Source organism: Oncorhynchus nerka, linkage group LG4 (genome assembly GCF_034236695.1).
Source record: "Oncorhynchus nerka isolate Pitt River linkage group LG4, Oner_Uvic_2.0, whole genome shotgun sequence".
NCBI classification, from domain to species: domain Eukaryota; kingdom Metazoa; phylum Chordata; class Actinopteri; order Salmoniformes; family Salmonidae; genus Oncorhynchus; species Oncorhynchus nerka.
In genome coordinates, this window is record NC_088399.1 from 33,207,438 (window position 1) to 33,279,526 (window position 72,089).

Below are 72,089 nucleotides of genomic sequence, written 5' to 3' on the forward strand. Positions count from 1 at the left end.
TCACAATGCGGCTCCACACTGCCCTCTGCTTGCTCTGCATGTCAGATGTGAGGCGCACCTGCTCTGTGGTTACCATGGCGCCCATCAATTCCTAATGGGAGGAGCTGGAGGAACCCACACATGAACACACAAACTAGAGGTCGACTGATTAATCGGAATGGCCAATTAATTAGGGCCAATTTCAAGTTTTCATAACAATCGGCAATCGGTATTTTTGGGCGCCGATTTTGACGATTTAAAAAAAAAAGATTTTTTTTAGACCTTTATTTAACTAGGCAAAGTCAGTTAAGAACACATTCTTATTTTCAATGATGGCCTAGGAACAGTGGGTTAACTGCCTTGTTCAGGGGCAGAACGACAGATTTTCACCTTCTCAGCTCGGGGGATCCAATCTTGCAACCTTACAGTTAACTAGTCCAATGATCTAACCACCTGCCTCTCATTGCACTCCACGAGGAGCCTGCCTGTTACACGAATACAGTAGAAGCCAAGGTAAGTTGCTAGCTAGCATTAAACTTATCTTATAAAAAACAATCAATCAATCATAATCACTAGTTATAACTACACATGGTTGATGATATTACTAGTTTATCTAGCGTGTCCTGCGTTGCATATAATCGATGCAACGCTGGGGGATGATTTAACAAGAGAGCGTTTGCGAAAAAAGCACAATCGTTGGACCACTGTACCTAACTATAAACATCAATGCCTTTCTTAAAATCAATACACAGAAGTATATATTTTTAAACCTATTTAGCTAAAATAAATCCAGGTTAGCAGGCTAATTTAACCAGGTGAAATTGTGTCACTTCTCTTATGTTCATTGCACGCAGAGTCAGGGTATATGCAACAGTTTGGGCAGCCTGGCTCATTGCAAACTAATTTGCCAGAATTTTACGTAATTATGACATAACATTGAAGGTTGTGCAATGTAACAAGAATATTTAGACTTAGGGATGCGACCCGTTAGATAAAATACCGAACGATTCCGTATTTCACTGAAATAATAAACGTTTTGTTTTCGAAATGATAGTTTCCGGATTCGACCATATTAATGACCAAAGGCTTGTATTTTGTTGTGTTATGTTATAATTAAGTCTATGATTTGATAGAGCAGTCTGACTGAGCGATGGTAGGCAGCAGCAGGCTCATTCAAACAACACTTTCATGCTTTTTGCCTGCAGCTCTTCACAAGCACAGCACTGTTTATGACTTCAAGCCTATCAGCCTAATGGCTGGTGTAACCGATGTTAAATGGCTAGCTAGTTAGCGGGGTGCGCACTAATAGTGTTTCAAATGTCACTCGCTCTGAGACTTGGAGTAGTTATTCCCCTTGGATTTGTGGAGCGATGGGTAATGCTGCTTCGAGTGTGGCTGTTGTCGATGTATTCCTGGTTCGAGCCCAGGTAGGTGCGAGGAGAGGGACGGAAGCTATACTGTTACACTGGCAATACTATAGTGCCTATAAGAACATCCAATAGTCAAAGGTATATGAAATACAAATGGTATAGAGAGAAATAGTCCTAAAAAATACTATATTAACTACAACCTAAAACCTCTTACCTTGGAATATTGAAGTCTCATGTTAAAAGGAACCACCAACTTTCATATGATCTCATGTTCTGAGCAAGGAACTCAAACGTTAGCTTTTTCACATGGCACATATTGCACTTTTACTTCTCCAACACTTTGTTTTTGCATTATTTAAACCAAATTGAACATGTTTCATTATTTATTTGAGGCTAAATGGATTTTTATTGATGTATTAAGTTAAAATAAGTGTTCATTCAGTATTGTTGTAATTGTCATTATTACAAAAAAACAAAAAACAAAGTCTGATTAATTGGCATCAGCTTTTTTTGGTCCTCCAATAATCGGTATTGGCGTTGAAAAATCATAATCGGTCGACCTCTGACATAAACTCAGCAAAAATAGAAACATCCCTTTTTCAGGACCCTGTCTTTCAAAGATAATTCGTAAAAATCTTCATTGTGAAGGATTTAAACATGGCTTCCCATACTTGTTCAATGACCCATATACAATTAATGAACACGCACCCATGGAACGGTCATTAAGACACTAACAGCTTACAGACGGTAGGCGATTAAGGTCACAGTTATGAAAACTTAGGACACTAAAGAGGCCTTTCTACTGACTCTGAAAAACACCAAAAGAAAGATGCCCAGGGTCTCTGCTCATCTGCGAGAACGTGCCTTAAGCATGCTGCAAGGAGGCATGAGGACTGCAGATGTGGCCAGGGCAATAGATTGCAATGTCCATACTGTTAGACGCCTAAGACAGCGCTACAGAGACAGGACGGACAGCTGATCGTCCTCGCAGTGGCAGACCACGTGTAACAACACCTGCCCAGGATCGGTACATCCGAACATCACACCTACGGGACAGGTATAGGATGGCAACAACAACTGCCCGAGTTACACCAGAGACACACAATCCCTCCATCAGTGCTCAGACTGTCCGCAATAGGCTGAGAGAGGCTGGGCTGAGGACTTGTAGGCCTGTTGTAAGGCAGGTCCTCACCAGACAACACCGGCAACAACATCACCTATGGGCACATGGACCAGACAGGACTGGCAAAAAGTGCTCTTCACTGACAAGTCGGGGTTTTGTCTCACCAGGGGTGATGGTCGGATTCGCGTTTATTGTCGAAGGAATGAGCATTACACCGAGGCCTGTACTCTGGAGCGGGATCGATTTGGAGGTGGAGGGTTCGTCATGGTCTGGGGCGGTGTGTCATAGCATCATTGGACTGAACTTGTTGTCAATGCAGGCAATCTCAACTCGTTACAGCGAAGACATCCTCCTTCCTCATGTGGTACCCTTCCTGCAAGCTCATCCTGACATGACAATGCCACCAGCCATACTTCTCGTTCTGTGCGTGATTTCCTGTAAGACAGGAATGTGAGTGTTCTGCCATGGCCAGCGAAGAGCCCGGATCTCAATCTCATTGAGCACGTCTGGGACCTGTTGGATAGGAGGGTGAGGGCTAGGGCCATTCCCCACAGAAATGTCCAGGAACTTGCAGGTGCCTTAGTGGAAGATTGGGGTAACATCTCACAGAACGAACAGTCCATGAGGAGGAGATGCACTGCAGTACTTAATGCAGCTGGTGGCCACACCAGATACTGACGGTTACTTTTGATTTTGACCCCCCCCCTTTGTTCAGGGAGATCTTATTCCATTTCTGTTAGTCACCTGTCTGTGGAACTTGTTCAGTTTATGTCTCAGGTGTTGAATCTTGTTATGTTCATACAAATATTTAAATATGTTAAGTTAGCTGAAAATAAACACAGTTGACATTGAGAGGACGTTTCTTTTTTTGCTGAGTTTATATAAAACAAGCCTATTCACTATAGATAGAAATATACTTTTGATGGAGTGGGAGGAAAGTATTAATCTTATGACCAACACTTGACAGTCAGTACAACATTGTTGTAATGTCACACAATTATATTTTGATTATTGCTTGCATATTTGGTTGTGACCTTTGCAAATTCACTATTTTGGAAACAGCAGGTGTTTACTACAATGCTAACGCTCATTGTGATATAAGCTGTAGCAAAAGCTTGTCAAAGAGCAATTTTACTGGTTGAAGTGTTTAAGTATAACGTTAATTCGGTTGATTTGCGAAGATGACATGAACATTATATTTTGCAGGAAATTCATACAAGGTTTACAAACCAACTATAATCCCAAAGTAGTGTGAAATTCACGTATAATCAATATGTAAATAGAGGCGTTTTTTTGCTGGCGCGCAATAAGAACTCCCCCTTGGTCTGCCACCAACTTGCCCACGTCGCCCTCGAGTCGTGTGGTAATTTTTGCAAACACAGAAAGGGGTCTATAATAACCGGTGATCCTGCACAATTTAGCTACCTTGATAGAGCTTTGACAATGAATGCTCCCTTTTCAGAAACTCCTCCATTTCATAATGCCCATCTTCAACAAAAGATCGACCTGCTAAAATAAGAAGAAACACAAAAGTCCAATATAATTTTAGAGCCATAGTCTGACGAATCAAAATATCTGGCAGTTCTTGTTTATCATGGCGGCCATCATCTTTTGCGACTCCACTCATTCAACCAAAGATGTTCTACTTCAACCACGTTATTCTTCTTCTTTGATGAGGTTTAATGGCAGTTGGCATCCAATAAATGTTTCATTACCGCCACCTACTAGACTGGAGTACAACTCCCTCATACTTTTATTTAAAATGTATAAATAAACAAATACTCTACCATCTAACACTACAATCACACAAAGAAAATAGCACCACTTTAAACCACTATTTAAATCTATTTAGTCCTCCTCAAGTCAACAACCTGAAAGGATGTGACACCACCACTTAACACACCCTGTACCTCTTCTGATGTCAAATCTCGCACACCCAAATACCTCTCGGCAGCTGCCACCACAACCTCAATTTTCTGCGACTTACATTCCATCCCAGCAGTACAGTTGATAACCATTGCTATAAATGCAATAAATCCAATCTTACTGAAACATATATCACTTCTTGGTCTATCCCTCTATACTGTACAAATCTACTACTGACACCACTCTTATCAGGATCCCCCTTGACCCATCTTCCTCTACTTTCTTCACTGCCTCAGCATATGACTACTTCTGCACTACTCTAACCCTGGAAACCTCAACCTGCCTCTCTCGCACGGGACATTTCTGATTCCCAGCTCCATGGGCACCCCTACAATTAACACATACCACAACTTTCCTTAATGCTACACATTCTTTTGTCTCATGCCCTTTTACACACTTCTCACACCTAGGAACGTCCCTCCGAAACACTGCTGCCACATGCCCATAAGCTTGACACCTGTAACAACGTAACGTATTCGGTACAAAAGCTCGTACAGGATAACTTATACATCCTAACATTTTTGCATTTGTATTTATTATAGATCCCCAGCGAAATTAAGGCACTTTATACAATTTAAAAAACATCACAATACATTCACAGACTGTGTGCCCTCAGGTCCCGACTCCACCACTACCACATACAGTTGAAGTCGGAAGTTTACACACACCTTAGTCAAATACATTTAAACACAGTTTTTCATCATTCCTGTCTTAGGTCAGTTAGGATCACCACTTTATTTTAAGAATGTGAAATCTCAGAATAATAGTAGAGAAAATGATTTATTACAGCTTTTACTTCTTTCATCAAATTCCCAGTGGGTTGGAAGTTTACATACACTCAATCAATTAATCACTCAATTAGTTTATGGTAGCATTGACTTTAAATTGTTTAACTTGTGTCAAATGTTTCGGGTAGCCTTCCACAAGCTTCCAACAATAGGTTTGGTGAATTTTGGCCCATTCCTCCTGACAGAGCTGGTGTAACTGAATCAGGTTTGTAGGCCTCCTTGCTCGCACAGGCTTTTTCAGTTCTGCCCACACATTTTCTATAGGCTTGAGGTCAGGGCTTTGTGATGGCCACTCCAATACCTTGACTTTGTTGTCCTTAAGCCATTTTGCAAGTATGCTTGGGGTCATTGTCTATTTGGAAGACATATTTGAGACCAAGCTTTAACTTCCTGACTGATGTCTTGAGATGTTGCTTCAATATATTCACAATTTTCCACCCTCATGATGCCATCTATTTTGTGAAGTGCACCAGTCCCTCCTGTAGCAAAGCACCCCCACAACATGATGCTGCCATCCCGTGCTTCATGGTTGGTATGGTGTTCTTCGGCTTGCAAGCCTCCCCCTTTTTCCTCCAAACACAACGATGGACATTATGGCCAAACAGTTCTATTTTTGTTTCATCAGACCAGAGGACATTTCTCTTTGTCCCCATGTGCAGTTGCAAACCGTAGTCTGGCTTTTTTATGGCGGTTTTGGAGCAGTGGCTTCCTCCTTGCTTAGCGGACTTTCAGGTTATGTCGATATAGGACTCGTTTTTACTGTGGATATAGATACTTTTGTACCTGTTTCCGCCAGCATCTTCACAAGGTCCTTTGCTGTTGTTCTGGGATTGATTTGCACTTTTCACACCAAAGTACGTTCATCTCTAGGAGACAGAACACGTCACCTTCCTGAGCGGTATGACAGCTGCATGGTCCCATGGTGTTTATACTTGCGTACTATTGTTTGTACAGATGAACGTGGTACCTTCAGGCATTTGGAAATTGCTCTCAAGAATGAACCAGACTTGTGGAGGTCTACAATTATTTTTCTGAGGTCTTGGCTGATTTTCCCAAGATGTCAAGCAAAGAGGCACTGAGTTTGAAGGTATGCCTTGAAATATATCCACAGGTACATCTCCAATTGACTCAAATTATGTCAATTAGCCTATCAGAAGCTTCTAAAGCCATGACATAATTTTCTGGAATTTTCCAAGCTGTTTGAAGGCACAGTCAACTTAGTGTACGTAAACTTCTGACCCACTGGAATTATGATACAGTGAATTATAAGTGTCTGTAAACAATTGTTAGAAAAATAACTTGTAGATGTCCTAACCAACTTGCCAAAACCATAGTTTGTTAACAAGAAATTTGTGGTGGTTGAAAAACAAGTTTTAATGACTCCAACCTAAGTGTATGTGAACATCCGACTTCAACTTTATATACAGCACAACATCCATGTGTACGTGTGTGTATAGTGTGTATGCCATCGTGTGTGTGTGTATGCATGTGTCTCTGCCTATGTTTCTGTTGCTTCCTAGTCCCCTGTGTTTTTTTATTTGTTTTTTAAATCAAACTTTACTGCTTGCATGAGTTACTTGATGTGGAATAGAGTTCCATGGCATGGCTCTATGTAGTACTGTGCGCCTTCCATAGTCTGTTCTGGATTTGGGGACTGTGAAGAGACCTCTTGTGGCATGTCTTGTGGGGTATGCATGGGTGTCCGAGCTGTGCACCAGTGGTTAAAACAGACAACTCGGTGCATTCAACATCTGAATACCTCTCAGAAATACAAGCAGTGATGAAGTCAATCTCTCCTCCACTTTGAGCCAGGAAAGATTGACATGCATATGATTAATTAGGTCTCTTTGTACATCCAAGGGCCAGCCATGCTGGCCTGTTCTGAACCAATTGCAATTTTCCGAAGTCCTTTTTGTGGCACCTGACCACACGACTGAACAGTAGTCAAGGTGCGAGAAAACTAGGGCCTGTAGGACCTGCCTTGTTGATAGTGCTGTGAAGAAGGTAGAACAGAGCTTTAGCATGGACAGACTTCTCCCCATTTTAGCTACTGTTGTATCAATATGTTTTGACCATGAACGTTTACAATCCAGGGTAACTCCAAGCAGTTTAGTCACCTCAATTTGCTCAATTTTCACGTTATTTATTACAAGATTTAGTTGAGGTTTAGGGTTTAGTGAATGGTTTATCCAAAATACAATGCTTTTAGTTTAATAAATATTTAGGACTAACTTATTCCTTGCCACCCACTCTGAAACTAAATGCAACTCTTTGTTAAGTGTTGCAGTCATTTCAGTCGCTGTAGTAGCTAATATATATAGTGTTGAGTCATTCACATACTTAGACACTGGCTTTCCTCAAAGCAAGTGGCAATTCATTAGTAAAGATTGAAAAAAGTAATGGGCCTCAACAGCTGCCAAAGGGAATTCCTGATTCTACCTGGATGATGTTGGAGAGGCTTCCATTAAAGAACAACCTCTGTGTTCTGTTAGACAGATAACTCATTATCCAATATAGCAGGGGGTGTAAAGCCATAACACATACGTTTTGCCAGCAGCAGACTATGATCGATAATGTCAAAATCCAAACTGGAGTCTAACAAAACAGCCCCCACAATCTTTTTATCTTCAATTTCTCTCAGCCAATCATCAGTCATTTGTGTAAGTGCTGTGCTTGTTGAAAGTACTTCTCTATAAGCATGCTGAATGTTTGTTGTTAGTTGGTTTACTGTAAAATAACATTGTATCTGGTCATACATAATTTTTTACAAAAGTTTACTCAGGGTTGGTAATAGGCTGATTGGTCAGCTATTTGAGCCAGTAAAGAGGGCTTTACTATATTTAGGTAGCGGAATGACTTTTGCTTCCCTCCAAGCCTGAGGGCACACACTTTCTAGTATGCTTAAATTGAAGATGTGGCAAATGGGAGTTGCAACATCATCCGCTATTATCCTCAGTAATTTTCCATCCAAGTTGTCATGGATAGACAACAATCATTTGTTCACCACATCCATACTACATTTAAGGAATTTAAAATTACAATGCTTGTCTTTCATAATTTGGTCAGATATACTTTGATGTGTAGTGTCAGCATTTGTTGCGGTGTTCAGTTAATTGAAAATCAGGAACGGCTACCACGCGGCACCTTGGTCTCCTTCTTCAACCCACGAGAGCCTTTACAATCAGCAAGAACCCCTCAGGATGTAGCGCACAACAGTGCATCCCACTTATAAAGCAACTGCTTTGTCTTGATGTTCTTCTTTATCAAAAGCTACCGCAACGATTTTCCATTTCAAACAAGCATGCTCTTTCCATCCACCATCCTCCGTCTCGCTTCATGCGCTTCCCCACTACCAGACCCATCTATGAGGAGACTGATGGCAACCATATTATTCTTCTTCTTTGGCATTATGGTGCCCCCCTCACACACTTATTTTTTTACTGAAGCACATGCCATTCCCATCACTCTTTAGTGGCCTCAGCCTACTCTCAAGGATCCTTTTAGGATCCCTCACCCGTTCCATAAGAACTCCCCCATTGTTCTGCCACCAACGTGCGCACATTGCCCTCGTGCGGCAATGTTGGCAAACACAGAAAGGGGTCTATAGGGGGTCATCTTCATCTACTACTCTCTTCACTGCCTCATTATACAACACCTTCTGCACTACTCTGATCCAGACAATCTCAACCTGCCTTTCTCTCACCGGACACCTCTGAACTCCAGCACCATGGGTGAAAAACTATTTCCACCGATACTCCATATTCCTTTGTCAAGTCCTCCTGCACACTTCTCACATCTAGTAATTTCCCACTTACACACTGCTGCCACATTACAATAAGCTTGACACCTAAATCACTGCAATGGATTCGGGACAAAAGCTCTCACAGGATAACTGACATCCTAACGTGACTTCCTCTGGCATCAAAACTCAGTAGTACAGACAGTGTCTTCTCTTTATCACCACACTTTTCATCAGGTCTGTGTCGCACCAAACGGTGGGCGTCACATTCACAGGGAATCTTCACAACTTCAGTTGATCCTCAACACTTATCAACGCTGTCACGACTCCTACCGAAGGTGGCTCCCCTTCCTGTTCGGGTGGCGCTCGGCGGTCGTCGTCACCGGCCTACTAGCTGCCACTGATCCCTTTTTTCCCCTTTTCTGTTTATTGGTTTCACCTGTGTTTAGTTTAGGCTGATTGGTTGGGCTTTATTTTACCAGCCGGCCCGCCTGCTGGTTGTGCGGGATTATGTCGATGTACATGTTGTACACGGCTGTATGTCACGGTTGTCAGTGTGTTTGGGTTTTTGCTGGACTGTTTAAGTCCCCCGTGTTTGGGGCATTTGTTTTGGTTGGCGTCTGTTCACCGTTGTGGTGCATGAAAAGTTATGATCCACCACTCCATATTCACTCAAAACATGTTCCATTTTTCTCAATTTGTTTCTTGTTCGCCATCTTCTCCTTTGTCAGATATTTCAAAAGGATTGTGCAATCCCCCATTCCACATTTACTTATGTTCCACTTTTCCACTCTTAATCCTACCTTATGGCCAAACTGGCTGCCAATCTCCCATTCAATCATACAACATCCTGTGGATTGTGATTTGTTTGTAGGGTTGCATGGCATCTGGTTATTTGTTCACAAGTCTAATTAGTCAAATTATAGACTTTACATTTCATATGATCTGACATTTGAGAAGTGGATTTCCCTTATGCATGAGAAAAAGTATGTAATTTGTGTATTTCTTCCCATAAATAACAATGTAACAGACAGAAGGACAGACTAGCCATGATATCAAAATGATAGTTTTAACCACGTTGAGGCTATACAGTGTTTATTTCCCTTTACTTTGTTTAAAAACATTGAAGTAAAATAAGCTTATATTTTGGGTTCTGATGTGGTACGACAGTTTAACTAAGCTCCCGAGGCATTTATACATTATATTAATCAAGAATCAATGGGTACATATTATTCATTTATAAGTAAAAAAAATTATCAAAATAAGATTATCAGAATTCATCTTCATTTACGGTCAGTGATCTATTATAATTCTGTCTTTGAAGAGGTGACATTGTGATGTTGATCATAATCAGTAGAAACATGCAGAGGTTGTTAAATCAGGTCAATATCTAGGCCTATGTATGATGCTACAGTCAGAGAAGAAGAGGTGATCCATTATCTCTGCCAGAGACGTAAGAGGAAGCGAGACATCCCACTCCCTCATTTTTTATGGTGTATATACAGTCAGTGAATTAAGCAGACTGTCACGACTTCCGCCGAAGTTGGTCCCTCTCCTTGTTCGGGCAGTGTTCGGCGGTTGACGTCACCAACCTTCTAGCCATCACTGATCCATTTTTCATTGGTTTAGTCTTGTCTTCCTTCACACCTGTTTCCTATCCCATCAATTACATGTTGTGTATTTAACCCCCTGTTTCCCCTCATGTCCTTGTCGGAGATTGTTTGATTGTATGTTTTGTGCAAGGCATGTGTCGGTGTGCGACGGGTTTTGTACCCAAGTTTTATGAGCACTTATTAAGTGCTTTATACCAATTTCGTTCTCCTGCGCCTAATTTCCCTGCCGCCAACACACACTTTATTACACAGACAAGAACTAGCTGCTATGGCATTGGTGTTTTTTTGGAGAGACACTCTTTAATGTGGCACTCCAGCCTCCTTTTCACCGTACCTATTTACTCAATAAATGGCACATCTCAATAGGTTCAGCTATGTAATGATATCTGTTCTCTATTGCTCCTCTATTGTTCCTCATGCAAGGGGGAGGCAGATGACATCATGGATTCCCATCAGACCAATTCCTTGAATGACCTACTTCTTGAAGTTTGCAGTTGTTTCTAAAAAAACACTATTTTGCTTAAAACATATATTTTTCAGTCAGTGTACTTTACTGTATTTATAATTGGGATATCACTTTTCAACAGTAAAAGTTCAAATATTGCTGTTGGATGTCTAAGTAGTATTGAAACTGTTTGAGCGGATCACTTTTGTTAAGTCGATGGTCACCGCCTTTCAAATTGTGTTGCATTATGGGGATAAAAATGATTCGACTTGCATGTCAACATGTCGACTGCATGAACTTTACAAAAATAATGTGATCAAAGGTCATGAAGTTTTGACTGCAAGTTTCGGCAGTTGCTTTTTACCAACTTCATCCTACATTGTGGAAGGATCTATTACCAACCAATCGTTATGCTGTTTTTATTTGACCATATGAAAGTGACCAAAGGCATGACTGAAACAGGAACCAACTTTGTCGCTAATACATTGGTATACAAGTGCAAATAACTGCATTATTTGAGTCTCTATTTCGCTGATTGATTGTACAATGTAGGCCTACACACATATGATTTCAGTGTGTAAGTGTGTTCATTCTGGGTTGTAAACAAAATCAACACATAAAACCAAACACTTCATCCTTTCTAACCCTTCATTCTGGGTTGTACAATCCAACTTGTATAACCATTGCAGTCAAATGTTTTAACTTAAGTTCCCCCTGCGTGACGGTTGAGCTAATGTGACTGGCATGAGGTTGTAAGTAACAAGAACATTTCCCAGGACATAGACATGTCTGATTTGGGCAGAAAGCTTTTATTTTTGTTAATCTAATGGCACTGTCCAATTTACAGTAGAAATTACAGTGACAAAATACCATGCCATTGTTTGGGAGTGCACAGTTATGAACTTGAACATTTATTAATAAACCAATTAGGCACATTTGGGCAGTCTTGATACAACATTTTGAACAGAAATGCAATGGTTCGTTGAATCAGTCTACAACTTTGCACATACACTGCTGCCATCTAATGGCCAAAATCTAAATTGAACCTAATCTGTGATATTACATTTAGGCCTTTCTCTTGCATTTCAAAGATGTTGGGGGAAAAAACGGGGGAAAAACGCATGTATTATCTTTTACCAGATCTAATGTGTTATATTATCCTACATTAATTTCACATTTCCACAAATGTCAAAGTGTTTCCTTTCAAATGGTATCAAGAATATCCATATCCTTGCTTCAGGTCCTGAGCTAAAGGTAGTTAGATTTGGGTATGTCATTTTAGGTGACAATTTAAAAAAAGGGTCCGATCCTTAAAAGGTTTGACCTTCGCTTCATACAGTTCCACATATGCTTCATTACACAATTTAATTGATGGATTCTGGCAATTACATTTCAGCTGGAACTTTTGTCACGAATGGCATGTTAATGGCAGATCAGTATCTCAATGCATTTCTAGTCTAAATAACTATAACCTTTGCAGTGTGCAGACCTCCACAATCAATCTGATCCCCAAATAAACACTTTTGGACAAGCCTAAATCAATTACGGGCACGGTTGACCCCCTCCTTCATGGCACCCATTCTTCTGGTGTTTCTTCATCAGATGTTTTTCAGTTCATCCTCTCAATGGCACACATGTTCAAAGTGGATGGCCCTTAATAATGTCCCGATTATAATATCTAGGGAATAATCAGATTTTCCCAAGCAGACAAATCTCTCATCTGAGCCACCACTGTCCTTTATGGTCCATTATGTCTTGTCCATTTTACTACTAGTCCACCAGCAGTATGTAAGAAGTTTGGACGGGATCTCTCTCCATGCTCACTCCACGTGGACTCATGTCGCACTCCTGAGAGAAATGGCAGTTGATACCTTCGGCTGGATGCAGTGTACACGTTTCTGGCTCGAACACAGGTCTCACGGTAGAAGTGTTGAAGGACCATAGTGAACGCAATTGTCGCCATTACTTCAGCCAGTTAGAGGGGGTGGGGGCTCACACTGTTCTTGGATGAATTATTCCTTCCATGCATCTAGATACCATCTGTGGTCACTGTGGTGGTTCATTTATTTACTAACAAATGAGGAAAGACAAACTTATCACACATGTCAGAGTTATACTTAAACTAAATCTTTATTCGCTAAGTTAATAAGGGAGCAGGTCAATACAACACACACTTATAAAGTGAATCGATTGAGTGCTCTACGTTAATGATGGGTGGTCGATGAATCACCCTCAGATGATTCGTTGAGAACCCCGAGACAAAGGTACAAAGGTATTTTATAGCCAAGATACACCCCCTTCAGTCTACATGACGAACAACAGATGTATGGAATTGGTCACATCAAAATCAGTCCTAAAAATTCTTAATCTTACTGCATCTTGGGCAGGAAGTCTTGATAAAACCATGCGTATCCAGAATTATACTTCAGACACATCAGATGATGCAGTGTCCCGTTAAGCGGAATAGGCACCTTCTAATGTAAACAATCTCAGAGCCCATGTTTTGTAACCTTATAATTTTGACCTGTTTAATTGACATATGTCCGTGTGACATCAACTAGTCAAAATATGAAACCTGTTGTTTCACAAATCTGCTAGAACCTTCACAAATGTTGGTGCTGACTTATCAGCTCAATATTCAGTACTAAAAACATTTACTTTGATCTACTTCAATTCTGGACACAGTTCCACGTAATGGAAACAGATGATTGTTTTAGGTGACATTACCTTCTTACTTAAATCACTGGTATTATCCAAACTATAGAATTGAGCAATAATAATTGGAAATGGTCATAAATGTCTCTTATTCAATTATTCTTACATCTGTCCCAAATATTCCCACTGTGTCCCTTACAGACTGTTTGAGTTCAGTGAGTACTGGCAGCTATCTATTTATCCACAGGAAGCTTATTTCTAACCCAAACCACAGATGGCGGCCTCTAATTTAATATCAGTCCCAATGCTCTATCACTCTGTTCATCATGTGATCTTGTATTGAAACATTTACTTCTTCAAAATGCTAAAGCATTGCAGTATTAGAGTGCTATCTGAAAGCCACTAATATTACCATTCACTTTGTTACGTTCAATAGTCTCCATATGTTTCCTTCAACATGGACTCCCTTCTTCCCAATAGGAAGACCATGGACAGGGTAGCCTAGTGATTAGAGCGTTGGACTAGTAACCGGAAGGTTGCAAGTTCAAACCCCCGAGCTGACAAGGTACAAATCTGCCGCTCTGCCCCTGAACAGGCAGTTAACCCACTGTTCCTAGGCCGTCATTGAAAATAAGAATTTGTTCTTAACTGACTTGCCTAGTTAAATAAAGGTTTAAAAAAATCTCAATCACTACTGCTAATACACACGTCTCATTCTCAAGCAATGTTCTGCCTTCACACCTATTTAAAACATAACAAATACAAAACAAATATGACAACTTTCTCTGTATTGGAAGGTGTTGTTTTCATTTTAGTCTATCCTAACAATGTTACTCTATATATTTATTACCCATTTCTGTTGGATATTTACTCTATGCTTTAGACTTATTACATGTCTATTATTTTGAGATTCATATGTAAATGTGCCAAAATTATAAAATACATTGGCCAATTCAGAAGGGAAGAGATAAACATTCTGCGATCAACATGTTTTAAAACTGGGCTGGCAATGTCTATCAGTCCCCTGTAGATGGCATGCTCTATCCATAATAAGCCTCTACCTGGCAAGTCAAACTCTAGTAACCCATTATACATTCATACATTGTTCATACAGTCTGGTATGGTAATCTGAGTGTGAGGAGCAAAAGTAAACTGACCAGAATAGTAAACACAGCCAGCAAAGTAATTGGTTGACCACAGGCACATATGAGCATTCTGTTCCATAAGGCAACCAAAAAGAAGGACTGTTGTTGGCGACCCCTCCCACCCTCTACACCCTCAGTTGGAGAGTCTTCCCTCTGGCTGGCACTTCAGAATGCCTATGGCCAAGAAGAACTTGTTCAAACATTCATTCATTCCCTGTGCTGTTGGAATACTAAACGCAAGGTAAATTGTATCGGTATATGTACTTATCTATCTAGTGCAGTTGGGACAGTGGTCATTGTATTCATGTCCTCTTTGTTGTTAGAGTATACACTATACATTAGTGTATACAATATGATGGACTGACTGGTTTAAATGTGTATGATGTGAGAATGTATGTGCATGTGAGTCCAATGCTCTAACCACTAGGCTACTAGGCTCCCAACTCATAGGAATCCCCACCCAGTTGACGACTTTAAAATGGTGGAAACCCTCAATGGCAATGTTCATGCTAAACCGGGTAATATCCATGATGAGTCTTCTATCACTACATCAACAGACACAAGGCTGAAATAAAGTTGTTTTTTCCACAAAGTTGCCGAAATGCCACGGGCTTCCACTTAAATCAGTGCACTTATAACATCCTAACCATTACGAAATGTCTATTCAATCAAATAAGGCTCACATAGCACATTAGAAATGGAATGTTTTGTTGACCAAATTCGACACTTTCTCATTGACCTTACTTTGTTGTCTTTGTTTCGTGGACAGATTTTGGGCGGATTAAATCTCTCGCTTCACCTCTTTTTCACTGGTTGAGCCCAACCTGTGCACATGCCTGCTGCCTACTTTATCTGCTTTAATTTAAAAAATAGATAATAGTAGCTAGCAATATGGAGATCACTGTGGTTATTTGTAATGAGTGCATTTCCGAAGTGGCTAGTTTGCATCAACTACATTAACTAAAACCACTGGAAAGGTTTTGCATCGCAATGTAATGTCATGTCTTTAGAGTGATTTCAGTGCCAACAGAATTGTATTTGAATTCCATCATTTAGAATTTGAATTTTGAATTTGAATGTCATATTATTTTTATGCACAAATTGAATCATTGCATTCAAAAATTGAACTGGTATTTCATGATTTCAAATTGAATTGAGTGAATATTGCATTCTGTTTTAAAATTCTATTTCAATTTAGTTTAATATTAAAATGTAATTATATATTTCACCCCTTTCCTAATTGGAGAAATATATTTTCCATTTTATTATTTTACCTTAACCCTACCACCCCTCCCCTAATTGGAGTAAACTTATGGACAACAATTCTTAGGCTTCCACTTACAGTTTATACATACAAAATACATTTCACAGACAGTATATTTCACAAATGGTTCTTCCAAATGGACAATGACCCCAAGCATATACTTCCAAAGTTGCGGCAAAATGGATTAACGACAACAAAGTCGAGGTACTGGAGTGGCCATCACATGGCCATGACCTCAATCCCATAGGAAATTTGTGGGTAGAACTGAAAATGCGTGTGCGAGCAAGGAGGCCTACAAACCTGACTCAGTTACACCAGCTTTGTCAGGAAGAATTGGCCAAAATTCACCCAACTTATTGTGGTGTCATGACGCTGGCCTGGGGGTAGGTTTATGACAGTTGTAAAATATATAAATACCTCTTCCCCCCTTTTTCCCTCTCTCTACCCTACTGATGTGACTATTGAAATCCCTTGGTTAACATAGAGATTCTAGGAACATCAGAAGGTGAGGGGAAATTAACCATATTTTGGTAATCCAACTAGTTGAACATATGCGTTGGTACTTAATTAATGAATATGATGTCAGTTCGGTTGTCATCTGAGACATTCTTATCAATGATAGGATGACATAAACGGTACAGTGGAAAGTCTACACATTATAGTTACCAGATGCACATGGAATTGTTGTGCAATTTAAATGTTTGAATATGAAATGATTTGTGAGGGGATGAAATGTGATTTTAGCTTCTAAAATGTGAGAATTGGGTTTTCATGAGTGAATTAGGCCCGACTCAGTGGCCCGCCCACATGAAGAGACATGGGTTATAAACTATGAAACACTCCCTCCTCTCCCTTCCTATATAAAGCCTTGATGACAATATAACTTCCTGTTCTGGGTACATTAGGATGACGATCCGATGTCAGAAGGGTTCAGATAATAGCTACAGAACGAAGCCAACCTCAGCGTGAGCTTTGGTTGCGAATGGTATAAACTTTGAACTCTTATTCACTACAGAAGTGATACCTCCTAGCCGTTGAGTTAGCAACAGCAGCTGCAAACGTGGGCTAGAAAAGAACAGACAGAGAATCCCGTCTACCACACAACGACGTTACTACAACGTATCCAATTTACCACCAGAGACATTCTTCAGAGGACAGGAAGATCTGTTGGCCAACATGACCAGAATCTATGACCAACCTACCGAAGTGCAGCTCAGAGTAAACATTTATTGCATTTTCCTTTTCTAAATGGGCGGTAATTTAGAATGCATAAAATTCTGTATTACGATAGAGTAGCTGCCTACGGTCCGATAGAGACATCGCTTTTCCCTTTGTTCTTCAGTCTTCCTGCTCTTTCACTCAAACCCAGTCTCCTTTTCTTTGTGTAACCAGCTGTCATATCTGTTTTGTCCGCTAGGGACTTTTTCCTTTATGACATAATTTGTAATCAATGTATGGTTCATTCTGTGTATATGTAATTCTGTGTGATTAGTTAGGTATTTAGTAAATCAATTAAACCCAATTTTGTATTGCTGATTCAACTTGTTAGCCAGGGTTCGTGAAGATAACCAAGAATTTACAACTTTCAGATGAGACTGAAATAATATGAGAATATATACAGTGGGGCAAAAAAGTATTTAGTCAGCCACCAATTGTGCACGTTCTCCCACTTAAAAATATGAGAGAGGCTTGTAATTTTCATCATAGGTACACTTCAACTATGACAGACAAAATGAGAAAAAAAAATCCAGAAAATCACATTGTAGGATTTTTAATGAATTTATTTGCAAATTATGGTGGAAAATAAGTATTTGGTCACCTACAAACAAGCAAGATTTCTGGATCTCACAGACCTGTAACTTCTTCTTTAAGAGGCTCCTCTGTCCTCCACTTGTTACCTGTATTAATGGCACCTGTTTGAACTTGTTATCAATATAAAAGACACCTGTCCACAACCTCAAACAGTCACACTCCAAACTCCACTATGGCCAAGACCAAAGAGCTGTCAAAAGACACCAGAAACAAAATTGTAGACCTGCACCAGGCTGGGAAGACTGAATCTGCAATAGGTAAGCAGCTTGGTTTGAAGAAATCAACTGTGGGAGCAATTATTAGGAAATGGAAGACATACAAGACCACTGATAATCTCCCTCGATCTGGGGCTCCACGCAAGATCTCACCCCGTGGAGTCAAAATGATCACAAGAGTGGTGAGTAAAAATCCCAGAACCACACAGGGGGACCTAGTGAATGACCTGCAGAGAGCTGGGACCAAAGTAACAAAGCCTACCATCAGTAACACACTACGCCGCCAGGGACTCAAATCCTGCAGTGCCAGACGTGTCCCCCTGATTAAGACAGTACATGTCCAGGCCCGTCTGAAGTTTGCTAGAGAGCATTTGGATGATCAAGAAGAAGATTGGGAGAATTTCATATGGTGAGATGAAACCAAAATAGAACTTTTTGGTAAAAACTCAACTTGTCGTGTTTGGAGGACAAAGAATGCTTAGTTGCAACCAAAGAACACCATACATACTGTGAAGCATGGGGTTGGAAACATCATGTTTTGGGGCTGTTTTTCTGCAAAGGGACCAGGACGACTGATCCATGTAAAGGAAAGAATGAATGGGGCCATGTATCGTAAGGTTTTGAGTGAAAACCTCCTTCCATCAGCAAGGGCATTGAAGATGAAACATGACTGGGTCTTTCAGCATGACAATGATCCCAAACACACCGCCCGGACAACGAAGGAGTGGCTTCATAAGAAGCATTTCAAGGTCCTGGAGTGGCCTAGCCAGTCTCCAGATCGCAACCCCATAGAAAATCTTTGGAGGGAGTTGAAAGTCTGTGTTGCCCAGCAACAGCCCCAAAACATCACTGCTCTAGAGGAGATCTGCATGGAGGAATGGGCCAAAATACCAGCAACAGTGTGTGAAAACCTTGTGAAGACTTACAGAAAATGTTTGACCTCTGTCATTGCCAACAAAGGGTATATAACAAAGTATTGAGAAACTTTTGTTATTGACCAAATACTTATTTTCCACCATAATTTGCAAATAAATTCATAAAAAATCCTACAATGTGATTTTCTGGATTATTTTTCTAATTTTGACTGTCATAGTTGAAATGTACATAGGCCTGAAATTTTCATCCTTTCTCATCTTTTTAAGTGGGAGAACTTGCACAATTGGTGGCTGACTAAATACTTTGTTGCCCCACTGTATGTATATATGAATATATATATATGAGAATATATAATATTACTAGGTCTTTAAGAGTTTATTCGGAAGATAACTGCTCTATAAATATTATTTTGTGGTGCCCCGACTTTCTGGTTAATTACATTTACACGATTAGCTCAATCAGGAAATATTAATTACAGAGAAAGGATTTTATAGAATAGCATGTCATATCACTTAATACGGCATAGCCAAAGACACGACAGTGGGAAGCTTGTGGAAGGCTATCCGTTTGACCCAAGTTAAACAATTTAAAGGCTACGCTAACAAATACTAATTGAGTGTATGTAAACTTCTGACCCACTGGGAATGTGATGAAAGAAATAAAAGCTGAAATAAATCATTCTCTCTACTATTATTCTGACATTTCACATTCTTAAAATAAAGTGGTGATCCTAACTGACCTAAGACATGTCATTTTTATTAGGATTAAATGTCAGGAATTGTGAAAACTGGCCAACAGACCAGTGCCTTCCCTTCTCCTCTTTCCACTTGCCTCCTCCATTTTTGCAGTAATGCTGCAATCTGTTGGTTGTCATTTTGGCTAGAGCAAACATTTCCAATGGTTATACCGTTTATTTATTTTTTATTTTTACAAAAATATATATTTTTAATCAATTAGTATATTTCAGTTTAACCATACTATTTGTTCTGAGGTTTCTGGTGGATTAAACTGAAATTGCAACCTGCTTTCTATTGATTGTTTTAAAAATAGTGATATTTTGAAGATTATTTCATTTTCAAATAACAAAAAGTGAGAGGCTGTAATCAGCATGACTAATCTGAACCTTCGTCCCAGTCTGAGGATCTGAAGTAGGTTTTTATCAAGGATATTTCTGTACTTTGCTTCCTTCATCTTTCCCTTGATCTTGACTAGTCTACCAGTCCCTGATGCTGAAAAACATCAACACAGCATGAGGCTATCACAACCATTTTTCACTATAGGGATTATGCCAGATTTCCTCCAGAATTGACGCTTACCATTCAGGCCAAAGATAATCTTGTTTCTCATGGTCTGAGAGTCCGTTAGGTGCCTTTTGGCAAACTCCAAGTGGGCCGCTTTTTACTGAGGAGTGTCTTCAGTCTAGCCACTCTACCATAAAGGCCTGATTGGTAGAGTGCTGCAGAAATGGTTGTCCTTCTGGAAGGTTCTCCCATCTTCACAGAGGAACTCTGGAGCTCTGTCAGAGTGACCATGTGGTTCTTGGTCACCTCCTTGACAAAGGCCCTTCTCCCACGATTGCTCAATTTGGCTGGGCGACCAGCTCTAGGAAGAGTCTTGGTGGTTCCAAACTTTTTCCATTTAAGAATGATGGAGGCCACTGTGTTCTTGGGGACCTTCAATGCTGCAGACATATTTTGGTACCCTTCCGCAATCTGAGCCTCAACACAATCCTGTCTCGGAGCTCTACAGACAATTCCTTCAACCTCATGGCTTAGTTTTTGCTTTGACATGCACTGTCAACAGTGGGATCTTATACAGGCAGTGTGTGCATTTCCAAATCATGTCCACAGGTGGACTCCAATCAAGTTGGAAACAGGAGGCACCTGAGCTCAATTTCGAGTCTCATAGCAAACGGTCTGAATATTTATGTAAATAAGGTATTTCATTTTTTAAAATGTATCTAAAAACCTGTTTTGGCTTTGTCATTGACGAGGAGAATGTTTCATTTAATACATTTTCGAATAATGATGTAACGTAACAAAATGTGGAAAAAGCCAAGGGGTCTGAATAGTTTACGAATGCAAAATCCCGTAGGACTGAGCTCAGGGAAGTCATGTTTGCTGTGTCCCTCCATCCCCGTCCAGGGAAGTAGGCAACACCCAACACGGCCGTCCCAACCTGGTTGTCGGCAACTACATTGACTCGATAGTATCTAGCAAAAGTGCTAGATGACGCCCAACTGGCCGAGGTGTTAATTTCATCAAGGGGAATTCCTTGGAGCAGGGCCCACGATGTAGCTACTCCTCTAGTAGAATGTGCCACCATAGCAGACGGCAAAGGCCAGCCGGCCAGCTGAAATGCTGTAATAATAGTGTCCACAATCCAATGTGAGTGTCTCTGTTTAGATAGGCTCTTCCCCAGAACTCTCTGACCATAACCCACAAACTGCTGTTATGACTGTAATATTGTCTTAGTCCATGTAACGTAAGTGTGTAGCGTCCTCACCGGGCACAGCACACTTGGTGAAAAACCCAGCCCCCTCGCAGCCATGGGAGGTGCGTATGAGGACAAATGTAAGGGCCGTTTCACGTCTGTCAGACAGGACCTTCGGCAGGAAAGAGGGGTTAGGCTAGAGGATAACACTCCCCTTGCCTGCATGCATTCGGAAACATTCAGCGCTCACTGAAAGAGTATGACGTTCACGGACCCTCTTAGTGGAGGTAAGAAGCAACAGGAATTCCACCTTCATGGATAGGTGCTTCAAAGGACGCTAACCCCAGGGGCTCGAAGGGTGGCCTAGCAAGTGCTGTCAGCACCAATTCAAGGTTCCAGTTTAGCACAGAACGGGCATTCATTTGACGCAGATGTCTAACTCCTTTCATAACTTAGGAGAGCAATGAGTGGCCACCCATAGATCCCTCCGGGCCATTGTCATGGCATGCCAAAATTAGTAGACGGCGCTCGGCCAGCATCAAGCAGTGTTTGTAAAAAGTGGAAAACTGTTTGTACATCACACAGCTCGGGGGCAACATTATGACGCTCACACCAAGCACAGAATATGCCCCACCGCATTTGATATGATTTGTTGGTGGAGGAATCCCTGGCGATCGGCAACATGTTCACCATATTGTTCTAATGCCTAGACTGGCCCGTTTACGCCACTCAGGGGCCAAGCCCAAAGCTAGAGACGACGTAGGTCCGGATGCCAGAGCGCCTACCCGAGACGGAGAGAGCAGGTCAAGTCTCAGTGGCAGCTTCCATGGGGTCCCAGAAAGGAGGGACAACAGGAGGCTGAACCATGATCTCCTCAGGAGCAGGCGGTGGCTGGGTCTTCAAACTGACCCTGTTAGCGTAGCTGTGATCAGGGGAAATGGTGGGAACACATAAAGTGTTGTTGCCGGCCAATCGTGAGCAAGGGTGTCCAAACCCAGAGGGCCTGGAGGGTCCGACATCGAGAACCAGCTGGGACAATGAGTGTTCTCCTGAGATGCAAACAAGACTACCTGCGCTCTCCTCCGAACCTTTGCCACAGCTGTAACACCACCTGAGGGTGTAGACTCCAGTCCCCCTCTGGCGGGCCATTTCTCAAAAATAGGTCCACTGCCCAGTTCAAGACCCTGGGGATGTTACATTCCGCATTGATGATAAGCGGCTCTGAGCCTACAGTAAGAGCTTCCGAGCCATTTCATGGAGGTGCCGTGATCTCAGTCCTCCATGGTGATTGATATACGCCACTACCGTGGTGTTGTCTGATCTGACCAGGACATACTTTCCCTCCAAGTATGGCAGGAACTGTTGGGAGTGCCAGGCAAACTGCCCTGAGCTCCAGCACATTGATGTGCTTGCCACTCCCAACCCGCTAGCGAGCATCGGTGCACACTAGCTCCCTGCAGTGGACTCTGTTCAGTATAACTCCCTCCAACAGGAAGGAGTGATAGTGCCATTTCAACAGAGTCCTCACATGCATTTTTCACCGATAGCTGACGATGTCTGTGTTGTCTCTGGTGTTGGTGGTGAGAGTTGAACCATCGCTGGAGTGGCCTGAGGTGAAGAAGGCCAAGCGGAATTAACAGAGAGGCTGACGTGAGTAGGCTGAGTAACTTCTGGCACACTAATACGGACATGGCTCGTCTAAGCCGGAAATGGTCAAGGTAGGCCTGTATTGTCTCCGATCTCACCTGAGGGAGACGTGCCCTCATAAGAGTTGAGTTGATCAACATCCTAAGGTAGACCACCGGCTGTGAGGGAGTCAGGTTGCTCTTCTCCCTGTTTAGGGTGAATGTGCTTCAACATTATGTCTGCTGTGTGTCTGCTGAAGCTTGCTCTCTTGAGTACACACCAGCCAGTCAGGCAGGTAGTTCAGCACTAGAATTCCCTGGGACATGGTAGGTGCTCGGACTGTGTCCATGCACTTTGTGAATATATGCGGTGCCAGTGAGAGATCAAACGGGAGGCCTTTGAATTCGCAAGCCACTCCTTTGAAGGCAAACCGGGGGTACTTCCAGTGATCTCGATGAACAGGAATGTGGAAATACGCATCCTTCAGGTCGAGGGTGGTGAACAATTGGCTGCTTGAGACTGCCTGCAACACCCACGCTGGTGAGAGCATCTTGAACTTGAGCTCCTTCAAACATTTGTTTGAACCAGACGTGCTACCTGTCCCAGACCTGCTGTTTTCAACTCTCTGGAGACAGCAGGAGTAGTAGAGATACTCTTAATGATCGGCTATGAAAAGCCAACTGACATTTACTCCTGAGGTGCTGACTTGCTGCACCCTCGACAACTACTGTGATTATTATTATTTGATCATGTTGGTAATTTATGAACATTTGAACATCTTGGACATGTTCTGTTATAATCTCCACCCGGCACAACCAGAAGAGGACTGGCCACCCCTCATAGCCTGGTTCCTCTCTAGGTTTCTTCCTAGGTTTTGGCCTTTCTAGGGAGTTTTTTCTAGCCACCGTGCTTCTACACCTGCATTGCTTGCTGTTTGGGGTTTTAGGCTGGGTTTCTGTACAGAGATATCAGCTGATGTACGAAGGGCCTTATAAATACATTTGATTTGGATGTGTTGAGGCCGCGCAGGTCCAGGGTCAGCCGAAAGCTGCCGTCCTTTTTCGTGGAGTAGAACCCACTTAGTTGTTTGAGCGGCTCTACCTTCCTGATTGCGTCCTTGTGCTGTTGGCACATGCCATGTCCGTCTGGAGCATAGTGAGCAGCCTTGACACCCCTGTGGCCTCCTTAAGAAACTCGTCACCACCTCCTGGGAGGCAAGGGATCAGCAGGGTGAAGTAGGATTTCAGCATCGTATTTCGCATTTACGAGGCACGACATGATGGAGAGGGTCCTGAAAATGCTTTGCATCCGTTCATCGCTTACTCTTCAAGGTCCTGGTGTGAGGCGAGGCACCTTGCCAAGATCTCCTTGTCAGGGAGGATCATGGCAGCCACCATGTCATCCATCACCGGATAGTGGTCTCGCCCCCAAGGACTCTGCATCCATTAGGAGAGTACACAGCCTGGTCTGGCTTCCGCAATGGAAACGCCCTCCCATGTTGCTCCAGTATTCACGGAGAGCCAAAGCGAACTTGGGGCAGATGGAGATAAGGAGCTGCTGAGATGGTGCTTCTTACAGCTTGATATCAAGGGCGGTAGCCACTCTTGCTAAAAGCGCCTGTGTTGCTTCCGTCACCATCAAAGTGTCCAAAGGGGTGCTGCCGCGACAACCCCAGGGGTGCTAAGTGCTTGCGTTCTCCAAAGGTGGCACAGGCCAAACAACTATTGGGTTGTCTAACTGCTCTCCATGCGTGATCTAACCCAAGACAGGTCATGAAGGCATCCCCCGTAGACAGGGGTACCCCGCATCTCTCACAATGAAACACCCTAATAGTTATGCAATTTTTCTGTGAAAGTAAAGCCAATAGTGTGATATTACTGTGTCTATAGTATACACTTGCAATACTGTAATAGTCAGATACTACAGACCTACAGTACCAGCCTTAGTCTCATACACTATCTGAAGGAGAGAAGACGTGAACTGGGTGTGAACTGCCTAATTGTGTTGGGGGCCAGAGCACACAAACTCACACACAGGTTGGCTCAATCTTTGCTTATACGTGTGGGTCGGCTGTAACTTACTCCAGGTTTTAGTTTATTCTACTATACGTGGGTGTGCTGGCAGGATGTAAGGAATGTGCCTAGTCCTGCGATGGTCTGCTCTTGTTAAGCTAGCTACTGCATAGCTTGTTCACTGTGGAACACAGAAGAGTCTAGGCAAAATGGCTGTGTTTGTGAGAGATAAGCGTGGTGCACCTAGCAACACGTGACTCACTCTTCAATGAGAACTTCAAGCCCGCAGAGTGAAACAACAGACTTCCGATATTGCGGGGTTAGGCTGTCACAAGTTTTTTTTTTTTCACCTTTAACCAGGTAGGTAGGCAAGTTGAGAACAAGTTCTCATTTACAATTGCGACCTGGCCAAGATAAAGCAAAGCAGTTCGACACATACAACGACACAGAGTTACACATGGAGTAAAACAAACATACAGTTAATAATATAGTATAAACAAGTCTATATACAATGTGAGCAAATGAGGTGAGATAAGGGAGGTAAAGGCAAAAAAAGGCCATGGTGGCAAAGTAAATACAATATAGCAAGTAAAACACTGGAATGGTAGATTTGCAGTGGACGAATGTGCAAAGTAGAAATAAAAATTATGGGGTGCAAAGGAGCAAAATAAATAAATAAAATAAATACAGTAGGGAAAGAGATAGTTGTTTGGGCTAAATTATAGGTAGGTTATGTACAGGTGCAGTAATCTGTGAGCTGCTCTGACAGTTGGTGCTTAAAGCTAGTGAGGGAGATAAGTGTTTCCAGTTTCAGAGATTTTTGTAGTTCGTTCCAGTCATTGGCAGCAGAGAACTGGAAGGAGATAATTGGTTTTGGGGGTGACCAGAGATATATACCTGCTGGAGCGCGTGCTACAGGTGGGTGATGCTATGGTGACCAGCGAGCTGAGATAAGGGGGGACTTTACCTAGCAAGAAATTAAATACAGGACAAAACCCAAATGAGATGGCACAAACCAAACCGAGTGGGGGGACAGCGGAGCACCCAGGCAGAGAGGCTAGCTATCTAGATGCTCCAAGCTATTGAATAGCTGTGGGTATATTTCTGCACTTATACACTCGAACATAGAGCTCTTATCAAGCGAATCTTCTCTGGAATCAACTGAGAAAAGGAAGAGAAGGGAGTAGTGTGGCAGCAGCTATTTAAGGGGGTCAGCCAAAGCACTAACGAGTATCCTACAGAGTGGAAGGATACCATATTGGAGTTATCCAATATAGTGCTACATAACACTTTTCACGCCTAAACAAAGATTAGGGATAAACTGACAAGATACTACATGTCTCTCCGCCCTAACAATGCGAGTCGTTGTCCACAAAGAGGCATGGCGGGCTGCAAGGCTCCAGAGGGTTGTTGACGTCAACTGCCGAAGCTATGCTACAAGCCTCATGCAATGATAATGCATAGCCATCTCGAGACAACTCCAATATAAAATGTTTTTTCTCAAAGTTGGTGGGTGAAAAAACGCCACCTGTTGGAGGGAGACAGATTTTCCACCGAGTTGAGTCTCTCTCTTCCTATATCCGCTAACTTCCGGCATATGAATTATGTAAATTGTCATCAGGGACTATCTAGAAATTCTTAACTTTTGTCACGGGACTCGAACTTTATCCCTCTGTGGAAGATTCAATTTGTAAATGTATACTGGTTGATTCTTAAGACAATAGGCCTAATAATTTACCAATAACACACGTGAAGTCAGACAAATACAGTTGGCTTTTTTCCCTTTCTGAATAGCACCATACAGTCTTAGACACTCCCTCGGCGTGGCGCATTGCAAGACTTGACTCGCAGCTTCTAGTTGGGACTCTATCTACACTTGAGACATCTCTGTACATGGGGTTAAAGACGAAGCATGGATCAAATTCAAGAAAAAACAAGCAAGGAGGTCGATATTTATCGTGACACATGGGTCCGCTTCTTAGGTATGCAATAAAAGTGGTGTTTTTGGATGTCTTGAACCAGGGGGGTGTCCCCATCACGCTAAGAGCAAGCGTAAACCAGTAGAACAAGCTCGAGCTGGGTTGCTAGCTCGTGAGCTATCCAGTTTTACGTCTGAATTTGAACGACTTATAAATAGATGCTCTATACTTTACGTGATATTGTTTTGTAATGGCTGCATTCGACCAATTCAAAGCCCAGCAACCCGATCAAATACCAATGTATTCAAATAACGTTAGCTAGCAATCTAATACCTGCATTCAAACAGCTAGTTAGGTTAGTGGGTTGGATAAATTGCATGGCACTTCCTAGTAGTGATTCATTATTGACAAATAAGTAAATGCTCATCACATATTTAAGCACGAGTTCAATTGAAATGATACAATGTCTGGAATCTCAGCGTAGTAGGCCTGATAGCTACATTTAATATAGCTGTCCCTGCATTGCAATACCATTACTCCATACTGACCTTGGAGTCAAAACTGTACAGAGGATATCTGTTCCTCATTGTCATAAGGCAATCAGGTTGATTTCAAGCTAAATGGGCCTTCTACATTTATTTTAAGGGATCAATAACACTAGCCATTGTGCAATGCGTTGACATTTTCTGCTGGGTTCTTATTGGCTGGGGGCGACATTGAAATGTGCTATGTTACTAAATTAAACCCCAGGGCCAGCTGCAAATTGGTGACTGTTATGGCCTGCATGCACAGCTCTCTATCTCCTCTAACACTGACTCTGACTGGTTCTCTCCTTGCCTTCTCCCTGTCTTTCTCACCCACGTAAACATTTAGCATACAACTACTTCTTTATGTTTATCAAATGAAGCATCTTTATAGCATTATAATGAACTCCAATCAATTATTGATAAGTATATTGTAAAGCACATTCAGTAGCCTTCATAGTTAGAAATGACAATGTTAGAGAATCTGTTCAGAATGTATTGTTGTTCTGCTGTATGAGTAGCGTAACCTGTCCCAGAAACAGATTCACTGAAGTAACAGAATTTTGTTTAGTGCTGCCAGTGTGTTAGCACAAGCAGGGCTCTAAATGAACTTTTTCTTTGGTAGGCTGGTCCCAGATCTGTTTGTGCTTTTGAAACCCACGTCAGTGTGTTGCTAATAGTATAGCCCATAACCGGGCTCATCTGGTTGTAAACACAAAATGACTGCCCTCCTTGACAACTTACAAACCAGTTGAACCATAGAAGAAAAAAAAACATTTTAAGCTAGCTGTGGAGTGAGTTTACAGCACGTTCTTAACTCCACTACACTATCATTCTAGCTCCTTTTGACACCAAACACGACATTGGCATGATAATGAGTGGCGAGAATGACTAGAATGTCAGAAAAACAGACTGGGGTACTTAGGGTATAGCACTGATGCTCCCAACTTATAGCACTGGTGCCCCCCGCACCAAACAGTATAGGAGCATTATAAAAGGTTATGCCCATCCTAACTTTTGAAACACATCTCCTGGAGTAGCTAACCAGTACCTTTCCTTTCTTCCAATATCATTTTAAACCATAGCCTACTGGTCATTGGTCACGTTACCAGGTTGTTAGCCAGCTAGGTAGCCTTACCAGGTAAAGGTACCAGGTAAACAGATGCACCACATGTCCTAAAGTATGTTCAAAAGTATGTCCTAAAGTATGTCAACACCTGCTTGTTGAACATCTCATTCCAACCCCCCCTCTTTGCTGCTATAACAGCTACTCTTCTAGGAAGGCTTTCCACAAGATGTTGGAACGTTGCTGCGGGGACTTGCTTTCATCCAGCCAAAAGAGTATTAGTGAGGTCGGGCACTGATGTTTGGTGACTAGGCCTGGTTTACAGACAGCCTTCCAATTCATTCCAAAGGTGTTCAATGGAATTGAGTCCTAGCCTGAAACATGAAAAACTGCCCTAGACCGTTATTCCTTCTCCACTAAACTTTACAGTTGGCACTATGCATTCGGACAGGTAGGGTTCGCTTGGCATCCGCCAAACCCAGATTCGTCCGTCGGACTGCCAGATGGTGAAGGATCACTCCACTCCTCCGGAGTCCAATGGCAGTGAGCTTTACACCACTCCAGCCGACACTTGGCATTGTGATGTCAGGCTTGTGTGTGGCTGCTCAGAAACCCATTTCATGACGCTCCTGACGACCAGTTATTTACGTAGAGGTTACTTCCAGAGGCAGTATGGAACTCTGTAGTGAGTGTTGCAACTAAGCAGTTGTTCCTCCTAGATGTTTCCACTTCCCACAATAACAGCACTTACAGTTGACCAGGGCAGCTCTAGCAGGGCAGAAATTTGACAACCTGACTTGTTGGAAAGGTGGCATCGTACAACGGTGTCACGTTGAAAGTCCCTGAGCTCTTCAGTAAGGTCTTCATACTGCCAATGTTTGTCTTTTTTTCTTTTACTAGGCAAGTCAGTTAAGAACAAATTCTTATTTTCAATAACGGCCTAGGAACATTTGGGCAGAACGACAGATTTGTACCTTGTCAGCCCGGGGATTTGAACTTGCAACCTTTCAGTTACGAGTCCAACACTCTAACCACTAGGCTACCCTGCTGCCCCATGCGTGCCTGCCGCATGCAGATTGCATGGCTGTGTGCTCGATTTTATACACCTGTCAGCAACGGGTGTAGCTGAAATAGCCCAATCCACTAATTTGAAGGAGTGTCCACACACTATATACAAAAGTGTATCTCTCATATAACCTTGTGTCGTGTGTAAAGGCCTACAGACCTGACGCTGTGTAATGTTTTCCCACAGGGTGGCAGTACAGCTTCAGCAGCAGCCAACACAGCAGGAGAAGCTGTGTAAGCGTCTAATGACAGACCAAGGGCATTATTAGTCATTCCAACCCTGTTGGAGCGGACAGTGCATATTGCTCCAAAGGTCACCGCCCATTCTATGGAACGAAACGTGTCAGGGGGGTTATTGCTACTACCCACAGCCCCAAACAAAAGTGAATATTAATGTACCCCCCTTTACGTGGCAGAGGTCCAAGAAGGAAATTTGGAATTATTATTCTAATACATTTTGTTTTACCTCAGGCCCCTAGCTCTGATCCGGTGGGGGTTGACTATGATTTGTTTAGAGGCCTCTCACAACAGTGAGGCAGTTAAAGCCTTAATTGCGCTTGTATCTTACCCTGTCATGTCGTCTTGTGCCCACAGGCTATGCCAACGAGGTGGGAGAGGCCTTCCGTGCCCTGGTGCCAGTGAGTGCTGTATGGGCCACATATGCAGTTGCCACCGTGTATGTTTCCGCTGATGCTGTGGACAAGGGGAAGAAGGCTGCCGTGGTAAGGAAGGAGGACATTTTGTAAAAGCAAAGCTCTGTTCTCATTCTTATCCTGTCTTCATTTGTATTGATATGAGCTACCATTCTTTTAAGGGGTCATGGAATTATTGCCCCGTGAAGCATTTATATTATGAACTTGAGTTTCCAAAAATGTAGAGAACACATACTTACAAATGACATTGCCTTTTTCAACGCATACCAAAGTAAATGGAGCTTTTCCAGAAAATCCCTAGAGAACCAAAACTCAACTTCCACACTGAAACATAAAGTGGTCTGAAGCACAGAATGTCACACTCTATGTCTATCCCTGTGCTGTAGGAGCATGGTGACAACCCAGGGAAGACAACCAAGGTGGCTGTAGCAGTGGTGGATACGTTTGTATGGCAGGCCCTGGCCTCGGTCGCTATCCCAGGCTTCACCATCAACCGTGTGTGTGCCGCCTCTCTTTACCTCCTGGGCAGAACCACGCGCCTGCCTCTCTCTGTACGCAAGTGGACCACCACGGCCATCGGCCTCTCCACCATCCCCTTCATCATACACCCCATCGACAGGTTTGTGTTGGTGGGTGAGGGTGTTAGATAGTGAAGGAAATGCTTGTCTGAATGTGTGCCAGATATGTGACAGGGAGGCAGTGAAGGGGTGTGTGTTCGAGAGCATGATAAAGGTGTGTGTGTTTGAGAAAGAAAGAAACTGAATGTGAGCGGGAGGAAGAAATAACAGTAGCGTGTGTACTTTGGCATGTTTTCCCATCAATGTTTATGGTCCCAAGTGTGCCAAGGTATTAGCCTACAGTTAAATGTCTCAGCCTGAATGTGTTCCCCAGCTCATTGAGAGGAAGAATCCACACATTACCTTAGAAAACAGCATTACATTTTTAAAATCTATGCATCATTTTAAGTGTCCAATTAGGAGTTGCACACCATAATGTATTTAAGAAAATGTATTTTTTAATGTGGTGTTAGATGTGTAGCCACCATTTTTATTTATCTGAATCCATTGTTGAAGAGAGGTAGGTGTATTCAGGGTCCGGTTTTTAGGGAGGGATGGGGCATTCTCCATCTTGGCTTCTGCCAACCCCCAGCTCTGAATGGCTGGTTATATTTAATCCCCGGTGCGGATGGACTTCCCCCACCTCTGGTATGCATTACATTTATTTACAGACATAAATAACGGATCATTTGCTTCTGAAGACATTTCTGTTATGTTTTATCACATGAATGGTTTGATTAGTCTGGAAGCCTGCAATTTGGGCAGCACATGGCTTTTCTCAAACGGCTGATTGTTGAGTTGCACGGTTGTCAGTGAACAGTAGTTTAAATAGGTCAGCATGCGATTTCTGAAAATATGGGAAACTCCAAATATTGACTCCACCGTTTACAACTGGAGTATCTTGCATGGATGTGAGATATAGCCTACGCCCATTTGCGGTGAGTGCATAACACATTCATATCTATAGGCTTATATGTACTTGATGATGTCTGTAGGGAGCCAGGAGACTTTAAAAAAAAGGTCCCATCCTTGCTACATTCTAACCTTAAAGCCGTTCTCCTTCTTTGTGCTCCACAGGGGAGTGGACTTCCTGCTGGACTCCAGCCTGCGTAAGGTCTACGGTCAATCTGCAGGAGAGAGGCATGACTAATAAGCACCACGACCACCCTGCAGCCTGGTCCTAGTGTCCCTGGCCTGGACAGGTTAGCTCCACCAGGAAATTGACCCCACCCACCCTCTGTCCCAGACAGCACTTCCTCCCAAGCCATCAGAAAACTCTGCTGATCACTCTACTGTAACATCACTGTGAAGCACAAAGCCAATACAGCAGGGTTACTCCACTCCAGTCCTCCAGGGCCACTGTACTGTCTGCCACTTGTCTATGCCCCTCTGTTTATTCCCATCTTTTCATTTTAAACTCCAAGTTAGGGGGACCTATGTTTCTTTGGCCAGTCAATGACTTAGAATCAGGGAGAAAAGGGATCCAACAGACAGTGTTGCCCTCCAGCACTGGAGTTGAATACCTGTGGCTGCTACTGGCCTGCAGAGCCCACCTGTTTTTCTCCACTTGGCATGTATCCAGGTAACTCTTGATGTTAGCCATATTTGGGAATATTCGGGTCACTGTCCTTAGACCTGGCATTAAGGCCCTATTTTCATTACATGTTAACATCTACCGTTGTTTTTTGTTTATTTCTGCCTCAAAAATAATGTCTGGTACGGTTGTCTGTCACTTTGAATAGATATTTACAGAGTATATTGTGATGCACTTTTCAATGTTCAGTCTTGAGATTAACCTGAGTGCTTCTTGTCATTTATTACAGAGGTGAACCGAATAGATGTAAGAATTCTTGAGGTTTTAGTTGGCTCTAAAGATTCAGTTACTTTGGTAGCATCTAAGGCATAGAAAGTACTGTAATAGTTGTGTAACATGCCCTATGCAGAAAGCATATGAAGGGAATATGCATAAAATACTGTAATTATTGCCAAAGATTTAGGCTACTCTGGAAGAGAACCCATCAGTATACAAAGCTGTGCTGCAATATGCAAGGAATCTGAGTCATCTTATTCAAAAATGGGAAATGCTATTGGAATATGTAAATCAGGGCACTCCAATTCTGTTCCTGAAGAGCTACTGTTGTGTATGTTTTTGCTCCAACTCTAATCTAGCGCACCTGATTCTAATAATTAGCTGGTTGATAAGCTGAATCAACTGGGGTTGGTTTTAAAACAGGTTGGAGAGCCCTGATGTAAATTAATGTGATATACTGAATTGGGAAATGTTGCCAATTGTTCATACACCAGAACAAATATTTAGCAATAATTTTAATTTAACTTCTGTTATAAGTCAACTTCTGTATTTTTAATATATTGATTACTTAAAAATGTTTTGTCACCAAAACGCAACATTTTTGTGATAGTTTGAATGTTTTTTTCTAATTATTTCCCCACATAGTCACATAATCAATTTCATATTTCGATATCAATATATTTTCATGCTGGAAACAAGGGAATGTTTAACTGTTGTTAATTTCATAATATGTTTGTTTTAGCCTTAAAATTCAAACATGTTTTCAAACCTGCTACTGATGTACATTTACATTTTCTTTTAGTTGTCAGAGAAATTGAAAAAAAAGTTATTTGACAAAATGATAGTAATTTATCATCGAAAGTGAAAGTAATACTGCAATGGGCAGCTATTTAGCCATCCCCTACTCTGAAACTGTTTAAAAATATATACTGTAGAAAAACAATATCCTGTATTGTATACATTTTTTTCCCCTGTGCAAACAATTTAACATATTCAACATGTTTTCAGTTTATCAGTGAGAATACATTTCTTCATATGTGTTCATTTGACACTTGTTTAAATGAAACGGCAACCCCTCATACGCAGCCAAAACACTGTCGCAAATACCAGTAATGTACTTGAATCTTCATAAATCCATACCACAGTACACCATTCCTCATGCTGTGGTGTCAGGGAAAAAAGGAGTAACTATGGATGTGTTATGACACACTGGCAACAAGTAGCACAGAACTGTCTCAGTAGCGTTCCTCTGGGGAATATGATTGACAACTCTCCCGAAGAGATATTGTTGTGTAATTGTGTTCGTGGTTTGACAATAAGGTCTAACAAGTTGTACAAATTGCTGTATTGATTTTAAACAACATTGCACATATTTTTCTCAATGCAGCCAGTCACAGCTTTCATTCCCTGCAGATTGTACGGCCACAACATAGATTTACCAATAAAATGCCCACAGTGCCACTGTCAAAGCCAATCACATCAATCACCTCAACGAGCCAAGATTCTAGTTTAAGAAATTTGTCGTGATTGAGTAAGTGATCCACAGCTGACAGCAATTCTTTTGATTAGGTGCATTAGCTCATAAAAAGTCCAGGTGGTCTGAGTGCTGGCATATTGTCAGAAAGATGTTGTTTATCCACAGTGTGCTGTTCTTGATGCTTGTGCCCACAGCTGTGGCCCAAACAGGTATGCTAACATATTTGATAACTTGCTAAATGTTTGTGTACGGTCTGCCTCGATAATTTTTAAAGTTTGGATTCATTTTAATTTTGCTAATATGGAAACCAATTAAAAGTTGGACGACATTCTAAATGGCTAGTTAAAATTACTTTCAGTGACACTCCTTCCACCTACTGTAGGAGTTCCACAGATAAGATACAGGGTAGACCAGTGGACCATCTCTGTGGAGACTCCACAGAGTTATGACTCAGATGAGCTTCAGCCCTTTGACTCAGATGAGCTTCAGCCCTATGACTCAGATGAGCTTCAGACTTATGCCTCAGATGAGATTCAACCCTATGAGTCAGATGAGATCCAACCCGTTGGACCAGACAAGTCTCTTGGTGCCAATGAACAAGGTTAGCTGATGTTTTCTCAATCATTCAATAATCCCCTTTAGTGTGTTTGCAATACTGTGGTTTGTAGTTTAGGCCATTTGACTAATTGAAAATGTGTTATATTTTTTCAGGTGAGCTGACTGAGTCTCCAGTTTGGGTTCTGTTTCTGGTGGTCCCTATGGTGTTGTTGACTGCTATGGGAGCTCTGGCTGTGGGTTACTACCAGTGTGTGTGGAGGGGAGGCAGACTAGGCTACCGGCCCCGCAGAGACCTCTTGACAAACGTTTAATCAATTTGCTTTCTGCTCTGTTTGGTTTGAAAATAAATGTTAGTTCCCTGACTCCTGCATCTTGTAAAATCCTACTGCTGTGTATGTCCACTACATGAAACAAACACAAGACCTCGTTGTTTCCTGATGTCAGTGAAACGATTGCTACTGAGACTGCTACATGGCACAACTCATGCCAAATCTGGACCTAGACAGTTCTAGGTTGTCAAACTGGTTTTCTTTGGGATAGACACGTTCACCTTATGTTTCTGTTATGTTAGGGTTGTTGGTAAGCTGTCATTTAGGACAAATTCATTGACTTGTTTTGGTGTCGCATTCAGGTGACTGACCTGATGGTGCTCCTGATTGCGAAACACTACTGTGATAACGACTGCAATCCAAAGGTTCTATATTTGATGCTGATTTTCAGAGCAACTTTAAAAATATACCCTTGCATACCACCAGGGGTCGTTTTGTTCTAGTATCACTAGGGTATTGGCTTTTAAACAATCTGCATCTAGAACAGATGGCATGGGACCGCATCAAACTCACTACCGGTTTTTCCTTCCCTCAAACTCTGCTCCCAGGCAGTCGCTGTTTTTATTTTCCCACTGTGGTTTTAGCGTCCCTCATTATCAGAACTGTTGTGATTGGCAGGTTGAAGAGGTGTGTCCATGTGACTTGTTTGTGAGCTGAACGTCCCGTCTCAAATCCCAACACATTCATCATGCGGCTCACCCGACTTATTAGGAGGCCCAAGGAGAGAGTGCTGATGAATTGAATTAATCTTCCCATATGTGATGGCTGGGGGTGTGTTCACAGGCGCTGGGAAAAGGGGCGCATTGTTCATCTGTCACTCCGATAGCCACATCCCTCTTTGATTTGTGCCTGGGTAGAAGGCCAAGAGAACCCCCTCCCTTTTTCGCTTCCATCCACATACCTCAAGTCACTCCCCTCATACATTTAGGAATCAACCGTGCCTAAAATGACTTAACCGCAGCATCTCTGCTCTCTGTTTTTAAAGACGTATATTTACCACAGGCCTACCCTCACACAAAATAAATCATATGGATTAGAATAGGCTAGAACATTTTGTTCACGGTAGATTTATAAACGGGTGAGTTCATGGACAGATCACAAATTATTGCCCTCGATTTTGAGGTCAGCAGAAGGCTACGTTTGGGTGGCAGTGTGTGTCGATTCATTAACATCATTCTCCCTCAGACCAAAAGTGGGAAAAAATAAATGGCGCCTATGAACTGACCACAAACGAAACGGGGGAAGGATTTTTTTTTCTTTCCACTAATTGGTCTTTTCACGTCAGGTCATTTTCAGAACTGATCTGATTAGTCAAAAATATCAGAATTGGCCGCCTGTGTAAACACTAAGCTAATAAACTTTCGGCTTCATATTTAAAAATGGTGACCTTACATGGACCTTCAACTGGGTAAGTCTACTTTCACAATACATTGCTTTTGTCAAGCAGACAAAATATATGTATATTAAATATACCGTACAGTCATCCCATTTCCCAAGTAAAAATAGCCTTTCAATGACAAACATTCCCAGTAATATGTTTACAGTATTACAATGCTCAGAATGGTTTCCTCTTCTCTCATCGCTAACTTCCTGGAAACCTGAAAGAACAGGGTGAGTTGGGGAGGAGCTTATATTCATGAGCTCACCTAAACTGACAGCTCTTTGAAATGTCTTTGTGGTTGTTGCCAGGTAACAAGGTAAACAATGGGCCACATGTCATTCCAAGCCTAAATCCTATGCCCCAACCCTATTTTCATTGCAAAATACTCTCATGGTAAACAGCTGATTATGGAGGATTGTAATATCAGACAATAAGCAGGAAAACACTTGCATTTCTATTGTTTTGTAACTAATTACAGAATACAGTTAACTGATACACTTCAAATCAAATGTTATTTGTCACATACACATGGTTAGCAGATGTTAACGCGAGTAGTGAAATGCTTGTGCTTCTAGTTCCGACAGTGCAGTAATATCTAACAATTCCCCAACTACCTAATACACACAATTCTAAAGGGGTGAATGAGAATATGTACATGTAAGTATATGGATGAGCGATGGCCGAGCGGCATAGGCAAGGTGCAATAGATGGTATAAAATACAGTATATACATAAGATATGTAAACATTAAAGTGCCATTATTTAGAGTGGCATTGTATAAAGTGACTAGTGATCCATTTATTAAAGTGAGATTGAGATTGGGTCTCAATGTAGGCAGCAGCCTCTCTGAGTTAGTAATTGCTGGCCTTGAGATAGAAGCTGTTTTTCAGTCTCTCAGTCCCAGCTTTGATGCACCTGTACAGACCTCGCCTTCTCGATGGTAGCACTGTGAACAGGCAGTGGCTCGGGTGGTTGATGTCCTTGATGATCTTTTTGGCCTTGCTGTGACATCAGGTGCTGTAGGTGTCATGGAGGGCAGGTATTTTGCACCCAGTGATGCGTTGTGCAGACCGCTCCACACTCTGGAGAGCCTTGCGGTTGAGGGCGGTGCAGGTGCCGTACCAGGCTAAGATACAGATTGATAGGATGATCTTGATTGTGCATCTGTAAAAGGTTGTCAGGATTTTAGGTGAGAAGCCAAATTTCTTCAGCCACTTGTTGGTAATCAAGCCCACTAATGCTGTCGTCTGCAAACTTGATGATTGAGTTGGAGTTGTGCATGGCCACGCGGTCATGGGTGAACAGGGAGTACAGGAGAGGGCTGAGCACGCACCCTTGTGGGGCCCCAGTGTTGAGGGTCAGCAAAGTGGAGATATTGTTTCCTACCTTCAACACCTGGGGGCGGCCTGACAAGGTCCAGGACCCAATTGCACAGGGCGGGAGTTGAGACCCAGGGCCTCCAGCTTGATGATGAGCTTGGAGGGTACTATGGTGTTGAATGCTGAGCTGTAGTCAATGAACAGCATTCTTACATAGGTATTCCTTTTGTCCAGATGGGATAAGGCAGTGTGCAGTGTGATGGCGATTGCGTCGTCTGTGGACTTGTTGGGGCAGTATGTAAACTGAAGTGGGTCTAGGGTGGACGGTAAGGTGGAGGTGATATGATCCTTGACTAGTCTCTCAAAGCACTTCATGATGACAGTGCCTGCAATAACAACAAGCTCAGTCCGATGATGCTGTGACACACCGCCCCAGACTATGATGGACCCTCCACCTCCAAATCGATCCCGCTCCAGAGTACAGGCCTCAGTGTAACACTCATTTGAGGTATGCGGTCAGCTGTAGGGCTGGCTCAGGGAAGAGGATGCCCCTTAATTGGGCATGGGACACAAGCTAAGGCTTGATCACCCTTTAGCTGGCCACCTTTGATGAGGGTGTTTAGTGATTAAAGGCTGAAACACCCACTGATTCGAAGGCACACTACTAAGGATGTCCCAAAATTGACATCTTAACCCAGTCTAAGAAATAAACCTCCCATGTCACTCTGTCAACATCACGGCAAATCTCATGTGAGTGCATTCCATCTATTGGCACAATGGACAGTTTTTAACATCTCGTCCCGTGTTTAATGATTCTAATCATCTGGACCAGTCCAGTGACTGCTGTGAAAGGACAGCTGACAACATAGGAAAGTCTGTGTGACAGCTTGGAGAGACAGCTGACCGGAGGGAATAGACCCCACTGGGGCTGTCATGGGCTAGCTACCCATGTTGGCAGTCTCCGACGCTGTTTCAGTATGTTGGAGACACCCGCTAAGTGCTACTGAAAGTCAACAAAGGAACATACCCCTAGAGCCTGCGCAAGATGGCTCAATGACTGATCACACGGTTACGGACCCAGGAACGGAAACAACTACGAGTAGGAACACAGCACATGAGACAACCATAACAGCAGCAGGACACACACTTCAGGTGTGCAGCTGTGGTTGGGAGAGAGTAAAGGGGTTAAGGATCCATCAAGGGAGGAAAAGGTGCTTGGGAGAGCAGAGACAGGGACCTCGCATTGACCAGTACATTTTACGAAGCAGCCAGTCAAATCAGTCGAATGTAGCACAGCGACGGGACGCAAACCAAAGTTCGCAGAGCATCAGCACCCCTGTAACAGAAGGAGGATAACACAAGCACAGAAATGCCGGTGGATGAACTCACCCAACCACAGAGACCTCTAAAAGAGGAAAAGATCAAAGGGCACAGACCGAGTGTGAAGTGGCCCAAAGCTGTTGAAAAGAGAGAGTGGGAAACAATCAACAACGACCTGACAAAAATCTTGGAACAACAGGTAGGAACAGCAGAGAAAAAGCTTGAAAGGATGGGAGACATTATCTACCACTACGGAGAAGAGCGCTTTGGAGTAAACGAAAGGAGAAGTGGCAAGACACCACCCGCGCCAGCCAAATCTAGGAGGCAGCAGGAGATCGAAATACTTGTCAGAGAGAGAAGGCAGCTGAGAAAGCAATGGAAGAAGGCCTCTGATGCAGAGAGAGAAGGTCTCATGCTACTCCAAGCAGACATTAAATGTCGGCTGGCAACCTTGCGAAGAGCGGAAAACTTAAGGAAACTTTGTAGGAAGAAGGAACACTCAAGAACACGGTTCTATAAAAAAAACTTTAAGTTTGTCAAAGACCTCTTTGCAAAGGAAAAGTGCGGAATCCTAAAAACTCCAAAGCCAGAACTGGAAGAACATCTGGAAAAGGTCCGCCAGGACATGAAAAGGCATGAGATAGATAATCATCCCACATGACATCCCACCTATTCAACCATCAGCTTTACTGCTCAGGAGAGTGATAAGGATATTAAAGATCTGAGTGGATTGAAGCTCTTCAGGCGACTTCGGCGTGTAAAACAGGTAATGTATCCGTGTCTGTACGATGTGTTGTTTTCTGAGAAATCATAAACAAAGTTGCAAGTTATAGTATCCTAGCCAACTGTTGGCTAAAAGTCTAAACAAATCGGTGTAGTGCAGTCATTTATATGGGGGTAACTTATAGAAATGAGAGTGAGTGAATTAGAAGTTCACTCGCTGCCTAAGAGATAATTCAACAGCTGTGCAGGCTACGGTGTATAACTCGCAGAGTACCCTGTTCAAAGGCACATTTTTTTGTCTTGCCCATTCACTCTCTCTGGCACAAATACACAATCCGTGTCTCAAAGCTTAAAAATCATTATATAATCTTTCTCCTCCCCTTCATCTACACTGATTTTCTTAGCAATTTCTTCTTAGCTAGCTACATAGCCGTCTTTGTATCATAGATAATTGCGTAATTATCGTATTTCGTCGTCCTAACGCAGTCTACACTGCCCTGCAGCTAGCCAGCTAGCTAACGTCCACCGTTAGCTAGTCCACCGTCTACCGATTAGCAGCACAACTATTACACTCAACTGAACGACTTGATTAGTGTAGTGTTAGCTAGCTACATAGTTGTCTTTGCTGTCTTCGTATCCAAGATAATTGTGTAGTTTAGAGTGTGTAGTTTTAGAGTGATTATCTTAATTTACCGAGGTTAGCTAGCCAGCTATTTGTCGTCCTTAACGTAGGAGACACTGCTAGCTAGCCAACAGCTAGCCAACGTCTACCGAACAGAACTTCCGCACTCAACAATCCGGTCGCATTTCGCTTCGCTCCACAGGTAGTATCACATTTTTCATTTCATTTCATTACAGTACAACGGCTTGATTTGTTTGATCGTAGCTAGCTACATAGCTAGCTACATAGCCGTCTTTGTATCAAAGATAATTGTGTAGTCTAGAGCGATTTCCTAGGTTAGCTAGCCAGCTATTGTCGTTCTTTTAACGCAACGTAACGTAATCAACACTGCTAGCTAGCCAGCTAGCCCCGAATAGCAGCACAGTAGAAACTATTACACTCAACGGAACGACTTGATTAGTGTAGTGTCAACAACGCAGCCACTGCCAGCTAGCCTACATAGTCAACAACGCAGCCTCTGCCAGCTAGCCTACTTCAGCAGTACTGTATCATTTTAATCATTTTAGTCAATAAGATTCTTGCTACGTAAGCTTAACTTTCTGAACACTCGAGACGTGTAGTCCACTTGTCATTCCAATCTCCTTTGCATTAGCGTAGCCTCTTGTGTAGCCTGTCAACTATGTGTCTGTCTATCCCTGTTCTCTCCTCTCTGCACAGACCATACAAACGCTCCACACCCCGCGTGGCCGCGGCCACCTAATCTGGTGGTCCCAGCGCGCACGACCCACGTGGAGTTCCAGGTCTCCGGTAGCCTCTGGAACTGCCGATCTGCGGCCAACAAGGCAGAGTTCATCTCAGCCTATGCCTCCCTCCAGTCCCTCGACTTCTTGGCACTGACGGAAACATGGATCACCACAGACAACACTGCTACTCCTACTGCTCTCTCTTCTTCTGCCCACGTGTTCTCGCACACCCCGAGAGCTTCTGGTCAGCGGGGTGGTGGCACCGGGATCCTCATCTCTCCCAAGTGGTCATTCTCTCTTTCTCCCCTTACCCATCTGTCTATCGCCTCCTTTGAATTCCATGCTGTCACAGTTACCAGCCCTTTCAAGCTTAACATCCTTATCATTTATCGCCCTCCAGGTTCCCTCGGAGAGTTCATCAATGAGCTTGATGCCTTGATAAGCTCCTTTCCTGAGGACGGCTCACCTCTCACAGTTCTGGGCGACTTTAACCTCCCCACGTCTACCTTTGACTCATTCCTCTCTGCCTCCTTCTTTCCACTCCTCTCCTCTTTTGACCTCACCCTCTCACCTTCCCCCTACTCACAAGGCAGGAAATACGCTCGACCTCATCTTTACTAGATGCTGTTCTTCCACTAACCTCATTGCAACTCCCCTCCAAGTCTCCGACCACTACCTTGTATCCTTTTCCTCTCGCTCTCATCCAACACTTCCCACACTGCCCCTACTCGGATGGTATCGCGCCGTCCCAACCTTCGCTCTCTCTCCCCCGCTACTCTCTCCTCTTCCATCCTATCATCTCTTCCCTCTGCTCAAACCTTCTCCAACCTATCTCCTGATTCTGCCTCCTCAACCCTCCTCTCCTGCCTTTCTGCATCCTTTGACTCTCTATGTCCCCTATCCTCCAGGCCGGCTCGGTCCTCCCCTCCCGCTCCGTGGCTCGACGACTCATTGCGAGCTCACAGAACAGGGCTCCGGGCAGCCGAGCGGAAATGGAGGAAAACTCGCCTCCCTGCGGACCTGACATCCTTTCACTCCCTCCTCTCTACATTTTCCTCTTCTCTCTCTGCTGCTAAAGCCACATTCTACCACTCTAAATTCCAAGCATCTGCCTCTAACCCTAGGAAGCTCTTTGCAACCTTCTCCTCCCTCCTGAATCCTCCTCCCCCCCCCCCCTCCTCCCTCTCTGCAGATGACTTCGTCAACCATTTTGAAAAGAAGGTCGACGACATCCGATCCTCGTTTGCTAAGTCAAACGACACCGCTGGTTCTGCTCACACTGCCCTACCCTGTGCTCTGACCTCTTTCTCCCCTCTCTCTCCAGATGAAATCTCGCGTCTTGTGACGGCCGGCCGCCCAACAACCTGCCCGCTTGACCCTATCCCCTCCTCTCTTCTCCAGACCATTTCCGGAGACCTTCTCCCTTACCTCACCTCGCTCATCAACTCATCCCTGACCGCTGGCTATGTCCCTTCCGTCTTCAAGAGAGCGAGAGTTGCACCCCTTCTGAAAAAACCTACACTCGATCCCTCCGATGTCAACAACTACAGACCAGTATCCCTTCTTTCTTTTCTCTCCAAAACTCTTGAACGTGCCGTCCTTGGCCAGCTCTCCCGCTATCTCTCTCAGAATGACCTTCTTGATCCAAATCAGTCAGGTTTCAAGACTAGTCATTCAACTGAGACTGCTCTTCTCTGTATCACGGAGGCGCTCCGCACTGCTAAAGCTAACTCTCTCTCCTCTGCTCTCATCCTTCTAGACCTATCGGCTGCCTTCGATACTGTGAACCATCAGATCCTCCTCTCCACCCTCTCCGAGTTGGGCATCTCCGGCGCGGCCCACGCTTGGATTGCGTCCTACCTGACAGGTCGCTCCTACCAGGTGGCGTGGCGAGAATCCGTCTCCACACCATGTGCTCTCACCACTGGTGTCCCCCAGGCTCTGTTCTAGGCCCTCTCCTATTCTCGCTATACACCAAGTCACTTGGCTCTGTCATAACCTCACATGGTCTCTCCTATCATTGCTATGCAGACGACACACAATTAATCTTCTCCTTTCCCCTTCTGATGACCAGGTGGCGAATCGCATCTCTGCATGTCTGGCAGACATATCCGTGTGGATGACGGATCACCACCTCAAGCTGAACCTCGGCAAGACGGAGCTGCTCTTCCTCCCGGGGAAGGACTGCCCGTTCCATGATCTCGCCATCACGGTTGACAACTCCATTGTGTCCTCCTCCCAGAGCGCTAAGAACCTTGGCGTGATCCTGGACAACACCCTGTCGTTCTCAACTAACATCAAGGCGGTGGCCCGTTCCTGTAGGTTCATGCTCTACAACATCCGCAGAGTACGACCCTGCCTCACACAGGAAGCGGCGCAGGTCCTAATCCAGGCACTTGTCATCTCCCGTCTGGATTACTGCAACTCGCTGTTGGCTGGGCTCCCTGCCTGTGCCATTAAACCCCTACAACTCATCCAGAACGCCGCAGCCCGTCTGGTGTTCAACCTTCCCAAGTTCTCTCACGTCACCCCGCTCCTCCGCTCTCTCCACTGGCTTCCAGTTGAAGCCCGCATCCGCTACAAGACCATGGTGCTTGCCTACGGAGCTGTGAGGGGAACGGCACCTCAGTACCTCCAGGCTCTGATCAGGCCCTACACCCAAACAAGGGCACTGCGTTCATCCACCTCTGGCCTGCTCGCCTCCCTACCACTGAGGAAGTACAGTTCCCGCTCAGCCCAGTCAAAACTGTTCGCTGCTCTGGCCCCCCAATGGTGGAACAAACTCCCTCACGACGCCATGACAGCGGAGTCAATCACCACCTTCCGGAGACACCTGAAACCCCACCTCTTTAAGGAATACCTAGGATAGGATAAAGTAATCCCTCTCACCCCCCCCTTAAAAGATTTAGATGCACTACTGTTCTACTGGATGTCATAAGGTGAATGCACCAATTTGTAAGTCGCTCTGGATAAGAGCGTCTGCTAAATGACTTAAATGTAAATGTAAATGTAAGAATTCAATCTGGACACTGATCCTCCAAATGGAGGGAAGTAGAGAACGTTGTCCGAAGAGCAAGAGCGGCCTCGGCTCCTGGGCCTAATGGAGTACCATACAAGCTCTACAAGAACGCCCCGGATGTTCTACACTTTCTTTGGAGGCTCATGAGGATAGTGTGGCAGAAGGAAATAATACCAAAGGCATGGCGAAGGGCTGGTGGTGTGCTAATCCCGAAAGAGAAGGATGCGACAGACATCAGTCAATTCCGACCAATCTCCCTTCTCAATGTCGAAGGGAATATCTTTTTCAGTATAATAGCACAGAGGCTGTCCACTTATCTGGAAAGGAACAAGTACATTGATACATCTGTACAGAAAGCAGGCATTCCTGGTTTCTCTGGTTGCCTGGAACATACTAGTATGATTTGGCACCAGATCCAAACAGCTAAGAAGGACAAGAGAGACCTCTATGTCATCTTCCTCGACCTGGCCAATGAATTTGGCTCAGTTCCCCATGAACTCCTCTGGGAATCCGTCAACATTTTCCACGTACCAGAACCCATCACTACACTGGTAAAGGCCTATTTCCAAGACCTGCAATTGTGTTGCAATTGCAAATCTCATGTGAGTGCATTCCATCTATTGGCACAATGGACCGTTTTTAACATCTCGTCCCGTGTTTTATGATTCTAATTCCTTTGATGATAAACGTGAATCCGACCATCACCCCTGGTGAGACAAAACAGCGAGTCGTCAGTGAAGAGCACTATTTGCCAGTCTTGTCTGGGCCAGCGACGGTGGGTTTGTGCCCATAGGCGACATTGTTGCCGGTGATGTCTGGTGAGGACCTGCCTTACAACAGGCCTACAAGCCCTCAGGCCAGCCTCTCTCAGTCTGAGCGCTGATGGAGGGATTGTGCGTTCCTGGCGTAACTCGGGCAGTTTTGCCATCCTGTACGTGTCCCGCAGGTGTGATGTTCGGATGTACCAATCCTGTGCAGGTGTTGTTACACGTGGTCTGCCACTGCGAGGACGATCAGCTGTCCGTCCTGTAGCGCTGTCTTAGGCGTCTCACAGTACGGACATTGCAATTTATTGCCCTGGCCAAGTCTGCAGTCCTCATGCCTCCTTGCAGCATGCTTAAGGCACATTCACGCAGATGAGCAGGGACCCTGGGCATCTTTCCTTTGGTGTTTTTCAGAGTCAGCAGAAAGGCCTCTTTAGTGTCCTGTGACCTTAATTGCCTACCGTCTGTAAGCTGTAAGTGTCTTAATGACCGTTCCACAGGTGCATGTTCATTAATTGTTAATGCTTCATTGAACAAGCATGAGAAACGGTGTTTAAACCCTTTACAATGAAGATCTGTGAAGTTTTTGGGATTTTTAAGAATTATATTTGAAAAACGGGGTCCTGAAAAAGGACCGTTTCTTTTTTTTGCTGAGTTTGTTTTCATATAAAACAAGGAAATTTCTATGTGACCCCAAACTTTTGAACTGTAGTGTACGCTGACACGGTCGCCAGGTGTGCAGTGTTTCCTCCAACACATTGGTGCGGCTAGCTTCCGGGTTAAGCAAGCATTGTGTCAAGAAGCAGTGCTGCTTGGCGAGGTCGTGTTTCGGAGGATGCACGGCTCTCAACCTTTGCCTCTCCCGAGTCCGTACGGGAGTTGCAGCGATGTGACAAGACTATAACTACGAATTGAATATCAGATATGCTAGCTTATTGTATATTTTTTTCACAATATGTTCAGAATTGTACGTATTGATCAGACATTTATTGGATAATATACAATAGGCCAGCATAGCTGAAATATAGATCAACATGAACACTCATGAGAAATAATGGTGTTACGGTTTTCTTCCGTCGAAGGAGAGGAGGACCAAAATGCAGCGTGGTCATTTTGATACATGTTTAATAAACACGAACAATAAAAAACGTAACGGGAAAACCTAAACAGCCTATCTGGTGCAAACAAACACAGAGACAGGAACAATCAACCACGAAACACTCAAAGAATATGGCTGCCTAAATATGGTTCCCAATCAGAGACAACGATAAACACCTGCCTCTGATTGAGAACCACTTCAGGCAACCATAGCCTTTTCTAGAAAACCCCACTATACCACAATCCCAATACCTACAAAAAAAACCAAGACAAAACACACCACATGATTAACCCATGTCACACCCTGGCCTGACCAAAATAATAAAGAAAACACAAAATACTAAGACCAGGGCGTGACAAATGGTGAGAAATGACACCCTAAAGTTTGCAGAACCCATTGTACTGTATAATTTGTAACACTTATCTCCTGTCCAAACGCTTGAAAAAACAATACCAAGTATTAAATTGTGATATCATATCACGTAAAAGTGAATTACTTAGGCTTTAGGAAATTACACAGACTACAGAGATTGATAGAGAGGGGAGGAGAGAGGGAGAGGAGGGGGACCAATTTACCCCGCTTCAATCAAGCAGGCTTCAGTCACCCCCAAGATTCTAGCAGGAGACAAACCCAGCTATGGCCTCCTTGTCAGGTCTCTCACTCTGGGCAGATGGGGGTCATGGGATGGACAGCTCGCACAGCTTCATACATCGCTGGATCAAAGGTGACCTCATTAAGAAAGAGATCCAGGAGCCTCTACGTAGCCTGTAAAGTTTTTGAAAAGGGAAATGTTTGTCAAATGGGTAGTGCATTTCATTTCCTTACGATGGTATCAGTTCGTAGATGTAGTGATCTAATCAATCTACAATGTGTTTTCTGGTGTTTTTGAAGAAATACTTAACTGAAATATGCACGTTTGTAGTAAAACTTTTTAATTTTGTATTTGTAATTTTTGTGTGCCTGAAATGCTCAGTTGATGCAGATTTGAAATGAATAACTATGGGTCTGTCTTCACATCATATCCCCCCTTTTAGCATTGCGAAAGCTGCATTCCTGATGCGGTGGTTGCCTGGGAATCTGTGGAGACTGAGTAGACGTTGAATCATTACAGCTTGATGATAGTGGAAAGACAAAAGGAAAGTGAAATAGAAGATGTTAACGAGGTAGACACTCCATCTTAACTGTTCCTCCACATTTCATGGACTGGCTGAACAGTGCAAAAGATAACCTACCCCAACAGTTTCATTCTTGTCAAGACCAGAATGTGGGGATCTAGCTTCAGGCTTTTTAAAATATTACATCTGCTATATTTAGGTTAGAGCAAAAACAACAGAGGGTCAAATGTCAATAATATGCTTTGAGCTTATAGGGTTAACTGTATTGCCTCCATTTCAGAACTATATTGCCTTCATTCCAAGGTGTGAAAAGTGTAACAGATTTGTGATCCTATAGTGATGGTTGATTTGATACTGTATAGTGTGATGTGGGATGGTCTGTAGGCTCCCAGGGCTTTGCTGTTTAAAAAAAAAATGTGTCTGGAGAAGTTAAAAAGTGAGCAGGCCAATGGCAATACATTATGTATGAGGAACTCCTGCTGGATTTTGTTCAGGTTGCATCATATGGGGCAGCCAAGTGGAAATGCTGCCTGTTCACTTAAGGCCCACTATCTGTGGTAATCTCTCTACATGAAAGCAGCACAGCCATGGTTATCATTGTACCTGCTATTTGAGATGGGGATTTAGCATTTTTTATGTTTCTGTATGTATTATGTGGTTATATGACTACAAAACATACATTGGTTATATCATCTCAACTGCAGATAGTATTGACAAATTGTATACTTTGGGGTTATTGGGTTTGATTTTTAAATGAATGTCCTAATCAATGGAGAAAATATGTTTGACATACTGTAAATAACAAAATCCCATTTTCTTGAAGTCCAATTTTCTTTTGAGGGGTTTATGGAACAGCTCTTAATTTTCAATTTCATTTGGAATCTAGAATATTTTTAACTAGCCTGGAGGAAGACATTTTCATAACATATTTCACTACTTTGCTGCTTAGTTTCAGGCAAATAGGAATTAAAGGAATAATTGAAGGGCTTCGGGCAAAACATTGGTGAAGTTGTCCATGTATGGATCATACATGCTAAATTAGAAAACTTCGGCACATGTGAGGCTGAAACTGACAGTATGTTCTATTTTTGATTAGTTAAGTAAATGAAAAATACCTAACAAAAGAAAATGATATCTTCCTCAAATTAATCAAGGGTAATTTAAGTAAAAATGTGAAAATCCCTGCAAGTCTAGGTAGTCCTCCTAAATCTGGAAACTCTTTTCTGTAATATATCTAACATCAATTTTGATTAAAATAGCTGTTGTCCTTGAGCATGACATGAAATAATGCTTTATACAGTTTAGAATGAACTATCACATAACAGAACCTACAATGCCCTTTGAGCTTATCCCACCAAATCACAGAGGAGCACATCAACACCACAACCTGGTGCCTTTTCTGATGCAGTATGTTGCCACAAGTTAAACACAGGGAGATGTGTACCAAACTGTAACGCTAAAACAAGGCCAACAGATTCCTCTAAAGCAACGAATGAGTAATTCTACTCGATGTAATTCAATTGTGTTTTTCGTGCTCGGAGACAAAGCTTCCTAGCGTTAGAGAGGCATGTGGAAATCACATAAAATCAAGCAAGCGCCATAGGCTGGAAAATAATGCCAGATCAGAATCAATTTTATTGGGCACAGTAGACTCACTCACACAGGGAGAGAGGACCTGGGTGAGGGGACTACATTCTACTCACAAACATAGACATGCATCATACTAATTAGCAGCAGTGCCACAAACTATAGGACGGGCAGAGTTAGCAGGCACACACAACAACAGAAGAACAGTCACCACACATTAAAGATGATGGAACTAATACTGAAAGAACTAGAAACATAATTGGGATTTAGATGAAAATATTGGACATGAGATGAAAATATATGACACAGTAATACATTGACACCGACTAACAATCAGGCAGGAGAAAACAACAGGGTGATGACAGCCTGCAGAGAAATCAGGAGACCTGTAGCCACAGAAGTGCTTTGGGGAAGTGGCTTGAACTCTCTCTCTCTCTCGCTCTCTCGCTCTCTCTCTGTGTATATATATATATGCCAGCTATAATTTTCCTGGGTTGAATGATGGATGAGCTTGTGTCAGCCTGTGTTCATGATAATGCAGACCATCTATTCTTCTGTGAGACACTCTGTGCTCCAGGAAATGCCAGAGAGGTATTGCGCTCCGGAAGGAATAGAAACTCCCATCTGATCATAGAGGAATCTGCTGGGGCTTTTGGTAATCAGTACTGAAGATATTCTTTTAGAGCACTTAATGCACTGTCCTGATTCCAACCCTTTCAGGGCTCGCTTTGCACACCGTGTCACCTTCAACTAACACAGCCATTACACCAATTGTTTACACACTAAAATTGGAACTTGAAACGCAATCACCGAAACCTGAAACTCATGTACCAAATCCCTAAACCAAGTCTGCAAAATTGCAAGCATAATTCCTGCTTTACACCTGGTTTTCAATTCTATATCACAGTTTTTGAAAAATACTACACACAGTTCTCTACATTAGGCACAACATTTCAACTTTAGTCCCTTTGGAAAGCAACCCCAATCACAATGCCAAGCTCTATACACCAATTGACAACACCCACTCCTCACAGGTGTAAACACTAGTTGCTGAATTGTTCACTTAGAAATCAGAGCTTTAACACTATAAAAGGCCCCAGATGAGCTCTCCTGTTTTGGAGGAAATGGAAGTCAATGGTGAAGCAAGAGCTAGAGGTGAAGGAGGACAAGAATGAAGAAGGACCGTTGTCTCAGATGAGATCAGGGCTACATTGGTTAACCATGTGATCAACCATGGATTGAGTATAAGGGAGGCTGGGCAGAGAGTTCAGCCCAACCTGAGCCACTACACGGTTGTATCTATCATCTGTACATTCAGAAATGCCAACTGGTATATTACCTACCATCTACACTATACTCTTTATGTATGTATACTGTAGTACTGCAGTCCGACATATCAGTAAGCCTATGTTACTCAGTGATTGTTGACCAATGTTACAGTAATGTAATTTCATATTGAAAGAAAATACATCATTTTAGCTTACTATAACCAATCATGTCTAATTTGGCCATGGTGGAAGACACCAGCTGTTCACACCAGAACAGGAGACCGCTATTGTGAACATGGTGGTGGCAAACAATACCATTAGACTACGAGAAATCCAGAACCATATAATTGCAGACAACACAATATTCAATAACATTCACCCGCCGGGCTTGTCTACATTTGACTGTGTATTACAGCGCAACCGAATCCGGATGAAACAGGTCTACATGGTGCCATTTGAGCGAAACTCAGAGAGGGTTAAAGAACAGCGCTATGAATATGTGCAAGTAAGTACTATACTGTGATTTTACTACCATATCAGCACAGTATAGACACATTACAGTACTGTAATCCAGTGTATTGTTGATATGATAGAAATTCATATGATTTATATGTTTATGGTAATGGTAAGATAATGACTACATTATTTATATGTTTAAGGTAATGTTAAGATAATGACAAAAAATATTCCACCCTGAAACCATATAATTGTATGAAATTTATTAGAATCATAAAACTATAATCTGATGATGTGTGTAGTTTTAGTCAGAATTAGAACAAGGACCTTTTGTTCCTTTTAGTATGTAAGCAGGGTGCAAGTGGGAAACAAATGATAAGAGGAGCTGTACTACTGTGTTCCTTACAGGACATTCTGTCTCCACCCGTGGAGGGGAGAAACTGTTAGGCACAAAATTATGAAACATGTTGCAGATTTAACAATGTGTCTGTGTAGTGGAAAACACTGACTGTCTTAAGATTTGAACTTGTTTGTGTGTGTTATAAAGACTGGGTTTGCATTTTTGATTTTAGAGTGCTCTTGTGAATAAACGTTTTGACTATTGTAAACTGGGAAATCTGTCTGTTTCATTTAAACCAGAACCTTACAAACTCTAGGTTGCAGACTGAGTAGATTAATTGAAGTTTATGAACATTGATAATGAAATTCTCATAACAATTTGGTCCTTCGAGACGGATTCCAATACCTGTCCCTGTCGTCCGAAGGTAACATGCCGAAAACTGTGCACGTGCGGGTCGATGACCCGTAAATGATTAAAGACCTGTCCCCTGACATTGGGGTTCCATAACAGGCCGGTATATATCTAAGGTTGACAGACAGTGACGGAATCCAACCAACATGGCTTTTCCCAGCCTGCAAGACGAAGGTCAGTAAATCTTTATTCACGAATTTGGCGAATATTTTAAGACATCTTGGACTTGATATTCTAAACACCTATAATTAATCAAGGATAGGAACTTAGGTATTCTAAACAGATTCACTGTGACGGTTTATACTTTGTGTATTAACGAAATCAATCAGGTCTGCGAAGACCTGAGGTACATGTGCACTACCATAAATAAAACTAGCTTAATAATTGAGGTTATTAAGAAGGGATATAAAATAGGTGTTGTGAGATAGGACGGTGATGTTGTGCAAATAGGATAACTTAAATGGTTAATTAACATGTGGTAAATTAACCATATATCCGAATCAAAAGCCATACCTAAATAAAAGTCCTAAATTGAGGAGAGACGAGGATATAAAATAGGGTTTGTGAGATAGGACGGTAGTCTATGCGAACAAAATAACTAAAATGGTCAATTAACAAGAGTGAATTAACCATAGATCTGATTCAAAAGACAATACTGAAATAAGTCCAAAAAGGAGGAGAGGCGAGAGATTTGAATTAAACGAAACGAGGTAAACTAATCATAGATCCAAATTAATAGATTTGAATGAAACAAAACCAGGTAAACTAATCACAGATCCAAATTAATAGATTTGAATGAAACAAAACCAGGTAAACTAATCACAGATCCAAATTAATAGATTTGAATGAAACAAAACCAGGTAAACTAATCACAGATCCAAATTAATAGATTTGAATTAAACGAAACAAGGTAAGCTAATCATAGATCCAAATGAATAGTCATACAAGATTTTAACTAATAATGGGAGGTAAATCCTCAAAGGAGGTCCCGGAATTAACCGGGGATGAGAGGTAAATCTAATGCGCAAAAAGGAGAAAGAAGTACGAATTAGAATGAATGATAAAGTAGATACATAAGACATGTGTAGATAGTCAAGGGAAACAGCAGGTCGAGGGTTAGATACCTGGCTGTCAGAACCCCGGAAAAGAAGGCAAGAAGGCAAGCGTAGAGAAAGGCTGAGAGAAAGTCTCAAGAAGGATATCCGCAGGGGTGAAATTATGTGCGTGTGAGACCTAATAACTTAAAAAGTTATATATCAAAAGTCACAATAGTAATTATTCCTAAATTCTGAGTAGGAGATTGAGTGACAAAAGTCAAGAGAGGAAAGGAAAAGAGAAGATAAGGGGACATGCAGAGAAAAAGAGAGAGGCAGAGGCAATGAGAGAGAGAGTAAGGAGAATTATCGCTGGAGGAATGCTTGGACCTTTAAATTAGGGCTATTTTCTGGAAATTGTCTCGGTAATATGTGCCTGATTTTATGACTATAGACAATTATAAATAGGGTTATTTGCGAGGAGTCTTCGTCATTTCAATAGCTTTGGTGGTCCAGTGGTATAATTCTTGCCTACCATGCAGGAGACCCCGGTTTGTTTCCCAGCCTAATCACCAATTGACTAAAATCTATTATTGGTATGTTTTGCCTGGAAAGATACGGTTGTTAGTGTTTGTTTAAGATATAAACTGAACATTTTAATAGCTTGTTTAGGTTCAATTGAAAGACTAATTCATTCTAAATAATAGCGAGGCGATTTCGATGTAATACGTTGTCTGTTGCCTGAATGGTCTGCGGAAAATACATATTGAGAATGGAGTCGTATTTAAATGACTGAATCATAGAAGAGACAGTTACCTAAATCTAATGAGTTCTAAATAATAGCGGAGAGGTAATTACGATAGAGTTGTGCCCACCGAAATGTATTTTTTTATTCTTATGAATTGACTGATGTATTTTATAAATTTGGGGATTTACATGTTACTTTTAAAGTCTTGGACATTTCATAAGTGTGAAGCCGAAAGTGTCACGCCCTGACCGTAGAGAGCTTTTTATATGTCTCTATTTTTGGTTTGGTCAGGGTGTGATTTGGGTGGGCATTCTATGTTCATGTTTCTATGTTTTCTATTTCTTTGTGTTTAGCCAGGTATGGTTCTCAATCAGGGACAGCTGTCTATCGTTGTCTCTGATTGGGAATCATACTTAGGTAGTTTTTTCCCCCTCCTTCTGTGTGGGATCTTGTTCTTCGTTTGTGTGCAGATTGTTTGCACAAGGAAGCTGTTCGGTCGTTGTTTTCTTTATTGTTTTGTCTAAAGTTTCACTTCAGTAATAAAGATTATGTGGAACTCAAGGAACGCTGCACCTTGGTCTCATCCTCCTTCCGACGACACCCATTACAGAAAGAGAAGAGAAAGTTGTAAAGTTTGGCAATGCAGAATGTTGTTTGAGTAGGGGTTATGTTTTTGCCTACTGGGAAGAATAGGTGAGTTAGTTAATATTTCGCTGTAAGGGATTCAGGTCTGAATAGTTCAAACTTTTACGATTCGTGATAGTTTCTGATAATTGTTTTTTGGTTTTATTGTTTAAGTAACATCAGTGAATTTGAGCAGGAAGTTAATGTATACTAACATTATCAATCTGTTTCCATTACGTGGAACAAAAGCAGATTGACTAAAGGTGCTTTTCCTTAAGGGAACTATACAGTCATCTCTCATGGCGGACCTCTAGTATTGAGTGGAGGGGGAGCTTGGACTTTTACAATCTTGAATACAAGACATGCGTCAGTGTATTGCATACGATTTTTCCAATTCAGGAGGGCAAGATTTTTGAGAATGTAACAGTGATGACGGCTATGGGGCTGTTTGCAGACAGACTGAATGGGTTTTAATGTTGTAAAGCAGGCTTGGGCAAAATCAGTCGGGTCATTTGTTAATTAGGGGAATTTCATAGATTTGAGTTACAGTATTGTATCCAAGGGTAGAGCATGTTCAATTAAGTAGATATAAGCATTGAGGAAGTTTAAAACTAATGATTGGAGGTAGTACAATGGAATTATCATTAGGCTTTGTTTGTAAATCAATGTTTGGGTTTCTGAATCGGTGTAGTATAATGAAATGCTGACCAAGTGGTTGTGGTTTTTTTGGGGGAAAAGGAGTGCTTCATTGTCTCTCTTTTAAATGTTTTCTGGGGCTGTAATCTTGAAGGGAGCGAGTGAGAGAGGCCTATTTCCACCAAATTGTAAAAGCCTAGAAATGTTTTGTTTGTTTTTAACCTAGGGGTTGCCTTTGGGCTTGAGGAGATTTACATTTTTCCTAGAGCCACGATATCTTAAAGGGATACACACACATCTGGAATTTCAGAGTTTTAATTCGACACGTGAATTTTTTTGATAAAGGAATGTTCTGGGAACCTGGGATACAACATGTAGAAAATTTGACGTTTTTTCTTTAATTTGTCTAATATAGTAAGAAACACTTCTTTGAAAGAGTGGTATGACTTTTGACCTCTATCATGGCTTTCCTGTGTGGTCTGATCAGCCTCATGGGAGGGCCATTTGGATAATGAATTTAAGGTAATTTGTAATACTGATTTTAAAGTCATTTGTGTAATTGGTAATTATGATGGAGTTTATAGTTCTTTGACATATTTGTAATTTGAACCAATGAGAAGAAAGAAATGGGCATAGCTTTTGACTAAGGGTAGGCTTCCTTAAGTGTCAGCGATTGGGTGCAGAGATGTAGCGGAGTCAGACGCAGGACACAGGTTTTGAGCAAAACAACTGAGTTTACTCAAAAAAGCAAAAATTCCAAATAGGAACATACATACACACTAGCACAATCAACAACCACTAAAGACACCAACAATCACGAACAGAAATGTATTCCAGAGGGTTAAATAAGGAACATGATATGGGAATTGAAACCAGGTGTGTGTAATACAGACAAAACAAAACGAAACTGAAACATGGATCGGTGGTGACTAGAAAGCCGGTAACGTCGACCGCCGAACACCACCCGAACAAGGAGAAGGGCAGTCTTCGGCGGAAGTCGTGACATTAAGTCTATTTTCTTATGACCATAAGAGTACATTTTTTTCTTTGTGGAGTTTTTCAGAGTAGTGATTTTGATCTGATTATGTCATTTGAAATTGTATTTCATCTTTTGACCTGTAGTAGTATTTTTATACATTACCTAGCTAGGTTTTCTCCCTTCGGTAGTCAGCTGTTGTATGCAGTGTAAGAAATTTAACACAACAAGGCTGTGAAATTGATTTAATAGTATTATTATAGGTTGTTGTTGAATAAGTTTATAAAGTTAGCTAGAATAAGTTTAATAATGGTAGACTTATTCTAAGCCAATAGGACAGGATATGACATCTGTGGTGATTCAGGATCATTGAGGGTATCGAGAAACTTTATCAACTAGGTAATAATCTTAGAGATTATTACCATAGACATGTTGATTTTTCAAAAAATTCATGAGTGGAGACAGTGAGACATTTAGTCAATATTTGGAAACAACCCATATTTGATACTGACTGTTATAAGAAAGAGTGACAAACAGATAGTAGAAGAGGCAGAAGGAGAAGGGCTCCCCCGCCCTATACTGGGCCCTAAGGTGACCTTGATGTTTTGGGAGTATTAGGAGGAGGAGGGGGGCAGGAAGTGAGCAAGATAGAGAGAGAGCAGAAGGAATTTGAGGAGAATGAGAGGGAGAGACTGGGAGTGAGGAGCAGGAGACCTGGAGCGTTACGAAGGTTAGAATCTCATAATAAACCAGGATTGAGAGAAGATAGAAGTGACACAGAATAGTTAGATTATGATGAGAAGATACCCCAATTCCCACTCATAACCTTACCCAAGCCCAAAGCTGGGGACGGAGCATAACCAGACACGATAGAAGTCTATAGGGCATGGACACAGAGGGGTGTAGCAAGGGCATTAGAAGGAGTCGCACATCCTAAAACAGGAATAGAGGGATTCAGAAGAGATTTGGTACAAGGATAAGTTTCCCATACTACCTAAGTCATTGATTAGATATGCAGCAATATTGATACATGGGCAGAGCCATGTATCAACTGGGGGGATGGTGGAAATAATAAGAGATTATGTGCTTGATAGGAAGCCCACATTTAAAAAATGTGTTCCAGATGTGTTATTTGTGCACAGAATAATCACCAGGGTAGACAGAAAGCAGGCTTAGAAAAATGTACATGAGTACAGGGAAAAATTGGATACAGTGTTTACCTATTGTGTTAATGACTATAAGAATAACCCCCGATAAAGATGTACATTTAAGTCATTTAGCAGACGCTCATAAAGATGGGTTATCCCCATTTGAGAAAGTATTTGGTAGACACTACAGGATACCCGAATTAGGACGATTGGAACAAGCAGATATAGAAGTAGAGAATAGTATGGTTGAAAACATGAGGTTGTTCATTAACCAAACCCGTATGTCAAAGATGTTATGCCCAACAGGAGAACTACAGAAGGAGGTTAAACACAAGATTTGGCCAGGAGACTGGGTCTGGGTCCAATCACTAAAAAAATGGACTGGAAGCAGCCATGGTGGGAGGGGCCATACCAAGTGCTCCTGGTGACAGCCTTCGCGGTCAGAATAGTTGAAAGAGCTACCTGGGTTCATATCACACATTGCAAGAGGGTAAGACACATTGACACTGGCGAACAATCACAGAGTTAGGAGAAGAACCGAATACCAATAATGTTCATGGGTTACCTCTCTAACGAAAATTCCCTAACCCGCCCTATCCTCCCTGTGTGCGTTCATAGAAGTGAAAGTATGGGTTGGCCTCTAGCTGATGATATGTTCTCCGGGAAGGGGTGGGGCTTTACAGGAGTGCTGGTCGTTCTGAGCTGTCTGATTGTGGGAGCCATATTCCTAATACACCATAACCCACCCGAGAAGGCAGAAGGTGGTAACTTGACCCATAGTATAGAAGATGAGGATTTTGTTTTACCAAAGTACAAAAGGTCACTTAATTAATAACCTCTCTAGGGTATGTGGGACTGTAGCGTCATTACAAACAGTAACCATCCAACTAGAAGAGTTACACAAGTCAGAAATAGAGATAAAATTAATATCTTACCTTTGATGATCTTCATATGTTTGCACTCAGAAGACATTCATTTATTCAATAAATGTTCCTTTTGTTCGATAAAGTCTCTCTTTATATCCGAAAACCTCCGTTTTGTTCATGCGTTTTCTTCAGTAATCCACAGGCTCAAAAGCAGTCACAACAGGCAGACATAAAAATCCAAATTGTATCCATAAAGTTCATAGAAACATGTCAAACGATGTTTAAATTAAATCCTCAGGTTGTTTTTAGCCTAAATGATCTATAATATTTCAACCAGACAATAACGTTGTCAATATAAAAGGTAAACAAGAAATGCACTCTCTCTGGTCGTGTGCATGAAAAAGCTCTGTGACACGGCAGGGTCCACTCATTCAGACTGCTCTTACTCCCTCATTTATCAGAATACAAGCCTGAAACAATTTCTAAAGACTGTTGACATCTAGTGGAAGGCATATGAACTGCAATTTGAGTCCTAAGTCAATGGATACTGTAATGGCATTGAATAGAAAACTACAACAACAATAAATCCTACTTCCTGAATGGATTTTTCTCAGGTTTTACCTGCCAAATCAGTTCTGTTATCCTCTAGTGACACCCCATCCCGTGAACGGGACTGTTGTCATCATCGGACACTAATTAGCATAACACAACGGACATAAATCTTCCTAGAAAATCTTCCTATTCATGAAAATAACAAGTGAAATATATTGGAACACAGCTTAGCCTTTTGTTAATCACCCTGTCGTTTCAGATTTTCTAAATATGCTTTACAGCCAAAGCTAGACAAGCATTTGTGTAAGTTTATCGATAGCCTAGCATAGCATTAGGCCTTGCTAGCAGCAGGCAACCTTGTCACGAAAATCAGAAAAGCAATCAAATTAAATCGTTTACCTTTGATGAACTTCGGATGTTTTCACTCACGAGACTCCCAGGTAGATAGCCAAAGTTCATTTTTTCCCAAAATATAATTTTTTTAGGCGAAATAGCTCCGTTTGTTCTTCACGTTTGGCTGAGAAATCGACCAGAAATTGCGGTCACGACAACGCCGAAAAATATTCCAAATTAGCTCCATAATATCGACAGAAACATGGCAAACGTTGTTTATAATCAATCCTCAAAGTGTTTTTCAAATATCTATTCGATAATATATCAACCGGGACAATTGGTTTCTCAGTAGAAGCGATTGGAATAAAGGCTACCTCTGTTTCAAATATCTATTCGATAATATATCAAACGGGACAATTGGTTTCTCAGTAGAAGCGATTGGAATAATGGCTACCTCTGTATTTTATGCGAGAATTTCTCTGGGAGCATCAGGTGACCACTTGCGCAATGAAGCCGCCTACGGGTATTCTTCAACATAAATGCGTAAAACTACGTCACAATGCTGTAGACACCTTGGGGAACATGTAGAAAGCGTAATCTGGTTGATAGGGCATTCACAGCTCAATAGGGACGCATCGGAACGCAGGGCTTTCAAAAGATGAGTCATTTCCGGATTGGATTTTTCTCAGGCTTTCGCATGTGACATCAGTTCTGTTATACTCACAGACAATATTTTTACAGTTTTGGAAACTTTAGATTGTTTTCTATCCTAAGCTGTCAATTATATGCATATTCTAGCATCTTGTACTGACAAAATATCCTGTTTAATTTGGGAACATTATTTTTCCAAAAATGAAAATACTGCCCCCTAGTACTAACAGGTTAAACTCACAGACATTATTTTATCAGGTTTTGGTAACTTTAGAGTGTTTTCTATCCGAATCTACTAATTATATGCATATCCTATCTTCTGGGCCCGAGTAGAAGGCAGTTTAATTTGGGCATGCATTTCATCCAAAAGTCCAAATGCTGCCCCCTACCCTAGAGAAGTTAATCCGGGTAGAAAGGAATTGAAAGTAGAGCTAGGGTGTCTCAGATGTCTCAGTTGAGTCCTATGTAGACCAAATGGGGTCTCTGACCCCTTGGCAGTCTAGAACTATGGGCCTTATCTGTGCAGGTCCCCATGGAATCCGGTCGTAGCTCACACAGAGAGAGAAGGCTATGTAAATCCACACACACAATATGGAAACAGATGGAGTATAGTAAATGTGATTACAGGTTTTTGACTGTAATCCGGAGCAAGGGAAGTATTGCATAAAAGTACGAATTACCATTAAAAAAGTAAAGAAAGAGGATATGTTGGTTTTGACCAGGTTTCGGTCGACACTACGGTACCATTCCGGGTAGCAGAAGTTAGAGCCGGTGATAGTTCTACCGCCAGCCAGAATACAAGCAGTACCCCTGACAAAACGGACATTACCCGTGGAGTCGTCCAGAGCCAAGGACCAGTGAGGATAGTTCAGACGAAAGCTCTTAAGGAAGGGATTGAGGTGGAGGACTGGGTTTGGGGATTCCAATCTATGGTTGGAATGGATTCAGTATACAGCTAGATCAGTAGCTAAAGAAGAATGTTATGCCTGCGCCACAGCCAAACCTCAGTTGACAACCATCCCCTTTCCACTCGATGGAAGTAATTCACCCAGGGGAATGGCCTGTATGGTAAAGCTGTTCATGAAGGCAGGAAAGCCAGACAATGACAGTTGCACTGATCTGCCTTATCTGTATCCCCATGTCCCCATTACATACAGACATACAACTATTATTGTATGGCTCAATACAACACACACAGACGGGACGTAGGGGAAGTGAAAACATGCAATAGGACAGAGAATGTTACAACCGACGAGACAATGAGGGACCTGACTGGGTGGTTGAGTTCCGAGGACTTTAGTAAGATAAAAAGGCCTAGAGCGGAGGTCTGGTGGTTGTGTGGAGGTATGAAGTATAAAAATGTAGATTGGATAAATTATATCTACTATAAGCAACAGCATTTCATTAACTATACTAGAGATGCAATAAAAAGGTTAGCAGAACAAACAGCTGCAACTAGTTTGATGGTATGGCAGAATAGAATAGCATTGGATATGCTACTGGCTGAGAAGGGAGGGGTGTGTGTGATATTCGGATCGGAATGTTATACTTTTATCCCTGATAACACAGCTCCAGACGGATCAGTGACCAAGGCCCTGGCTGGTTTAACCACATTAGCTCACAAATTAGCAGAGAACTCTGGGGTGGATAATTCTCTAACAAATTTGTTTGACAGTATGTTTGGGAAATGGAAACATGTCATAATCACTGTGTTATGGGCAAACTTCACCTGTATGACTGTGTTGGTATTATGTGGCTGTTGTTTGATTCCGTGTATGTGAGGTCTCATTTCCAGGACTCTGGAAAGGTCGATGACGCAATGGTGAGATACGGACCGATTCCGAGCTCTGGCCAGTGGGATGATGAATACATGCCTCCAAACCTAGTAGATGATTCTGGTTCCTTCACTTACGAGGAGCCCATGTTGGATGAGACCATTTTTAATGTTTAGGCTGTTTTCTAATGAAGATTATTTTTAAAATCCTGAAAAGAAGAGTTATAATTTAATGTAGGCCTAGAACAGCCATTGATGAGTATGAGATGTAAATACATATATTGGTTTTGTGTGATTGATTTTGTGACTTTTATAATTCCAATAAAAATAGATGTGTAATCGTGTGTATACAATATTTAGTCAAAGGGTGGATTGTTATGATAGAAATTCAAATGATTTATATGTTTAAGGTAATGGTAAGATAATGACTACATTATTTATGTTTCAGGTAATGTTAAGATAATGACAAAAAATATTCCACCTGAAACCATATAATTGTATGAAATTTCTTAGAATCATAAAACTATAATCTGATGATGTGTGTAGTTTTAGTCAGAATTAGAACAAGGACCCTTTGTTCCTTTTTAGCATGTAAACAGGGTGCAAGTGGGAAACAAATGATAAGAGGAGCTATCGACAGACGAGCTGTACTACTGTGTTCCTTACAGGACATTCTGTCTCCACCCGTGGAGAAAATTGCAGAAAATTATGAAACATGTTGCAGATTAAACCATGTATCTGTGTAGTGGGAAAAAACGACTGTCTGAGCAAGGCGTAGTTTAAGATTTGAACTTGTTTGTGTGTGTTATAAAGACTGGGTTTGCATTTTTATTTTTAGAGTGCTCTCGTGAATAAACGTTTTGACTATTGTTATCTGGGAAGTCTGTGTTTCATTTAAACCAGAACCTTACAAACTCTGGGTTGCAGACTGAGTCGCTTAATTGAAGTTTATGAACATTGATAACTAAATTCTCATAACAATTGTGCCTCAATATATTGACTGCTCTAGGTCTATGTCACATATTGTCTTAGACAGTCTTGGTGCTGGATGCCGCTGCAATTCAGCACGTTTATATTTACATTGATGAGGCTGGCTTCAACCTGGGGACGGAACATTATTGGCCACTGTGCCATTGTGAATGTCCCTGGACGGCGTGGAGGGAATATCACCATGTGCGCAGCCGTTAGACAGCCAGGCATCCTCCATCACCATGCCAACCTCGGTCCCTACAACACCACCCTTCTCATCACATTCCTGGACACACAATATGGCATCCTCATTCCAGCCGAGCAGAGGGGTGGACCAGAGCAGCCCAGGTATGTTGTCATCTTGGACAACGTGAGTTTCCACCGGGCTGCTCTGGTCCGCAACTGGTTCATCAACCACCCATAATGAATTGTTCTATACCTCCCACCATATTCCCCATTCCTAAACCCAATTGAAGGTTTTTTTTCCGGCATGGCGATGGAAGGTGTATGACCGCCATCCCCTCGCACGCCTGCCTCTTCTCCAGGCAATGGAGGATGCATGTGGTGAAGTCGATGTTGGGCTTTCAGCGGCTGGATCCTTCACTCCAGAAGACTCTTTCCCCGCTGTTTAGCCTGGGACAACATTGTGATGTAGATGAGGTGCTATGGCCAGACCAAAATAGAAGGAAGGATGCAGCCTAATGTCTTTTTTCTTACATTTTGCATGTGTTTTGTCTTTTATGTTTAGAGTTTTGAAAGAATGAGCCACTTTCATTTTTTTTGTTGTACAGAAAACCCTTTATCTTACTGAATGTTTTTCCTGGTTTTCTCCTGTTGGGTATGGGAAGTGTTCAAGAATAGTGAATTTTGGAAATAAATAATGTTTTTGTTACTGTATTGCATTTGTGTTTGTTTATTATGTATATTTGAGTAGGTATACATTATTATTTTACAACCGACTACAGTGTAACACTGAAAATGCAAAAGGCATAAACCTGCTGATGGGCTATTCATAGTAGTGTTTTGTGTTGAGCACATCAGTGTGTTGTTGGTTGGTAGACAGATCTATTCATATGACGTGTGTGTCATTTTGATGCATTTTTTAATGTTTTGGATGGAGAACAGTTTTGAGTGCAGTTTTTGCTTTTTCCTAGAGATTTGTAGAGTTTTGCATTTTGTGGGTTTGTGTTTTGTGTTTAGAGTTTTGGGAAAATGGTCCAAAGATTCAGCAAACGCGTGTAAACAATTGCGGAAAACCGTAATGCATCTTTTCCTTCTAATCTAGCTCAAGCCACCGAGATATGCTGTGAAGAGGAATGTATTGAATGATCTAAGTGGCTAGCACTTCACTGTGTATGAGCCATCTAGCTTCTCACCACAATGTTGTAATGCTACAGAGTATAGAGGCCTGGAGGAGGTTTTGAACAAGGAGAAAAAAGTGCAAATCAATTCTGGCTTGTTCCCTGAGCACGGGATCAATAATGGCGAGTAGGCTGAGCTCTCACCCATCTGATTCATATCTTATTTTTTTCTGCTCTTCAACTCGAAGTACAAGGCAAGATACCAACCGTATATTTGCAGGCAGATATAGCAGGTGTTTCCTCAGTACACGCAGAAAGAATAACAGCATGAATTGGCTATTATAATGTGATAGCTATCACCATCTCGTGACGTTTGTGGCGCACAATTGCCTGTGCCAGTCTTTTTCTAAAAAGCTCATAGGAATTCATAAATGTTATTTGATGAATAGACCTGCAATGAAGGTCTTGCATGGAAAGTTATGTGCACAAAAGTCACATAATACAAGGCATTGTTATATATACACTTAGTGTACAAAACATTAGGAACACCTGCTCTTTCCATGACTAATGGGGTGGTTTCATGGACACAGATTAAGCCTAACCTTAAACTAAATTGTACTTTTAAACTGGACTAAGTGAAATTGCATATGGTTTAAAATAGTCTCAGACTTGCCCTAGTCTAGATTTGAAAAACCTGATTTCCAGAAGGACATTTAGAGTTCATCTAGATCTAAGTGAAGGCTCAAATTAAACCTGGCCTAGAGGCAGGTTTAACTTCCGATTAATGAATGCTGGCCCCAAGGTTGACCTTGGCATTGGAGGAAAATGGATTACCTGGACAATTTCAGTGATGATCAAAGAGCATCAAGGCCAGACAAAAGAGCTGTTATAGGCAAGAGCAACCTACTGAATGATTTTGATGAAATCAAGTTCCGTGATCGTTTCCATATGTACAAAGAAAATTCAGCCGACATTACTTGTTTTCTTGAGCCAAGGCTTTATCTGAGTCTCTTTGGGGAAGGCCCATCCCTCCTTCCCTACAAGTACTGATCCCCTTGAGGTGTTTGGGATCTGGAACCTTCCATCATGAAACAGGAGATTTGTTTGGTGCAAGTGATCTAACTGTATGCATAATCGTACACAAAGTCTGCAATGCTATATGTGAACTGAATGACAATTATACCAAGTTCCCTGATGCTGCTGCCTGAGCCAACTACAAGGTAGAGTTCTATGAATATGGGAACTTCCATGGAGTCATCGGCTGTATAGATGGATGTCATATTCCCATCAAGTTTCTCTCTACAGCAGATGCTGAGGAGTACAGGAATCGTAAAAACTGGTTCTCAGTAAATGTACAGAGTATTTTATTTATTTATTTTTATTTCACCTTTATTTAACCAGGTAGGCAAGTTGAGAACAAGTTATCATTTACAATTGCGACCTGGCCTAGATAAAGCAAAGCAGTTCGACACATACAACAACACAGAGTTACACATGGAGTAAAACAAACATACAGTCAATAATACAGTAGAAACAAGTCTATATACGATGTGAGCAAATGAGGTGAGATTAAAAAAAGGCCATGGTGGCAAAGTAAATACAATATAGCAAGTAAAACACTGGAATGGTAGATTTGCAGTGGAAAAATGTGCAAAGTATAAATAAATATAATGGGGTGCAAAGGAGCAAAATAAATAAATAAATAAAATATAAATACAGTTGGGAAAGAGGTAGTTGTTTGGGATAAATTATAGGTGGGCTATGTACAGGTGCAGTAATCTGTGAGCTGCTCTGACAGCTGGTGCTTAAAGCTAGTGAGTAAGATAAGTGTTTCCAGTTTCAGAGATTTTTGTAGTTCGTTCCAGTCATTGGCAGCAGAGAACTGGAAGGAGAGGTGGCCAAAGAAATAATTGGTTTTGGGGGTGACCAGAGAGATATACCTGCTGGAGCGCGTGCTACAGGTGGGTGATGCTATGGTAACCAGCGAGCTGAGATAAGGGGGGACTTTACCTAGCAGGGTCTTGTAGATGACATGGAGCCAGTGGGTTTGGTGATGAATATGAAGCGAGGGCCAGCCAACGAGAGCGTGCAGGTCGCAATAGTCGGTAGTATATGGGGCTTTGGTGACAAAACGGATGGCACTGTGATAGACTGCATCCAATTTGTTGAGTAGGGTATTGGAGGCTATTTTGTAAATGACGTCGCCGAAGTCGAGGATTGGTAGGATGGTCAGTTTTACAAGGGTATGTTTAGCAGCATGAGTGAAGGATGCTTTGTTGCGAAAAAGGAAGCCAATTCTAGATTTAACTTTGGATTGGAAATGTTTGATGTGAGTCTGGAAGGAGAGTTTACAGTATAACCATACACCTAGGTATTTGTCCACGTAAGTCAGAGCCGTCCAGAGTAGTGATGTTGGACAGGTGGGCAGGTGCAGGCAGCGATCGGTTGAAGAGCATGCATTTAGTTTTACTTGTATTTAAGAGCAGTTGGAGGCCACGGAAGGAGAGTTGTATGGCATTGAAGCTTGCCTGGAGGGTTGTTAACATAGTGTCCAAAGAAGGGCCAGAAGTATACAGAATTGTGTTGTCTGCGTAGAGGTGGATCAGAGACTCACCAGCAGCAAGAGCGACATCATTGATGTATACAGAGAAGAGAGTCGGTCCAAGAATTGAACCCTGTGGTACCCCCATAGAGACTGCCAGCGGTCCGGACAATAGACCCTCCAATTTGACACCCTGAACTCTATCAGAGAAGTAGTTGGTGAACCAGGCGAGGCAATCATTTGAGAAACCAAGGCTGTCGAGTCTGCCGATGAGGATGTGGTGATTGACAGAGTCGAAACCCTTGGCCAGATCAATGAATACGGCTGCACAGTAATGTTTCTTATCGATGGCGGTTAAGCTATCGTTTAGGACCTGGAGTGTGGCTGAGGTGCACCCATGACCAGCTCTAAAACCAGATTGCATAGCACAGAGGGTATGGTTGGATTCGAAATGGTCTGTAATCTGTTTGTTGACTTGGCTTTCGAAGACCTTAGGAAGTCAGGGTAGGATAGATATAGGTCTGTAGCAGTTTGGGTCAAGAGTGTCTCCCCCCCCCCTTTGAAGAGGGGGATGACCGCAGCTGCTTTCCAATCTTTGGGAATCTCAGATGACACGAAAGAGAGGTTGAACAGGCTAGTAATAGGGGTGGCAACCATTTTCGGCAGATCATTTTAGAAAGAAAGGGTCCAGATTGTCTAGCCCGGCTGATTTGTAGGGGTCCAGATTTTGCAGCTCTTTCAGAACATCAGCTGACTGGATTTGGGAGGACAAATGGGGAAGGCTTGGGCGAGTTGCTGTGGGGGGTGCAGTGCTGTTGACCGGGGTAGGGGTAGCCAGGTGGAAAGCATGGCCAGCCGTAGAAAAATGCTTATTGAAATTCTCAATTATAGTGGATTTATCAGTGGTGACAGTGTTTCCTATCTTCAGTGCAGTGGGCAGCTGGGAGGAGGTGTTCTTATTCTCCATGGACTTTACAGTGTCCCAGAACTTTTTTGAGTTAGTGTTGCAGGAAGCAAATTTCGTCTTGAAAAAACCAGCCTTGGCTTTTCTAACTGCCTGTGTATAATGGTTTCTAGCTTCCCTAAAAAGCTGCATATCACGGGGGCTGTTCGATGCTAATGCCGAACGCCATAGGATATTTTTGTGTTGGTTAAGGGCAGTCAGGTCTGGGGAGAACCAAGGGATATATCTGTTCCTGGTTCTAAATTTATTGAATGGGGCATGCTTATTTAAGATGGTTAGGAAGGCATTTAAAAAAAATAACCAGGCATCCTCTACTGATGGGATGAGATCAATATCCTTCCAGGCTACCCCGGCCAGGTCGAATAGAAAGGCCTGCTCGCTGAAGTGTTTCAGGGAGAGTTTGACAGTAATGAGAGGAGGTTGTTTGACCGCTGACCCATTACGGACGCAGGCAATGAGGCAGTGATCGCTGAGATCTCGTTTGAAGACAGCAGATGTGTATTTAGAGGGCAAGTTGGTTATGATGATATCTATGAGGGTGCCTGTGTTTACGGCTTTGGGGAGGTACCTGGTAGGTTCATTGATCATTTGTGTGAGATTGAGGCCATCAATTGTAGGATGGTGGGATTGTAGGATGGCTGGGGTGTTATTAAGCATGTTCCAGTTTAGGTCGCCTAGCAGCACGAGCTCTGAAGATAGATGGGGGGCAATCAGTTCACACATGGTGTCCAGAGCACAGCTAGGAGCAGAGGGTGGTATATAGCAGGCGGCAACAGTGAGAGACTTGTTTTTAGAGAGGTGGATTTTTAAAAGTAGAAGATTAAATTATTTGGGTACAGACCTGGATAATAGAACAGAACTCTGCAGGCTATCTTTGCAGTAGATTGCAACACCGCCCCCTTTGGCAGTTCTATCTTGTCTGAAAATGTTGTAGTTAGGGATGAACATTTCTGAATTTTTGGTGGTCTTCCTAAGCCAGGATTCAGACACAGCTAGAACATCCGGGTTGGCAGAGTGTGCTAAAGCAGTGAATAAAACAAACTTAGGGAGGAGGCTTCTAATGTTAACATGCATGAAAACAAGGCTAGTACGGTTACAGAAGTCATCAAAAGAGAGCGCCTGGGGAATAGGAGTGGAGCTAGGCACTGCAGGGCCTGGATTCACCTCTACATTACCAGAGGAAAAGAGGAGGAGTAGGATAAGGGTACGGCTAAAAGCAATGAGAATTGGTCGCCTAGAACATCTGGAACAGAGAGTAAAAGGAGGTTTCTGGGGGCCATGAAATAGCTTCAAGATATAATGTACAGACAAAGGTATGGTAGGATGTGAATACAGTGGAGGTAAACCTAGGTATTGAGTGATGATGAGAGAGATATTGTCTCTAGAAACATCATTGAAACCAGGAGATGTCATCGCATGTGTGGGTGGTGGAACTAATAGGTTGGATAAGGTATAGTGAGCAGGACTAGAGGATCTACAGTGACATAAGCCAATAAACACTAACCAGAACAGCAATGGACAAGGCAGTATGTGCAGTTCTCCAATATTGTTGGATGTTGGAAAGGTGCAACTTATGACTTAAGGATTTTCCAAAACTCCTCTTTGTACACTCAGCTTGAAGGAGGACAGCATAGTGGAATCATACTTGGTGACAGTGGGTATGCACAGACCAACTTCTTGTTCACTCCCTATCGACATGCAATAAAACCTGATCAACAACGGTACAACCAAGCTCAAATCTGAACCAGGGGTGTAGTGGAGCACATGTTTGGTGTATGGATTAGTCATTTCTAGTGTCTCAGAAGCACATTGCGCTTTCAACCAAGATGTGGCATTGCCATAATTACAACAGCAGTGCTTCACAGCATGGCTGCCCAGATCAATTATCCTCAAACAGCATAGATGCCCAGATCAATTACCCTCAAACAGCATGGCTGCCCAGATCAATTACCCTCAAACAGCATGGCTGCCCAGATCAATTACCCTCAAACAGCATGGCTGCCCAGATCAATTACCCTCAAACAGCATGGCTGCCCAGATCAATTACCCTCAAACAGCATGGCTGCCCAGATCAATTACCTCCAACAGCATGGCTGCCCAGATCAATTACCCTCAAACAACATGGCTGCCCAGATCAATTACCCTCAAACAGCATGGCTGCCAAGATCAATTACCTCCAACAGCATGGCTGCCCAGATCAATTACCCTCAAACAGCATGGCTGCCAAGATCAATTACCTCCAACAGCATGGCTGCCAAGATCAATTACCCTCAAACAACATGGCTACTCCGATCAATTACCCCCCAACAGCATGGCTGCCCAGATCAATTACCCTCAAACAGCATGGCTGCCCAGATCCTTGCATTGAAGATGTTCCAATGGATAAGGCAGACAATGACAGAAATTGACTAGCCTGCAAAGAAGCTTTTGCTATGTAGTACTTCTCACAACAAAAGATAGATCAAGTGGAAATATCAGGACCTTGAACTGGTGCTGGTTCAAGAAAAATATTTCTTCTGCTGTTGCTTCATGTTTCTCTTCCCTTTCATAGCCAACAAAACATGAAGGATTTGCATCTTCATATCATGCTCTTCTTTTAAATACATTAGTTTGCGCTCATGAAATTCCATGGTCAGTTTCTCATGCATGCTTAGTGACACAATCATCCTTTCTGGCTGCTGCAGATGTAGTGGGCTGCCCTTCATCCTGCATTATCTTCTCTGAGCTATGGTGATCATCTGCCTCTAGAAAATGATTGCATTAATGCATTGGAGAACATTATTTCTTCAAGAGTTACATTTTTATTATGGGAGTACATGAGTTGACTGACAACATTGCATATTAAATGAATGTGTCCTACCAAATGAAGATTGGAACGGTCCCCCATCTGAACTGTGCAAATGGTCATTATCGGGGATACCGTCCAGGGGTTGCTGGCTATCAACAACAAGTCCCCAAGCTCAACTGTCTCTGGTTTTACCAGTCTTGATTCGCTCCCTACGAGCAACAGCATGTGTCTTCTTTAAGTTTATTTTATGTTTTTTCTACAGGACCTTAGAAAGTAACGACATTATAGAAAATATATTAGTAATTATGTATGATATTGTTTGTTACATTTTTGTCACACAAATATATTTAGGCCCCCATTGTGTTACACAAGAAAACAAACATTTCAAAGTGACTCTGATTTGTGGACCAACAATAAATACAGTATCTTACCTGAAGTTGTAGCGTCCTTCTGTTTACTGTTTCATTTCAGTTGAATTCATTACAAATGGTAGTCCAGGCATTATTTTTCTTGTTTTCTGTTGATGAATCAATGCTCTTTGTTCTAGATATTTGGGTGGTTCGACACAATTAGCTTCAAAAGGTATTTTTCAAAGTTACAAAAATGTTAATGTTTTCTTTTACCTCAGTCCATTATTTGGTTTAGGTGACTTGCTCCAATTCCACACAATGCTTAGCTATTAGTGTCCCATCCCTGGTTTTTGAAGCATCCTCAAGGTCAGCACCAAGTGCACATCGTTAATTTAATTAGGCTTTATAAGGATGAACTGGTTAGTCCTTCTTACCTTAGTCTGGAACTCCTTAGTCTATAACTAAGTTAAGTAACATATCAGGAAGCAATTTTTTACATCTGGATTAATTTAAGTAAAATTAGCCTAGTCCTAACTTAAATTGAACTCTGTCCACGAAACCGCCCCACAGACTGACCAGGTGAATTCACGTGAAAGCTATGATCCCTTATTGATGTAACTTGTTAAATCCACTTCAATCAGTGTAGATGAATGGGAGGAGACAGATTAATCCTTAAGAGACTATTGACACACCTGTGCATCAATCTAATTAACATAATAAAACAATTCCCACAAAAAGCCGAAATATCTTTTTTTTTTTGCATGGGCTGCATCTCAATTCACCACATCCGTCTATGTTGGCCTTCCGTATCTGCGGTGGGAAAGTGGCAGAACTACAGTACTGCTTGTCAGACCAGGAGACATCCCGAAAATCTCTTCTCCAGAAAACATCTGTAGCTTCCGAACGGTTTGGCCTACTAACTATGGAAAGGGGACCCTACCACGAACACGATGGTGTTGTCCATTTTGCTCTACGACCCCCATAAGTGTCACAGGACTCATCTGAAGGTAACCCATACAAATGAATTGAAGTATGGAGGTAGAATTGTGCCAACAAAAAAAGGGGTTAAATGTGTCAAACAATATATACAGTTGAAGTCGGAAGTTTACATACACTTAGGTTGGAGTCATTAAAACTTGTTTTTCAACCACTCCACACATTTCTTGTTAACTTCTTGCGACTAGGTGGCGCTATTAAACATTTTGGATGAAAAACGTTCCCGTTTTAAACAAGATATTTTGTCACGAAAAGATGCTCGACTATGCATATAATTGACAGCTTTGGAAAGAAAACACTCTGACGTTTCCAAAACAGCAAAGATATTGTCTGTGAGTGCCACAGAACTGATGTTACAGGCGAAACCCAGGTAAAAATCCAACCAGGAAGTGCCGCATTTTTTAAAACCGCCTCATGCCAATGACTCCTTATATGGCTGTGAATAAGCTACAAATGAGCTTACGTTTTCCACGTATTCCCCAAGGTGTCTATAGCATTGTGACGTCTTTTTAGGCATTTCCATTGAAGAATGGCTGTAAGGGACCATATATAGCATGTGGTCACATGGTGTCTCCCGCAGAAAATCTTGCGTAAAATACTGAGGTAGCCATTTTTCCAATCGCTTCTTATGAGAAACCAATTGCCTCGACGGATATATTATCGAATATATATGTTAAAAACACCTTGAGGATGGATCCTAAACAACGTTTGCCGTGTTTCTATCGATATTATGGAGCAAATTTGGAAAAAAGTTTGGCGTTATAGCTGTAGCATTTTCCGGTCGATTTCTCAGCCAAGCATGATTACATTTACATTTACATTTAAGTCATTTAGCAGACGCTCTTATCCAGAGCGACTTACAAATTGGTGCTTTCACCTTATGACATCCAGTGGAACAGCCACTTTACAATAGTAGAAACGGGAGCTATGATGAAGAAACGGGAGCTATTTCGCCTGCAAAAATAATATTTTTGGAAAAAAGGAACATTTGCTATCTAACTGGGAGTCTCCAGAGTGAAAGCATCTGAAGTTCTTCAAAGGTAAATGATTTAATTTGGTTGCTTTTCTTATTTTCGTGAAAATGTTGCCTGCTGCCTGCTGCCAGCAGAGCCTAGCATAGCATTATGCCATGATAAACTTACACAAATGCTTGTCTAGTGTTGGCTGTAACGCATATTTTGAACATCTGAGATGACAGTGTTGTTAACAAAAGGCTAAGCTTGTGTTTGAATATATTTATTTCATTTCATTTTCGATTTTCATGAATAGGAAAAGTTTCTGGATGTCTGGATGTAGGCTAGATTTTTATGATCCCCCACACAATGGAGGGAAGTAATGAATCCTCTAACCAGTGACGCCACTCCTCAAGAGCCAGCTTAACAGGTAAGAGTTCCCAGTTGCCTACGTCAACATTTCTCTCTGCAGGTGAGAGCTTGCGGGACAAGGCACAAGGATGGAGCTTCTGATCCGAGGGAGAACGTTGAGACAGGACTGCACCTACACCGGTGTCGGAAGCGTTCACCTCGAGGACGAATGCTGCCTCTGCCTCGGGGAACCAGTGGTATGGAGTGGAGGTTGAGGTGAGAGGAGCTGCCAAACGACTGTTGTCAAGGATGAATCGTCTATAAAAATTAGCAAACCACAGAAAACGCTGTAGCTGCTTCAGATTCCCACTCTGACTGCCCTAACCTT

At 42.3% G+C, this 72,089-nt stretch overlaps 1 protein-coding gene across 1 annotated transcript; it reads left to right on the forward strand.

Moving 5' to 3' along the window:
- The first annotated feature begins 26,835 nt into the window (after positions 1-26,835).
- LOC115122604 (mitochondrial fission process protein 1-like) lies at positions 26,836-33,558 on the forward strand. Its single transcript, XM_029651823.2, has 4 exons — positions 26,836-27,003; positions 30,190-30,317; positions 30,635-30,867; positions 31,883-33,558. Exons 1-4 carry the CDS (start codon positions 26,934-26,936, stop codon positions 31,953-31,955), a joined length of 504 nt encoding a protein of 167 aa, XP_029507683.1. The 5' UTR covers positions 26,836-26,933; the 3' UTR covers positions 31,956-33,558.
- Positions 33,559-72,089: the final 38,531 nt, after the last annotated feature.

Bases quoted from the DNA above. Each gene is read 5' to 3' on its own strand.
- LOC115122604 (XM_029651823.2), top strand. From the start codon at position 26,934: ATGGATCAAATTCAAGAAAAAACAAGCAAGGAGGTCGATATTTATCGT. The intron at 27,004-30,189 runs GTATGCAATAAA...TTGTGCCCACAG, and splicing joins CACATGGGTCCGCTTCTTAG to GCTATGCCAACGAGGTGGGA. The intron at 30,318-30,634 runs GTAAGGAAGGAG...CCTGTGCTGTAG, and splicing joins AGGGGAAGAAGGCTGCCGTG to GAGCATGGTGACAACCCAGG.